This window comes from Zalophus californianus, chromosome 4, assembly GCF_009762305.2.
Source record: "Zalophus californianus isolate mZalCal1 chromosome 4, mZalCal1.pri.v2, whole genome shotgun sequence".
NCBI lineage: Eukaryota > Metazoa > Chordata > Mammalia > Carnivora > Otariidae > Zalophus > Zalophus californianus.
The window spans coordinates 24,902,851-24,969,073 of NC_045598.1; the positions used below are offsets into that span (position 1 = coordinate 24,902,851).

The 66,223-nt window shown below is 49.2% G+C and overlaps 1 protein-coding gene and 1 long non-coding RNA gene across 4 annotated transcripts; one reads left to right on the plus strand and one right to left on the minus strand.

The window, feature by feature from the left end:
* Window positions 1-9,661: 9,661 nt before the first annotated feature.
* LOC113930933 lies at window positions 9,662-20,927 on the plus strand. 2 transcript variants are annotated; one of them, XR_003522630.2, is made up of 3 exons: window positions 9,662-9,798; window positions 16,321-16,454; window positions 17,475-20,927. It is a non-coding gene; the product is annotated as an uncharacterized LOC113930933 (long non-coding RNA). The 2 variants fall into 2 exon arrangements; XR_003522631.2 differs by having other exon boundaries at window positions 9,669-10,046.
* Window positions 20,928-25,524: 4,597 nt separating this feature from the next.
* AK2 (adenylate kinase 2) lies at window positions 25,525-44,726 on the minus strand. Of its 2 annotated transcripts, XM_027608561.2 has the most exons (7): window positions 44,559-44,725; window positions 37,212-37,337; window positions 34,765-34,875; window positions 34,541-34,635; window positions 29,734-29,806; window positions 28,382-28,577; window positions 25,525-26,433 (listed from the first exon to the last, which is right to left on the minus strand). In XM_027608561.2, exons 1-7 carry the CDS (start codon window positions 44,655-44,657, stop codon window positions 26,429-26,431), a joined length of 705 nt encoding a protein of 234 aa, XP_027464362.1. In that variant the 5' UTR covers window positions 44,658-44,725; the 3' UTR covers window positions 25,525-26,428. The 2 variants fall into 2 exon arrangements, with proteins under 2 accessions (XP_027464362.1, XP_027464356.1); XM_027608555.2 differs by lacking the exon at window positions 25,525-26,433 and having other exon boundaries at window positions 28,224-28,577; window positions 44,559-44,726.
* Between the last annotated feature and the right edge of the window lie 21,497 nt (window positions 44,727-66,223).

Here is a 66,223-nt window from a genome sequence, read left to right on the forward strand (position 1 = left end):
GATTCTACAAGCGGAAGCAGACGAACTGAAAACACAGTAGGTTTTGTTAGAAGGTATAAAGACTAAGCAGGGTAAGGATAAGGAGTGCTGAGGTGTGGAGGGGTGGAGAGGGGGTCCGTGGTTAGACAGTGGTGGCAGGGAAAGCCTCACCGAGAAGGCGATATTTATGTAAAGCCTTAAGGAGTTGAGGGAGTTAGCCACGTGGATAACTGGGGGAAGTCTTCTCCAAGCAGGAACAACAGCCAGGGCAAAAGCTCTCAGTGTGCCTGGTAGGCCCGAGGGCCAGTATGGCTGGAACAGAAGGAGCCCGGGAGAGAGTCCTCATAACCCCAACAACGCTCCAGTCGTTCTTTCTCATACCACACTTTGTGCGTCCTTCACCTCTCTTCTCATATTTGTGATTGTTTTATTTATTTGGGTGTTTGCCTATTTCCTGTTTGTTTCCTCACAGCGCTAGCCTCCTCATAAGCAGAGGTCATGTTAGTCTTGTTCAGTGCTCGTCACCGAGAACCTAGGAAGCGCTTAATACTAGTCGAATTAATGAATTAAATCCATTCCTCCATCCATCTAGTCATATTTATGATGGAAGCTCCCCATCACGTATAACACTATTTCTCAGGGCACCTCATTCGGAGTTCTAGTTCACAATATTAGGAACAGAGGTAGTAGTTAAGAACGTAGGCTCTGGGGCCAGACTGCATGGCCGGTCCAGGTTTCACTACTTACTAGCTGTGTGATCTCAGGTAAGTTAGGAGAAAGAACCTCTCTGTGCCTCAGTTTCCAAACGTGGAAACTGGCATCATCATAGTATCTCTGTCCAAGACTTGTAAGCATTTGAAGTCATGCCAGGTGGATAGTGTTTTTACATGTGTTGGCTACTGGTGTTTTCCCTATGCAGGCCAGCCCTGGGAGCCAGGCCTATAACTCCTTTCCTCCCGTGCCAGATCCCCAAAGGAACGAACCCGCGAAAGGCAAGCGGTGCCTGCAGAGCATCGGGGTGCCTCTGTGCTAGCCCCTGGGGTGCTCTAGCGTCTCTACTGGAGTTGCATTCTGGGGAGATTTTTCCTTGCTGTACAGCCTCCCAGAGTGATTCTCTGGCCCTTTCCTGCTGGACACTCTAGAGCGGACTCTTGTTTACAGTTGAGCACGTTAACTGATGAAGACATCAATACTGAGTACCTACTTCTATGCCCGGTACTTTACGTTTTTTTTTAAATTTTTTATTGTTATGTTAATCACCATACATTACATCATTAGTTCTTGATGTAGTGTTCCATGATTCATTGTTTGTGCATAACACCCAGTGCTCCATGCAGAACGTGCCCTCCTTAATACCCATCACCAGGCTAACCCGTCCCCCCACCCCCCGGTACTTTACGTTTATTATTCCATTCACTCCTTATACAGACCTGAGAGGCAGTTATTAATAATCCTCTTTTGCAGATGAGAGAACCAACTCAGAGAGGTGAAGTGACTTGACTAAGGACGCATAGCCAATGAGTGGCAGAGCCAGGAATTGAGCTCACGTGCAGCTCCGCATTGCTCTCTCTCCGCATTGCTCTGGCAGGATTTTCTCCTCCAGCACTTGAGGCTGTCTGGGAAGACAGCCCACATCTCAGCTCTGCCTAGATGGAAGAGATTATGGGAGTGTGCCCCTCAGCCAGAAAGATAGACAGGTCTGGGCTGCCTGGGAGGAGCTCCAGCACGGGGAGGGGACCTGACTGCTCCTTGCCTGGCTCAGTACTTCAACGGGAGAAGCCCTCCTCCCCATTGCCCTGTAAACCAGAGACATTTTCACTCTGAAGTCTGAGCCCAACTGTCACCGGGTGGCCTGATTCCCGTGGGAATGTGGAGATGGGAAACATCTGGGGCTGCTGCAGTTGCCAGGCAACACCCAGCTCCTCACTCGCTAGAAAGAGTCAAGGAGGCTGCCGATGCTGTCAGAGATTGGAACTGATGCCCGGAGACCTTGATTCTGGTTCTGACTTGCAATGTGATCTTGGGCAAGTCCCTGCCCCTTTCTGGGACTCAGTCCTACCCGCCCCCCCACCCTTGTTTAAAGAGTGGTCGGACCAGTAAGCAACAAGATGAGTAGACACTAGAGAGTTGGAATCAGATGGTAGGGCACGGCCAGAGCCTCAGGGGCTGGTCATGGGTGAAAGCAGACTTGGTTCTCCTGTCTGTCCTGTGCTAGCCTGCCCTGGCCCTAGTTACCAGCTGAGGGTAAGGGACATTGCCTTTCTTACCCCAAGCTGATTCAGTCCACCCAGGCTCCATCCCAGGCCCACTTTGGCAGCTCAGTCTGGGAACCATCTTTGGACCCACAAGTTCGGCAGACTTAGTGCAGCTACCTCCTACCCGGCATGGGGGGCTTTCCTGAGTTCCCCCCAAAAGGAAACTTTCCTGAACACCCATCAGAGGCCCTTCTGATGCTGTTTGCAGAGTCCTCACTGATGGTAAACCCTGAGGGTGGTGTGTTGTGCAGCCATCAGCCGAGCTAACACGTTGCATTTCACAGCCACTACAAAAAATGACAGGGGTTGCCATTTGCTGGGCTCAGCCCTGCGACACGTGCTTTGTGTCTGTGATCTCCTTTAATCCTCATACAATCCAGAGGGATGGGAACGCAGGCCCGTGTTTTACAGATGAGGAAATGGAGCTTCAGAGAGGTGAAATGACTTGCCCAAGGTCCCAGTAAATGACGGAGTCAGGACTCACACTCAGAGCTGGTGCCACCGTCTGGGGGTTCAAACCATGATAGGGTGCTATTCCTCCACAGTCCTGGAAGGACTGTGTCAGAGCTGGAAGGGCTCAACCTGCCCTCAGTCCCCACTTTAAAGATGGACAAATCAAGACCCGGAGAGAAGTGACTGGCCCAAGGTCACCATAGCAAGCCAGCCTCAGAGCCGATTCTAGGACCACTCCCTGCAAAGCCTCACCACACCCGTCCAGAAAACGGAGAGGGCCCCAGGCATAAACAAGAAATCCTGTTTTAAGAATGTCTCCAGCATTTCCTAGGAAGTGGAACAGTGCCTAGGGTTCACAGATGATGATGTCCTAGAGGTCTCAGAGTTAGGGCTGGAGTCCTAACCCTCCTCTAGGCAGCAAGGGGGCTGTGGGTGTTACTCTCTGGGGCCTACAGAGGAGGCATCATCTCTAACCATTTGCTGAGGTGGCTTGTGTGCCCAGAATATTCTCCTTCTCAGCTGCTTTGGCTGGTTAATGCCCACCTGTCCTTCAGGTGTCAGTTCAATGTAACTTCCTCTGGGAGGGCCTCTGCGAGCCCCCACAGTCCCCCAGCCATAGTCTCATGAGTCCAGCTCTTTTCCATAATAGCCCTGACCACAGCGTGCCCTGTGGACTCACCGCAGAGGCACATGTAATGAATACCAACTTCAGAACTCACCTTCCAACCATGACCTGCAGCTGCACCCCTGGAATTTGGTATTACCCTTACAAAAGCAAGCTAATCTTTTAACACTCACTAAGATGATGATTGCTTAATATAAAAACAGATTGGAATCACCCCTGCAGCGTCCAGGAGCACCCCTGAATGCTCTGCTGGATCTCAATTCATCCGTAAAGATGGGGTCTATTTCTTAGGGTCAGAGCAGCGTTAATGTCCCAGTATCTCAAGACAGCTTTTCCTTTGGTTACCTCCTTCAGCCCAGGTCTCAGACCCAAGCATGCAATAGATTTATTGTGCATTACAGGTAATTTAAGGACTTTTGAGTGTAATTTTGAATGATATGCCCTTTCCACCGGAGGGCTGACTTTAGAGGTGAACCTCCTCCAGAGACAATCCTCCCCATGTGAGAGAGTATTGAATTTCTATCCCCCCTCCCACCCCTAGACCAGAAGCCCCAGGAAGATCTGTTTGGCTCATCTCTCTGTACCCATATCCAGCACCATGCTGGGCACAGAGCATGCACCCAGTAAGTGTTTATGGAGGGAATGAATCACGTTTGTTTACTTGTGGAAATAAGACCAGCGTGATCTGTGTGGGTCTAGGTGGCCATAGGTGCCCTCACTGCTCAAGGCTGAAAGCCACTTAAACATCTATTTGCACTTGCTCTCATGCATACACAAGGCCAGAAGCAGTGTGAGTGTGAATGTGTGTCTATTTATTTGCTCACACAGATATGTGAAAACCAGACACAGTTTTCTATTTGGGGCAGCTACATTTGTATCAATTTCATATTGCTTCTGTAACAGATTGCCATAAATCTAGTGGCTTAATACAATGACAATTTTATGGTCAGAAGTCCAAAATCAAGGTGTTGGCAGGGCTTGCATTTCTTCTGGAGACTCTAGGGAAGAATCTGTTTCCTTGCTTTTTTAGCTTCTAGAGCTGCTGCATTCCTTGGCTTGTGGCCCTTCCTCCATCGGCAAAGCCAGAGGCACAGCATCTTGAGATCTCTCTCTCTGTGTTTCTGCCTTCACACGTTGCCTCCTCTCTTATAAGCACCCAGTGATTACATCAGCCCCACCCTGATAATCCAGGATGGTCTTCCCCCTTTTTAAGCTCCTTAATTTAATCACATCCGCAAAATCACTTTGCTGTATAAGGTTATGTTCACAGGTTCAGGGGATTAGGACCTGATACCTTTGGGTGGCCATTGTTCAGCCCACCTTGCTCCATTGAGCAAGACACTCAATTCGTGTTTGATGAATTGCATCATAAGAAAGGGAAGAACTGCTGTCCCAGCAGAGAGCCCACAGCATGAGAACCTGGGGCTGGACGAACTGAGAAATTCTGGGCATGGTATAACCCAAAGTCCCTCCAACGTGATATCATCCTCACCTCCCCCCAGGTATTGCCATTGCTGTGCCCCTGGAATTCTGGTGACACCTGCCCCAGCCTCTTCCGGGCATCAAATTTTTTGTTCTTATTTTAGATCTTGAAGAAACAATTTACAAGTTTGTTACCAAACAAGAGAATCTTATTTGTTTATCAATTAATCGAACAGAAGAACTGATTGTTTTGATTAAGCATGAACTTTGGAGTCTAGAAGACCTGGATTCAAACCCGGGTTCTGCCCCTTACTAGCCATAAACAATAATTTTACCTCTGGGAGGGGCCTCAGATGATATGTGTTGTTTTGTTTGTTTTTGATCGGTAAAATGGGGATAATAACAGAACCTCCATCGTAAGGTAGTTGTGACAAATAAGATAATGTAGATTGTGGTTTTCAAAGTGTGGTTCCAGACCTGCTCCATTAATATCACCTGTCAGTTAGACCCATCCCTGATACATTGAATCAGAGACTCTTAGGATGGGGCCCAGCAATCAATGTGGCAACAATCCTTCCAGAAGATTCTAGTGTAGGTCAAGCTTGAAAGGTATAAATATATATATATATATATATATGTATATATATATATACACCTTACTTCTATGTATGCCTATATATAATTATATTATATATTGTATAACATACCATATGTTACCTATACACTTAACATAATTAATATAATACATATACTTAATGTATATTATATAATATGTAATTAATATATATTATACTATATATAATGTGCTAGGCATAAGGAGCCTGACACACAATAAGCACTCAACAAATGGTTCTCATTATTCTTATCACCAATGTCTCTTATTGATAGTTCTAGCACATTCTCTGAGATGTTGAATTGGGTATGTATCTCTCCCCCTTCATATCCTACCAACACTGTACATGTTAGGGAGGTCTCCTACTGCAATCTGTCACCCATACAGCTGCTCTTTAATGAAGTGTTCTTCCTGCTTCTCCTTGCTCACTATTTCTCTTCTTAAGCCCCCTGGCCAAGCCCTGCCCATACCTGCATGCCAATTTTCCATGCATTGTAAAGACCTCCCCTATGTGTCTCTTCTCCAAGGTACCTCAGCTGTGCTTAGGGCTCTCCAGCATGTCTGAGCCTCAGATGAGGGCTGACCAGTCCTGAGGCGCAGGGTAAGTTTCCTTCACTAATCTGGGACCTATGTTTCTCCTTGTCTGTTTGGCTTTGGCAGCTACTTCTGCTGCTGACTCACTCTGCTCGGAGTTTGACCAAAACCCCCAGGCCTTTTTCTCAGGAACTGCCTGAGCTCTGGTGGCTTCGGTCACCCCAGTCATTGACATGTGCAATTCATTTCTTAAAAATAACATCTGTTTTCGAATTACAAGAGTAGTACATCCTTGGTGCAGTCATTTAGGAAACAGAAAGGGGGAAAAAAATCACTGATAATGGTCACTTCTAAATGGACCGATTTTCTTTCTTTCTTTCTTTTTTTAATTTTTTTATTGTTATGTTAATCACCATATATTACATAATTTGTTTTGGTGTAGTGTTCCATGATTCACCGTTTGTTCACAACACCCAGTGCTCCATGCAGAATGTGCCCTCCTCAATACCCATCACCAGGCTAACCCATCCCCCCACCCTCCTCCCCTCCAGAAACCTCAGTTTGTTTTTCAGAGTCCATCATCTCTCCTGGTTCGTCTCCCCCTCTGACTTACTCCCCTTCATTCTTCCTCTCCTGCTATCTTCTTTTTTTTTTTTTTTTTAAATATGTTGCGTTATTTGTTTCAGAAGTACAGATCTGTGATTCAACAGTCTTACACAATTCACAGCGCTCACCGTAGCACATATCTTCCCCAATGTCCATCACCCAGCCACCCCATCCCTCCCACCCCCGACCACTCCAGCAACCCTCAGTTTGTTCCTGAGATTAAGAATTCCTCATATCAGTGAGGTCATATGATACATGTCTTTCTCTGATTGACTTATTTCACTCAGCATAACACCCTCCAGTTCCATCCACGTCGTTGCAAATGGCAAGATCTCATTCCTTTTGATGGCTGCATAATATTCCATTGTGTATAGATACCACATCTTCTTTATCCATTCATCTGTCGATGGACATCTTGGCTCTTTCCACAGTTTGGCTATTGTGGACATTGCTGCTATAAACATTGGGGTGCACGTACCCCTTCGGGTTCCTACATTTGTATCTTTGGGGTAAATACCCAGTAGTGCAATTGCTGGATCGAATGGTAGCTCTAATTTCAACTGTTTGAGGAACCTCCATACTGTTTTCCAGAGGGGTTGCACCAGCTTGCATTCCCACCAACAGTGTAGGAGCGTTCCCCTTTCTAAATGGACCGATTTTCAAAAGTGATCCTATATTTTTGTAATCAAGAAAACCCCACACACACTTAAGCAACTTTCATTTCTGGAGGAAGAAAAGGAATTGGAGAAAACAAAACTAATGTACATGGGGTGGGTGGCCCCTGGTGGCTCAGCCAGTCAAGGGTCCAACTCTTGATTTCTGCTCTGCTGGTGATCTCAGGGTGGTGAGATTGAGCCCTGCATGGTGCTCCTCGCTCAGTGGAGTCTCCTTGAAATTCTCTCTCTCCCTCTGCCCCGCCCCCCACTCACACATGCACCCTCTCTAAAATAAACAAGCAAATAAATAAATAAATAATAAATAAATAAAATCTTAAAAAAACTAATGTACATGGGGATAATTGTGAATTCTAGCATATATAGATATCTCTGGTCTCATATACAATTCAAACATGTGTCAGTGTATAACACTGTAAACTCATCTCCCAGAGACTGCCATTGCTAATATTTGGGGTATAGCCTCCAGGACTTTACAGCTAACATCCTGTATGTTTAAACTTAAATTTAGGTCTAGGGGATGCAAACTGGTGCAGCCACTCTGGAAAACAGTATGGAGGTTCCTCAAAAAGTTAAAAATAGAACTACCCTACGACCCAGCAATTGCACTACTAGGTATTTATCCAAAGGATACAAACATAGTGATTTCAAGGGGCACATGTACCCCAATGTTTAGAGCAGCAATGTCCACAATAGCCAAACTATGGAAAGAGCCCAGATGTCCATTGACCGATGAATGGATAAAGAAGATGTGGTATATATACAAAATGGAATATTACTCAGCCATCAAAAAGAACGAAATCTTGTCATTTGCAAGCACATGGACAGAACTAGAGGGTATTATGCTAAGTGAAATGTGTCAGAGAAAGACTAATACCATATCATTTCACCCATATGTGGAGTTTCTAAGAAACAAAACAGATGAATATAGGGAAAGGGAAAGAAAAATAAAATAAGATGAAAACAGAGAGGGAGGCAAACCATAAGAGAATCTTAATCACAGGAAACAAACTGAGGGTTGCTGAAGGGGAGGTCGGTGGGGGGCTGGGGTAACTGGGTGATGGGCATTAAGGAGGGCACCTGATGGAATGAGCACTGGGTGTTATATGCAACTGATGAATCACTAAATTCTACCCCTGAAACTAATAATAGAGTATATGTTAACTAAATTGAATTTTAAAAAAATTTAAAAAAGAAAAAAAATTTAAATTCAGGTCTAAACTTAGCACTGGATTTGGAGATAGACCTGGTTCAAATTCTGGCTCCCATATTTATTGGTTGTATTACTTTGGACAATTTATTAAATCTCTTGGAGGCTCAGTTTCCTCATCTGTAAAATGAAGGTGATAATATCTATTCCCCAGGATTGCGGCCAACTTGAAAATTAATGGAAATAAAACACACAGTAAGAGTCTGCGAAGAGCTTATATTGGGGTTATTACTATTATTAACCGTTCACCTGGTCACCTGCTGTTCCCCTCCAGATCCAGGTCAGATGCCGCTCTTCTTTCTAGTCTTCCCTGGCGGCTCCCACGCCTCCGGCTCCTTTTATCTTGCTGCTGTCCCGTGTCCATCTTTCTGTTACAGCATCAGACACACACTGCTGTGCCCCCTTACAATCTGAAGCTCCTCTGGGGGGGAGAGACTATGTCTTCCTTGTTCATTTCTGTGTCCCCGGGGCAGGGTCCAGCAGAAGGCGTGACCCAGAGTGGCTGTCAGAATGCATCAAATGAGAGAATTAGAAGGGGTTGGATAAGAATTTGTTAGGGAATGGATGAATAAACATCGGGAAGACTGAATGCGTGAATGGACGAATGTATGAATGACTCGGGAGCGGCAGGCGTCGCCCCCTAGGGTAGCCCTCTTTTCTCGGGGAGGGGGGGGAGCGAACCCTCTTCTCCCTGGTAGGTCTCGTCAGGTCGGGGGCGGGGCTCCTGCCCGGCCCAGGCCGGGGCGGAAGTCCCGCCCCTCAGTAGCCGGGGTCTTGCTGGGGGCGGGGCCTTTCGAGGTCGGGGGCGGGGGGTGGGTGTCAGAGGCGGGGCCGGACGGGGCCGGACGGGGCCGGGGCGGGGCCGGACGGGGCCGGGGCGGGGTCGGGCGGGGCCGGGCGGGGCCGGGCGGGGCTGCAAGGGTCAGGGAGTCCAGCCCCGGCTGGGGGAGGCGGGGCCGGAATCTGTGCACCCACACAGCCAACCCCCCCACAGTCTGCGGCCCCACCCGAGGCGTGCTCTCTGGAGGGGCCCCTGCCTAGATGGCCAAGAAACTGCTACCTCGGGGGTGGGAGGCAGCAGCCGGGCCAAGTCCGACCCCAGCCAGCTAGTTCACTTGCTGTGTGACCTTCGTTGACACGGGTCTCCGTCCCCGCTCCAATTTCCCCCATCCGCTTTGGCATGATAAAGTCAACTCTTTCCCAGGCAACCTCCAAAAAAAAAAAAAAAAAAAAAAACCCGAAAGCAAAACCAAAACCTGATACCTGACACCACTGAATAGATCTTTAGGAGGAGCAGAGAGCTGAGTCAGACGGAAAAGTCGCCTTACCCAGCTCCTTCCCAGCCTTCGGTTTCCTTATCTATATAACGGGTCGACAGTAACTGCTCCCACGCCCACAGGAGGGCCGCGCGACTCGAAGGGGCTGTGGTACGTAAACTGCTTTGCAAGCGTTGGGAGCGAGTTACTCTCACTCTCGGAGGCCCGGCCCTTCCTGAGGCCAGCCCCGCACACCGCCGCTCATCGAGTGGTAGGGGCAGGGTCAGAGGGCCGCCGCCTGGTATATTCCTGAGCCCGTTCCACTGCAGCTCGAGAAGCTACGCTAGGTCCTCAGTGTTGAGGGCCTCCTGGCCTCAGGCCTGCGGGGAAGGAAGTTTTTCGAGAAGGAAATGGTTGTGGTAAGACAGAATGATGGAGCAACTTCGCGGGGATGCGGGTGAAAAGCTCCCTGCTCCAGGCGTGTTCTGGTCGTGAACATGGGGCAGCCACCGAGTGGCTGAACACCAGAAAGTACCTGGTGTTCACCCAGTACTTCATAGGGCAGCAGCAAGCCTTAGCTTGAGGAGCCTCAGGCCAGCCACTCGGGCCTCAGAACCTTCCTCTGCTCAGAGCCGTTTCCCAGGGTTACACAGAGGCTAGTCCACCACCCAAGCCTCTCTTCTCCTCCTCCAAAGGACGGCCCTGGGAAATAGCCTTGGGAGTTAGCTCCCAACTTGCCAGGTGACGTGGGAGGGCTTTCCCCTCTCTGGGTCTCAGTACTGGGTGAGAGTGAGTTGTATCTCATCATCCAGTGGCGTGATCTTGAACCCAAGATCTGGTGGCCAAGACAAGTAATTTTGTAAACTCTGGGGTTGGGGACAGTAGAAAGGCCCAGTCCCGTGGACAGATGAAAGGACACCCAGGATAGTTGGAGGGCTTGATCACTATTCACTGCACAGCTTGGAGAAGACCCAACCTTCCTGTGTTTCTCCTTCCTCATTGGCAAAATGGGGACATTCCCTTTCAGGCCTCTCGTTCCTTTTTTGTAAAACAGGAGGGGGATGGGCTCCAAGGGTCTCGGGTCCTGTGATTCTGCTTCCTAGCTGTGACCCTGGGCAAGCCACTTCACCCCTCCATCTTAGAAATGTTTTAGTCTCTCCATCTGCCCAATGGGCATTTTACCCCTCCCCACTTCTCAGGGTTACTGAGTTCAAATGGGGTGAACAGGAAGAAAGTGGACACTGATATAGGCACAGTCCAGCTTCATCTCCCCCCACTTCCTGAGGAATCTGGGGTGTGCTGTTTCTTTGGTGCTGGCTGGAAGTGACCTTTGGAATCCATCCCCCTGAAGTTCTTCTGAAAGAGCTTTGGTGGCTCTCTATTGCCCAAACGGGATCAAGGACCAACCTCAGCGTCCATTCAAAACCCTCTCCCACTCATACCTGATTCTCCTCACCCTCCAGGACACACCAATAACATCCTCAAACAAATCTTCTTCCCCCAGCCCTTAATTCGTGATTTCAGGGTCCCAGCTGTACTTGTCATCAAGATCTGCTCTTCCTCCAACTGTTCTCGAAATTAGAGAAGGCTATCCTCACATACCCAGGAGCTGAAGCCTGGAACCTGGAGGGTGTTATCCTCAACGCCTTTTCCTCCTCACCCACATTTATCCTAGCCCACATCATGAAGATTCTGTTCTCTGGGAGTCCATCCCCTGTGTCTCTCATAGGTACCCCCAGGACTTTGTGGCACATTACTGAATAGCCACACACCTTCGCTATGCTGGGCCCTGTGCTGACGCTGGGGGCACAGAGGTGGGTCAGTCTTTATCCTTAGGGGCCCCAGGCCAGTGGGGAGAGGGTCACGTAACCACTCTCCTGGACTTGCCTATTCAATTGCTTTACATTTTAAGCCCCTACACAGGAGAACATGGTAAGACCTACAAACATGGGTGGGAGAGAACTGGCCTTCTCCCTCTCTGGGTCTCTGTTTTGCCATCTGCATAATGGTATGGAATGGATTCGAAGAAAAGATGGGTGGGGGCTTTTCCAGTTCCAACAATCTTGGAAGCAGCGATTCTCCAAGCCAGGGAGCAGGAGGGGGAGGGAGGGAGATGGGAGACCTAGACACAGCTGCTCAGCTGCCCCCTGACTAAGGAGGAGGGGGTCCCACTCCTGCCAGGCCGTTCCTTGGAAGTCCCACCCCCTTGCCCTCACCTCTCCTGCCAAGGCAGTGTAAAGCCTTTGTAAAGCCTTGCCTGAAACAGAGAAGCTGCTGGTTAGCTCCTTCCCAAACCCTGCTGGGCTATCTGGCCCACTGCCTAACCTGGCTGGTGACCGGCTGCTCTCTCCGGCCGGCATGGGGCTGGAGTCCAGGCTGGGAAAGGAGAGCCGCGGATCTCTGCCCCAGGGCTTCTGCAGTGAAGAGTCTGTGAATCGGACAGACCTGGGTTTGAACCCAGCCCGGCCACTTTTTAGCTGTAGGGCTGTAATATTTCATTTTATGTGTCAGCCTGACCGGCTCACAGGGAACTCAGACTTGTACCAGCACTAAGTGAAAACAGAGGCTTTGGGCAGTTTGCTGACTCACTCGGAGCCTCTATTTTGAAATTTGTGAGAAATGGAAATCATAATTCCTTGCACAAGTACCACTCCCTCCTTTAGAATTCCCATTATTTATGGAAAAGAGCTCTGAGTCTTCTTTGCAAGCATTTCACTGCTCTTCTCCACCCTGCCCCGGGCCGCCTTGCGAAGGCTCATTTCCCCATCGCTGACTGGATGGGCTAGCTAGACACCGTTCCCTTTCCAGCCCCCCCCCAGCCTTTGCACCAGCTGTTCCCTTCCCGTAAAACGCATGCCTAGTCTTGCCTTTTGTCTAGCTGGTAAACTCTCACGCACCCCTCAGGGGCCATCTCGGAGGTGTCCTCTTAGAGCCTTCCCTGACTCCCTTAGGAGCTGTCTTTGCAGTGCCTGGCACAGCCCTTGGCTGTCACATTATTTATGCCATGCTGGGGGTGTGGGGCTGTGTGTCCTCCTCCCCGGACTCTGAGCTCCTCATCTATGTACACAAGAGGGTGATGGTTTCCCTTTCTTTGCGTCGCTTCAGTGTTTTTCAGTTTACGAAGTACTTTTTCAGATCCATGATTTCACTTAAAGTCACAGCAACAGCGGAAAGGAGGCAGAGCCAGGATTACAAACCCCCAGTTCATCCCCAAACAGGGCTTTTTTAGAAAGAAAAACTTGGGGGGGGGGGTCGGGAGCAGGGTTTGGCTCCCGAGGCCTACAGCTCAGCAGGGGCTGGAAAGGCAAGGCCAGGTTGGGTTGGGAAGGGTGGGCCCCAGGCTGGCAGAGGGTGTGAGGGCAGATGGAGGCCACAGGAGAGGGGCAGGTCTGATTCCAGATGTGTCCCTCTCTGTGGGGTCCTGGGCAGCTCTCCTCTTTTCTCCATCTTTAATCTTTAGCTCCATAAAATGTTGCTTGGAAGGCCAATGTGGAAGGCACAAGATAATCATGGGGTGAGGGGCCTGGGAATGAAAGGCCCTGAGGAACTTCACAGACGCAGCAAATACGTGCACCCAGATGGACTCAGACACTCTAGCTGTTCCTGTCTTTCTCACGACTCATCTGTTATTGTGAGAACCCCCATCCCCGGGGCCAGAGTATCCAAAGACCCTTCATCAGAACTCGAAAATCCTCTCCTGGAGGGCCCAGAGACCCTCCCACTGGGCCCAAAGAGACCCATCCCAGTTCAGGGCTTGAGGGCCCAGTGCTAAAAGGCTTAGAGCTTCCTACAGTCGATAGGCCTTTCTGATGGTGGCGCCCACATCCCCTGGGGAGGACTATGTGAACTTTGTGTGGGGCTCATGCTCTATTTCATTCAAAAGCAGTGCTGTTTGCATGCTCAAGGGCAGAAAGAACCACAATCCGGTGCCTGCTGTGAGCTCTGACTGAGCAAGGCTGGGGAATCTGCTTGGGGTTGCTAGACTCCCTCAGGCTCAGCATGGGGCTGTCCCCAAGTCAAAAATATCTCTTGGGTCGTTCTCACGTCCCTCCAAGAAGTTCTTTTCCAGGAAAGTCCCTTGGGTGTCTGTCATCCCAGGGATGGCCTGACCCAAGGCAAAGCCAGGAAAGACAGCAGTGATTTTCCTCCACGATTTTACCGTGTAGCTCAGAGCCCAGGGATGTGGGTTCTTGTCCCGGTTCTGACTTGCTGTGTGGATGGAGGTGAGTCATTTGGACCTCCTAGGTTTCAGTTTGCCTCTGAGTGGGGATTGTGGGCCCCACCCCACAGAGGATCCAGTAAGCTCAAAGATATGGACGTTCCTTGCTGTTGACATTTGAATGATGGGGGAAGATTATTGATGGGAGGTGGTGGGCTGGCAGTCAGATCCCCCTTCTGGCCAGATGATCGTGGACAGGCTTCACCCGCACTGCTTCATGGAGGAAGCCGGCTGCTCCGCGTCTCAAGTTAGAACAGCAACAACACTTGCTTAGGAATAATGCTTTTCCTGTCTGCCCAGAGAGGCCGGCTTCCTGTTATAAAGCTCTCCAGCTAAATATATTTTTCTAAACCACCCAAATAATCGTAAATAATTCATCATTGGCACCCCAACATGTTTAGCGCCTGTCCTCTCAGCCAGACTATGGGCTCCAGGCAGGAACCCTGTCTGACCTGTCCTCCAGAGGTCAATATGGGGTCTGACCCATAGGTGCTCAGGAACTGTTTCTGCAGGTTCTTGGAGTTCAGCTGCTCACTGGGCTGTGGGAGGAGCCCAGAAGATAGAGGATGAGGCCCACAAGCCTGAGGGGTCTGCGTGAATGGGTTGCTCTAGGAAGGTCTTTCCCTGAGACCAGAGGGGAGGGAGCGGCCCAGGAGGCGGGATGGCTTTGGCATCAGGGGAAGGGAGGAGGTGGTGAGGGCAAGCTGAGATTCCAGAGGCTTTACCTACGCCTCCACCTTACCCCACCCCCCCCCCGGCCCCCCAGATGCCTGTGAGGCCTGTGGGTGGGCCCTGCTCTTTCTAGCCTGGGGTAGCCTGGGAACCTTCAGACGTGGCTCTGCACCTGGTGCTTACTTCAGCCCCCTGCTGCCTCTGGCCTGCCCCTTCAGGTCATCTCCTCGTACTGACACCCGCTCCCCTCCTGGCATCTGCCACGCGGAGCATGCTTCTTCCTCCACAGATCTGGTCCTTTCTCCCATGAGACCTTTGTACACACTGTCCCCTCAACAGCAGTGCACACCCCTTCTCTGCCTGGAAGGTGCAAGACACACTCAGCTCCACGCTCTGCTGTTGGGAAGTCTTGCCGGCCACTGCAGGGAGAGTGAGTGGCTCCTGCCTTGGGGCCCCCTAGCCTCTTGGGTCTCCTTCTCTCTACACAGTTCAGGACCTACCACATGGGGCTGTGAATGGTTTCCTATCTGTCCCCAACCCCACAACCACCTGGGAACCACTTGAAGGCAGGGATCAGCTCAGCTCCCCATGGCGGCCCCGTGCACACAGCACAGGTTCTGGCGCTGGGGAGAGATCCTAAGTCACTGAGGGCCTGGGTTTCTTGGCAGGAGAGACTACTCTGCAGTAGCCACAGTATCTGAGGCAGTATGTGGCCAGAAGATCAAGGACAAGGGCAAGCTTATTTATTCACCGTCTAGGAAACAGAGGTTCATGAAGGGGTAGGGATTTGCCCAACATCCCATAGCACATCAACAACCAAGTGAGGCCCCAAGCCCAGGGGTCCCGATGCTTGGTCCCCAGCTCTGGGCTGTAGCAGCCATGCACAGTGTCCCTGCAGCAAGCCAGGGTGCCTGGAGGCCCCAGGGGCCCTGGCCCGGCAGCTGCTCATTCCACACTAGCTCAGCCCTTCTGGCCGGGCTCTCAGCCAACTGCAGCACGAGGCTCTGTCTGGCTGCCCCGGCCAAAGGTCGCTGTCAGCAATTTGGGGAGGTGACCAAGCCACTTCCCTCTGGGTGCCTCAGACACGCACAGCGAGGCCTGAAACAGTGTCTCCACTGGGCTATGGGCTCTTCCAGGCGGACAGTGTCCTCCTTGCCAACCTGATTAAAACTAAGCTAACAGTCTGAAGAGCACACAGCAGAGTCTTGTAATATGCACTCAACAAACATTCACTAGCATAGCATCATTATCACTACTGTGATAACGAGGAGCATCCAGGTGGCCCTGCAGGGTGTGCATCCAGGCTCCCCCGCCTACAAAGTTAAGCAAGGTACTTAGCTTCATTATGCCTCATTGTTTTAATCTTTAAAATAGGACTGTGGGAGAATTAAATCAGTTACTATGTGAAGGGTAATTAGAACAGGGCCTGTAAGGAGTGATCACTGGAAAAGTGTTAACTGTTGTTATTAAGTGGCTCAAATCCCTGGACTAATAGAGCAGCTTCCTCCCTGGACTCTATCCCCTCTCCTCAGCATTAAAACACAGACTGACCACGTCATCCCCCTTCTCTGTTTGCGAAGCTCCAATAACGGGCTCGAAGACCTGTGTCCAAACTCCTCCGCACGAGGGTCGAGTCTGCTCCTCCTTTGCCCCCGGCTGCTTCCCTGGCCTCATCTCCCAGCCCCCTCCCATGCCTCCCAGGCTCCAGTCAAAACAGACCCTTGCTGTCTCCGGAGCATGCTGTGCTTTTTCATGCCTCAGTGCCTTGTACAAGCTAGAGTCTTTCCTTCTTCTGCCCCCAGAAAGCCCCCGCTTGACTCTCAAGGCCCAGTTGGGATGGTGACTCTGCAGGCCTTCCCCATGGCGCCCAGGTGAAGTCGTCGCTCTGTCCTGTGTTCCCACCATATCACTCGACACTGCAATTACCTGCTGACATGTGAGTTTCTCCCTGGACTGCCCTGTGCTTCTTGTATTCTTTTTGTCTGGCTCAGCACCAGCAGGCCGGAGCGGAAGTGGACGACTTCCAGCCACCCATCCAGATGCAGCTCTGGGTCTGTTAATGTGCTGGGCACTGGGGGAGTAGAGGCTGAGGCTTGCTCTTTGTCCCTGAAGGAGCCCCAGTCATTTGGGGAGGTAGGACAAGTCTGTGTATTTATTTTAATTTAATGTAATTTTATTTTATTCTATTCTATTTTTTTTTTTTAAGTCTCTGTATTTATAAATAGAAAAGTGCCAGGTTGCTTGAGTTGGGTGCGGGCCCAATGACATTTCCAGGGGATGAACTGGAGGTTGCCAGGTGGGTGTGGAGAGGCAGGAGACCCAGGGAGAAGACATGGTGGAGTTGATTTCGGGGACCTCTTAGTGGTTCTGTTTTGCTGGAGCATAAAATAGAAAGGGGAGATGGAGCTCGACAGGCCTCTGTGTGGCCAGCTACTGAGTTTAGACTTTGTCCTGCTGGTGACATCCCTCCCCTGCCCCCTATTCTAGGAACTCTTGGCCTGGGGAGGGATTTCTAGGGCATTTCTTTGTTTCCCACAGGAGCCTTGAATGCTCAGATAGGAGCCTAGAAGGGATAAAGCAGTCCAATTTGTAAAACCTGTTTATCTGACACAAACACTTTCTCCCCAGTGACTGCCTGGCAAACTCCCACTCATCCGTCACGCTGTGCCTCAGAGGTCCCCTTCTTGGAGGCCTTCCACAACCCGCCCCGGGCTAGGTTTCTCATTCCCTTCTTACTACCTTTTCTTCGTCTCTGATTTTAGACCTGTCTCCCCTGTTAGATTGGGAGGTCCCTGAGGGCAGGCACCGTCTCGTTCATTTTTGTTTCTGGGTCCAAAGGGCTCAGCACAAACAAGAGTCAACTTTTTAGTAAGTTTAAGGTGCACAGCAAGATGGCTTGATTCAATTCATTTTTTGAATCGATAAATGTGGTGGTATTGCTGTGTCTGCTTTGCAGATGAGAAAACTGAGGCTCATCGTGGAAGTGACACATAGAAGACTGCATAGTAAGGGGCAGAAGCAGGACTGAGCCAGGTTTGGGGAGTCCATCCGGTGGGGAAAGAAGGCATGGCTTCGGATGGCTAAGGCTGGAGCTTGGCACACTTTCAAAGGAATCATGCCTCGGTTCTGATCCCTGTTGCCCTGCCAATGGCAGGCCTGAGAGAGCAGGGGAGAGACATACATTGGGCACATACTGTGTGAAGACCTAGCTTGGGACACTTTCACATATAGAATTCTATTTTATTCTGATAGAGGCATCACCACCTCAATGTACAAGAGAGGAAACTGAAGGGCACAGGAGGGAAGTGGCTTGTCCACCATCTCCCAGTGAGGGAGAAGCAGAGCCGAGATCTGAATTCCAGGCTCAGTGTCTCCGCACCTGGGGGTCAGGGGCTCATATGAACAGGAGCCCAGTGAGGACTCTGGAGAGGGGAAGACCGTGTAGTTTTGGGTGGGACTGGGGTCCCACTCCTAGGTGGTGTCCTCTGGCTCTGGAGGCACCTCCACCTTGCAGTCTGGGCCTCTGCCCGGGGCTGTCACTCCCGCTGCTCTCCTGGTCTCCCCGGAGCCTTGCGGGACTGCATGGTTGCCACTGCAGCCTGCGGCTTCCCCACACCTGAGCCAGCCTGAGCCAGAAGCAGGTGGCCCGGGACCAGAGGAGCGGGGGGTCAGGTGGGGGTGCGATGGGGTGCGGGGAGCCTGACCTACAAGCCCTAGCCAGCACCCTGAGGGATGGGGGCTCTGGCCCACTCCCATCACAAGGTCACAGTGACTTCCTTTTTGTCTCTCAGCTGCTCTGAAGAGAAGGTGTGTGGACTGGGGTGTAGAAGAGGATAGGACCCCAAAGGCCCCGCTGGGTGGGGCTGGCATTTCCATGTCTCACAGGCTACAATTCTGACAACAAAACCCCTCAATTCCTGCAGGGCCAGCAAGTGCCAGGTTCTGTGCGGAGAGCTCTATCGGGACTCATTTATTTCCCACAACAGCCCTGGGAGGTGGGCACGCTACAACCCCCACCACACAGATGAGGGAAATGAAGCTCCGAGAGGTTGAGGGACTTGCCCAGGGCACACAGCTAGGGCGCAGAGAGGCTGGGATTGGAGCTCAATCTAGCTCCGGAGCGAATAATGTACTTTTTTAAAAAGATTTTATTCATTTATTTGAAAGAGAGATAGCGAGAGAGAGCACAAGTGGGCAGAAGGAGCAGCGACTCCCCGCTGAGCGGGAAGCCTCATGTGGGGCTCGATCCCAGGACCCTGAGATCCTGACCGGAGCCGAAGGCAGCTGCTTAACCGACTGAGCCACCCAGGTGCCCCGCAAATAATGTTCTAGCCATGTCATTTTTGCAGTCCAGACTCCGGGGTTCTAGGCTCAATTGCATTCTTGGGCAAGTCTCAACTTCTCTGGGCCTCAGTTTCTCCTCCTATGAAGTGAGAGGAGTGGGGCGCCTGGGTCTCATCTCAGCAAGGAGTCACTGAGATGATGCATACAGAGGGTTTAGTGTGACGTGACACATGGGAAATGCTCAACACATCACCTTGGGATGCCCTTCCCTCCTCCCGCCCACCCCCTACTCCCTACCCCCTCCACGAAGCTGCCCTGCTGACTGCTGCAAGCCCTCACTCGCTGCCTCCTCCTCCACAAACTCCTGCGACCTTTGTGCTGCACAAATAGGCATGTTTGGTTGAGTTGGATTCCTGTTGCTCACCTCCCCAGGATCTAGACTGCTCTCACTTCTCTAGAGTCTCAATTCCCATTGGGAATTCACATGGTTTCAGGGAAGCTGATTCTACTTCCTCCTACCCCCCCACCCCTCATTCTAAGGGTGAGGCACATGCTCTGAGCTAAGCCACTGAACAACCTCTGCCCCTAAGGGTTAATCCCCAGGTGGGCAGGTGACCTTACTCAGTCCACAGTGAATCTCAGGAATTCTGGGACACAGATTCTATTTTCTCTGTGGCTCCAGGTGGTGTGGAGTACAAATGTGAGGTATGGAACTGCTGCAGCCATTTTGCTATCATAGGAGAAACCAGCCTGAGGATGACGCTGAGGGTGCAGAGCTAGGAGACTAGCAGAGAAATGGAGTTCTGATCAAACCATGCCTGACTGCTGGGCTCCGATAGGCTTTTCAGTTTCATGAGCCAACAAATTTCCTTTATTGTTAAGTCGATTTTCTATTATTTGCAACTAAAATCAACCTGATTCAAACACTATCTAGTCAAACAATGTTGTTACCAAGAGATATTTATTCACTTATATATTGATCAGGCCTCTGCTCTACACCAAACACTATCCTGGGTGAGGAGTACTGATGTGGTCCCATCCTCCTCAAAGGCTTACAGTCCGATGGAAAGAATCAGGGATTAAAATGCCTGCCTTGGGGGCTCTGATGTATGTAACCTGCTCAGCATCCACCCCCCCCCCCTTTAAATAGCAGAACCCTGACTTTTCTTTGGATACCATCTAAAGACCTGGTCAACTGACCAGGTGACTGGTCTCATTCAGTGATGAGTCACTGACAGTGACTCATTCAGTGATGGGCATGAGAGTCAGCCCCGACACTGTAAGCTTTGAAACACAGGTCCTGTACTTCTGGGGCTTACTAAACTGGGGAAACATAAGGCTGGGGTTTCCTCAAGCTGAAAGAGTGCTAGGACTAGTTAATCTCTGAGTGCTGGTAGCAACTGACTTCTCTGACTTCACTCCTTCATTCAACCAGCTGTCAGTGCCTCCTCCCACGCCTGAGCCTGTGCTGTAAGATGGGGAAGGAGGGATGAAGAGAATGTGGCCGCTCCTTTTGAGGTCAGTCTAAAGAGAAGGACAAATGAATAGGTAATGCACAACACAGCGTAGCTAAACTAGGACTCACCAGCTTAGCTTCAAGGCATTCATTGTTGTTGTTAATTCTGTGACATGTTACACATAGGAAAAATTAGAAGACTCAAGAAAGGTTTAAAAATAAAAATCTCCTGGGGCACCTGGCTGGCTCTATCAGCGGAGCCTGCGCGGTTCTTGATCTCGGGGTCGTGAGTTCAAGCCCCACATTGGGCATAGAGATGACTTAAATAAACAAATTAAAAAAAAAAAAAGAAAGAAAGAAAAAGAAAAATCTCCCTTAGTTCCACCACTCAGCTATGATCATGGTTAATATTTTTGTCTACAATCTTCCAGATGCTTTTCTATGTGCATACACTTAAAAAAAACCCCAACTGAATGCAATGTGGCATATTGAGTTAAATCCTGGAACAGAAGAAAGGGCACTAGTGGAAGAACTGGTAAAAACCAAATAAAGTCAGAGTCTAATAATGTCCCAATGCTCATCTCGGTTTTGGTAAATACCATGATTATGTTAACAGCACGGGAAGCTGGGTGACGTGTATGCAGAAATCTCTGTGTGCTATCTTTGGAACTTTCCTGTAAACTTAAAATTATTCCAAAATAAAAAGTTTACTTAGAAAAAATGAACTCGTTCTCTATTGTTTTGTAATCTATGTTTATTCACTCAATAGTTTATCTTGAAATTCTTGTCTTAAAATGATTTATTTCATGATCGCGTACTATTCCATAAGTGAATCATCATAGCCTATCTCCCCTTTGTTGGAAATTTAGGTTGTTTCCAATTCTTATTGTTATAAAAAATGCTGCATATACTTATACTTAGTCATTTCCCTAGGATATACTAACAAAGTGGAATCGCTGAGCCAAAGCCGGCAGCTAGGAAACACACACTGAGCACCCAGACCATCAGTGTTCTCAGGCCCCCGATATACATGAATTTGAGGCCTGACAGGCACACCGACAGAGAGGCACTGCTCTCATTCCTTTATTCTAGGGCAATTTCCAGAGGTTTTCATGGGATGAGCCAACAAATTCTCACCAGAGACTCTCTCAGCCCACTGTAGCACCTTCCTGGTGTCACGTCCAACTCAAGGGCGCACGGATCTAGCCCATCCCATGGTGCTGCTCGCGGCTCCCTCCTGTTCTGGCCTCCAGGAGGGCCGTTCCTGCAGGCAGCCACTGGAGCGGGCTGTGGAATAAGAGCAGGTAGCCCAGTCCCATGTGTGATTTCGACCACAGCCCTTGTTTCCGTCTTCAACGACAGAATGTCCTCCTCTCCGTGACCTTTGGTCATTGTGGGGGCCATGTCCATCACGACCCGGTAGGCTGCCACATCAGCAACCCTGAGGAGACTCAGATTCCCGGCCCCACCCAGGGGCACATCTGGCCACTCAGGAAACACCCCAGTGACGAGCAACCTGTTCTGGTCTGGTGCAGTACTCCAAAGGGGATGGAGGGCACTGGCACTGGGGAACAGGGATAAAGATATATGGTCTGAAACACCTGGTAGCCATGACAGGGTCCTTTTTTCCTTGGCAAAGAGCCATAGGAAAAAAGGTAAATAGGATCATTTATTGGGCTATTTTTCAATTTTATGGACTGTGCCTCCCATAGATGGGTGCTATGATCCTCCTTTTACGGATGAGTTCACTGAGGCTTGGAGGTTAAGCGGCTCCCAAGGCAAGCGGCGAGCTATGTCAGTGCCTAGATCTAACCACAGGTCATCTCTGTCACTGCAGAACCCATGACCACATCCCTAGGCATGTGACTGAACACAGAGCTGACAATAAAACCAAGAGACTCCCTTCTTTTCGGTCCCACCACAGCAAAGGGTCACCCAACTCACGGTCAAAGCACTGATGCCGTGTGTTTGGGAGAGGTGGCAAATATGGCGTGAGGGCCAAACTTAGAGCGGCCATCAACTCTGTGTACATATCCTTGTCTCTGGCTCTTCCAGGTTATTGAGCGGAAAAAATTCCCTTCTGTTGTCCCTATGCTTCATTTGAAAAACACGGTTTCCAAGCACCCTAGGGGTTCACTAGGTAAAAGCAGCCCTTAGTACCTGTGGCCTCTGCCGGGAATGCCCTGCCCTCTGGGTGGAGCCACTCCAGTCCCACCTCCTCTACCTCGAAGCTACCAGATCCTCTCTGCAGTCTCACCTCCCGTACCCACGTAGTAGCCCTTTCTTTACCCCCCACTTCTTTCCCGGAATAGACTCAAGGCAGTTGGAAAGACTCAAGACATGTCCAGACACATTAACACTAAACAAAATGACTGAGGTTGGGTGAGGTGGGGGAGAATTTTATTAAGAAAGCCTGACAGAAGAAAGCATAGCATCGAACACAAGGGGTCTCCTCACAGCCAGGGCAAAAAGCAAAAGTAGAAAATGAAGCATTTCTTACCTAGTAGAATGCAGACCAACTAAACAGGAAGCAAAATGATCTCCTAGCTCTAAGCTTGGAGAAATCTGTCCCCAGAGTCTTTATCTGGGGGACCCCCTACAACGTAATGATTTGCCCCATGGCAATTTTACCCCCAAAGTGCAGAGCCGTTCAGTCGGGGGGTTACTGCACAGGACCTGGTCCTGCCCCTGCCGTCTGCCACCTTGCCTCCCCACTCATGCCTGCTCTCTGCTGGGGGCTCCTCCTCTTGCCTGGGTGCCCCGAAGGGGTCTTCTGTGAGAGAAGCTCATCATCACACACACACACATCCTGCCCTGCAGGACTCTAAACACAGAGCTGCCATGTCCCCGAGGTGTTGGCAGGACAGCGGTCCCTCGGGATCACGAATTCCTCGATGCCATTAGCTGTGCGGGGCTTCGGTCCAAAAGGAATGGCTGTGACGTGGAGCCAGTGTAGACATCTTCCTGCTGCCGCCCTTTCCAGAATGTACTGGCGGGGAAAACGGACTCCTCTCTCCCCCCGTAACTTGCTCCTCTGGCCTCCTGGAACAGGAGTGGTTCCCGGAGTTCTGCGAATCCAGCACATTGGAGCTTCAGCTCCCACAGCAGGGAAACAAAAGAAGGATGAAACCGAAAACAGTCTTACCTGAGGCAGCGCTCCCCACTCGGGTCCGCCACTGTGCCAGGCAAGCCTCCTCGAGTTTCTTCTCCTTTCATCCCGATCCGTGGCTCGTTGACGCCGCTGTATCACGAGTGCCTTCAGAGGGTTTCCCCGCTCCCAGCCGAGCGTCAAGGCCACGGAGCAGCGGTGGAAGGCCAGGGTGTGGAGCCACGGCCGGGCGCATTCCCGGCTCCTGCCGCTCCCGGGTGTACGAGCCTCAAAGTGCGCCCGCGGCCCGCGGAAATAAGGCCAGCGCTCACTCCCACAGGCTTACCAGAAGTGGCAGCGTGGACGCAGGGCCTATCATCCAGTAAGCGTAAGGTCACGCGAAACGATCAGTAATTAGGAAAATACAAAAATACGGAATTCTGCATATAACTTTCGAGGGCTGTCGCCAAGGCTTGCGTTTCCTCTCTGCAGGCCATCAGCAACATCGCGGGCGTCTGCGGTGTGCCGGGATTCTGGCCACCGGTGTTGCCAGCACACCTGCGGGGCAAGCGGCCATTTCTGTTCTACTGTCGGGGAGGTACCTTGCCCGGGGTCTCACGGTGGAGGAGGTGTGGCAGGAGTCTGTCTTCTGACTCACTGAGTAGTCTTCCCAGGAAACACTGCTGAGGCTAACTGCTGAGGCCTCCTGAGCGCCAAGGTTGCCCTTCGTTCTGTCTGCAATGTTCTGTGCCCACAAGACAGCCTGGGACACTTTCCCCGGGTCCTCAGACTGGCAGTGAGCGGCCACGAACAAGAAGGCACCCGGGAGGGGCCCGTCTTACTGGAGAGCTGCCCAAGTCGCTGAATCACTTCAGTGACAAGGTCAAGGGGACAGGCTCGGGTGGCAGAGACTGCTTTCGGCGTGCCGCCTTGGCCTCTTCTGTGTGACCTTGCCGCTCCAGGCCTTGATCGCCTCACCTGTAAGACGGGAGGACAGCTCCGGCCGCCCGGGTGTCCCAGGAGGGCCCCGGAAGGTCTTGGCTACGAGGCCCGTGTGCAGTACCTGGCCTGGTGTCAGTGCTGCAGGCACGGGAGCAGTTCCAGTCAGTTTCCGGATGAGGACACCAAGCCGAAAGACGCGAACGAGAGGTCTCCCGGTCTCCTGTCAGGCCATTCTTCTCCACCACACCACTCAGCGGCCTCCTGGGCTGGGTCCACGGGTCTGTCCCCCCAGTTTGTTGCATGATGATCAAGGAAGGGACGAATGCTTTCATGGGGCATTTAAACAGCTTAGGGAACGGAAAGATCAGAGTGAGTCAGTCGTGTTGGCACCGGAAATGACTGTGGAGCTGGGGAGGTGGGGAAGCAGAGGGAGGCGCTGGCTCAAGAAGTGGCATTTAACATGCCCATGACCACTCTGGATCTCTCCAGAACAAGAAAGCCTGAAGGACAGCGGTGCTCCCAGGCCGGCTTCTTCTGGTTTCGGGAACAGCAGTCATTTCTCAGAAACCAACCTGCAGAGGCAGTCCTTCCAAAGAGCCTGAGAGCTTCAGCTTGGCTCTTTGGCTGAGCAAAAAATGGATTTATAAAGAAGCAACCAGGAGTGTTAAAGAGACAGCCAAAAATCTGGCTAGGGATGAGAAGCACTGGCTTTCTCGGCTGTGGACAGCTGTCCACTCAATAATTCTCCAGCCCAGCACGAAGCAGATATTTTTGTATATATTCGGATCTAACTAACATTTATCAAGTGTCTGTTGTGTGCCAGGCGCCAAGCACAAAGCTGCTTTTTATAAACTTCATTTAATGCCAACAAGTCTGAGAAGGTGGCATCACACCCCTCTTTTTTCAGACAAGGAAACAGGAGCAGAGTAAATGATTGGCGGGATTCCTCACACCTCCTCTGTGCTTCAAGCACAGTGCAATGATTGGCCGGGATTCCTCACACCTCCTCTGAGCTCCAAGCACGGCGTGGTCTCCACGAAGCCAAGCTGCCTTGTCCTGCCTGCATCTGAACTGAGGCTCAAGAGGGTGTGGCTCATCTTATGAGCACACACTTTGGACCTCCCTGCCTTGTGACTTCTAGTGACAAGAAGGGGCTTCCAAGCCAGATTCAGAATTCAATGCCGTTTTTTTTTTTTCCTAGCCCAGATCCCCTCAAGAAAATGTCACAACAGGGGATACAAATTTTTAACATACTTTATTGATTTAGGGGCCAAACAAGGCAGCATTTGGTCAGTTAAGAAAGGCACCTCATTGAAAATAATACATCACAGTGCTGACGAGTGATCCCAGTCACAGGATTTGAGGATGGAAAGGACAATCTTTGGATTATGTTGCTTAGGACACTTGCTCGTTTATTAACAAGGGTCCCTTCCCACATCGTGGATGCAAGATGGTAAGAGTGCAGGGATGCTGGGTGGCTGCTGGGAGCTGACCCATGAGAAAGGGTGGACCGGCAAACAGCAGTGTGTCGTTAGGAGGGAGACCAGCCTCGCCTTCCCCACAACTCCAGTAAACGTGATTGGCTGAGCCACCGCCCCCATGAACACGCCCCCCCCCACCCCACCCCATCTCTTTACGACGTGGAGATGATCTTTTGTCTCATGGTGCAGAGAACCAGGGCCAGGAGTCAAACCCCCGCCCTGTTCCAAGCTTTCAGAAAGACAGAACAACAGTTTGACTTCCTGCATTCTTAGGCTGGCAACCCATGAGGCTCTGAGATAAAAACTGAGGTCTCAGGGCATTTGGCTTTAAAATATATTGTCACCAATCCACAGTAAATGAAACCTGGATTCCTCAGAAACAATACTGCACCTCCCTATTTCTATTTACAGCCTTTAATGTGTTTTGTTTTTTTTTTTTATTTCACCCCTCCTCTGTACTTTCTCAGACTCCTCTAGGACGTGTGAAAGAGATGGCCTCACTACCACATTGCTGCTCTTCGTTACTCCTTTTGGGCCCTCCTCATTCCTCCCTCTCCATCCTCACCCTGACCACCCCTCCCCTCTGCCCAGCACCTAAAGAGCAGGGATCACGCCGTGGGGTGATGAAGAGTGGTGCAGTCTCGCCTGGCCTTCTGTTACTAGGCTGAAATAGAGAGGAAACAAGAGAGAACAAAACGGGTTTTTAAAAACCAAGTAAATAACAGGAGGGCTGGCATGCATGCCCCAGCAACCAAATGCAACAGACAATGGACATTTCTGTCAGGAGAAAGCTCTCAATCCTGCTGAGGTTAAGGCTGTGTAATCAAACGAAACAAAAATCTAAATCCTGACCACCCCCAAAAGGACATATGCATCCTGCACGTTCTAGGTTCACCAGCAGCCCAAATATGCGCACGTGAATGTAGATGGACGGGCAAAGATCACACACGTTCAATTAGCGAACGGTCAACGTCCGCCACCTCGAGGCCAAGTGCCTGCAACTGTCCCCTGTGAAAGGGGAGTGGACTCCAGGATCTGTGAGGCCTCCCTCCCCCAGAGAGGGGCTCCAGACCCCTGCAGACACGGCTCATAGTTTTGGTTTCAGTCCTCTTCCTTGAAGTCATGTGCTTCCCAGAAATGCCCCACACCAGACTAGGTTTCTGTTCAGAATGGGCGGAGTTAGTTTACAGGCAGGGAAGCAAGGCAGAGCAGAACTAGCAGACGCTCACTTGAACCAGATCAAAGGGAAGGAAGATGGCCACGTACCCATGCCCAGCTTCCAGGCGGACGGGGGACAAGCCCTCTGACAGTTCCACAGACAGCAGGAGACTCAGGTCAGACGGGGACTGGGACTCTAGAGCCCTCTGCACCAAGTCAGCAGATTATGCTAGGGCAGGCGGCATTTATTTACTGGGCCTGCCACTGGTTTTCCAATGTTTTTTTCCAGAGGCCACCGTTTTGTGGCCTCTCCCAACAGTCTATTTATTAATTCCTCTGTTTGCCACAAGTCAAACAGCACAGCATGGACCTCACGAAATGCTTAATAGTTGGGGGAACTAAAGTTAGGAATAAAAGCTGGTTACTGTCATAGATGATCTTATTTTGGGTGATCTTTTCTTGGGGAGTCTGTGGACAGAGTCTGAGTTTAAAAGAGACACATCTGATTGGGGTTTCATATCCTGGAGAGACTGGGTTTGAGTAAACTCGAATGAAAACGAGGCCAAGAATGGATCACCTCCAAATCACTGTTTTGTTCATACTTGGCAAAGGGAGGCAAACGTTAAAAATGAAAACAAACCTACCCTGGTCTCTTTGGGAAGTGGACTGGCTGCTCTCAGATGCCCAGCCTGGGATGTTCAGAACACAGTCTGAATTCAAAAGGACCGTCTACTTGGGTTCAATTCTTTGGCAACAATTCAGTTTTCACACAGGTCCCAAATGATCCCTACTTTATAGCACTGTGGTGCATATCACAGAAATATTCCAACTCAGCCTGGATCTTCCTACCTGGATACCCTCTCCCAGTTATTTCTGAGATCTGTAGCATAAATGCCTTTTCTTTCCACTTAGGGAAACAATGAACCGAACTCATGTGGCTTTTCACAGTGGGGTACAAAACAAGTGGGATTCCCTGCCCACATCTGCCGCCGGGGGCTCTGGCCCTGCTTGACTGCACGCGGTCCTGGACTTCCACTCAGCTGCTGGGGGCGGGCCGGACACCATGAGGTTCCAGCACTGCGGTGCCTGGCAGATACCTGAGTTAGGTTATCTTGGCAAAAATAAGTAAAAATCAAGAGTATGGCTAAAGAAATAAACAGCTGGTAAAGCAACCTTGCCTGTACCTTAGAAAGAAGGAAGAGTGTACATGTACCTAGACCAATGAGACACACACACACACACACACACACACACACATACACATAGATGAGATGAGAGTTGCCCACACGCTAAAGATACATCAAGCAAGTGCTTTTTTAATTGGTACAACAAATGGTATTTGAGGAAGCTTCCCTCTACCTGCTCTGCAATTCCCACCCACTCCCTCAACAGGGATAGGAAGAGAGAAATTCCTTTTTGGACCCAACATTAGATAAACATAACCAAGTCTTTACATGTGGCTTTGGAGAAGGCCGCTAGGATGCTGGCAAACACGATGTCAGGGGTCTGGGTGGCGTCGATGACAGAATGGATCCCTCGTTTCCTGTAGTACTCCACCAGCGGGGTGGTCTGAGTGTGGTAGGCCTCCAGGCGGATTTTCAAGGCCTTCTCATTATCATCTGATCGGCGGACCAAGGGTTCCCCAGTGATCTGATAACAGGAAGGGGGCAGTGAAAGTCTGGGACTGTTAGCAAGGTTTCCAGATCTGCGATGCTATCTGCTCCCAAAGGCCATCAGAGGGAAAGGCAGACAATCTAGATCCCCTCCACTAAAGGTCTCTAAAGAGCTTTGCTACTCCCGGGAAGTTGGTCCCAGGAGCAGACCAACCAGTCCAGAGGAGCCGGGGAGCCTGAGGCAGCAAAGCGTGAGGAAGGGGGTTTGTGGGAGGAAGACGGGCAAGGCCCCTCTCTCACAGCTTCTGCTCAGGTTGCTTGGCTTCCAAGGTGAACACTTCTAGGGTCAGAAGCAAGAAAGACAGAGGCCCCCGAGACCAGGAGAATACATCAGAATCAGAGATGCATTCGCCATTGTAACCTTAGTCACCGAAGTCTTTGGTGTTTTCACTAGGGTGGTGGCCTTCAGCATTCTGAAAGTGGCAAGCGGAGTGAGAAAGAACTCTGAATGGCAGAATTCCCAACCGTGGGAAATGTGATTAAGATGACACGAAGGCTTGGAAACCTGTAGGACCTGATGAACTTTTCTCAAGTGACAAAGGCAAACCCACGAGACTCTTACTATCGCCTGCATGTTCTAAAACAGACGAAATGGACTAGTTACGGCAAATGTTACAGTGAACATCTACGAGACCCTCCCTGTTACATCTGCAAGACTGTCATGAGCACTTGGCAATGTTAATCTAGCCCAAATAGTCTGAATCTGTAGGACACAGCAAAATCACCAGAGAGAAGGGACATTCTTCCGAAGTAGGACCAGTCAACACATTTCTCTTCAGTCCTGTTCTCCTAGCTTGGCTCTGCTTCTGGGCTTCCAAGAAGCCTTCTCCTGAGATTAGTCAACCATTTGGGTCACGGTGATACCAGAACGGGGCTGCTCTGGACCAAAGACAGGTATAAACCGGGCACTATGAAGGAGCCGGTGCTGGTAGCCACCTCAAAGTCAAACAGTAAACCACTGGGGGAGTCGCTCTGTAGCCAGAAGAGCCACAGCCCACGTGATTTATTGGTCGGTGTTATTTCTCATGGTTAATAATATTGGTAGGAATAAAGGGAAGATGGAAAGAACAAAGAACAGGAAGGAATAAAGGGGAAGGAAGGAAAAGGAGATTTCCTGTCCTGGGTTTACATACGTCATCTTTCATGTGTTCCTTTGGGGGGTTGAACTCCTCGTGGTAGGAACGGCCACTCAGAGGGTGAATCAGCCTGAAAGACAGCAAACGAACACGAGTCAGGTTGCCTGAAAGTAACCCTGAACCCTAGGGTTCAAGTTGACAAGCAATGACAGAGGAGCTGGATGTGAGGACTTCACCAGGCACAGCACCCAGCCATAGGCGTTCCTTGCTTGGGAAGATAACTGGGCTTCCAGGAGAGCTTATGCCAGAGGGAGTATGATTTCTATTTTGCACCAATGTGATGAGTATCTGGCTACCAAGGCTGGTGTAAGTACCTAATTCAGGAACCAGGTGCTGGTCTCACACAGCCATTCAATCTATTCACCCACTCGCCCAATAAATGTTCACTAAGTGCTTAGTCCGATTCAGGCCTTATGCTGAATCCAGGGGCCACACTGCAACGAGTCAAGATCCCTGATCACAAGTAGTGCTTACTCTAGTAGGAGGGACAAATGTGGAAAAAACCTAAAATAACTGTGACTCATCCTTTAATAGAGATTTGTGCAACGTGCTACGGGGGCCAGAAGACAAAGAAGCTAACCCTATTTTCTATCCCAGTTTGGTTACAAAAACCAGAAAGGTGTGATGGAAAAATATGTATTGCAGATGCAAACACCACCAGACAGGGCAACACCCCTCTGCAGTCACATAGATAAAAGGCGGCCCAAGCATCGGAAGGCCAAGCAATATGAACACTGGCTCCAGGAGAAATCACCTACTCAACAAGTCATGAAGTGCCCAAGAATAAAGCATTTAGCTGGCACTGAAAATGTAGCTGGGCCCCCCATCTGTGCTGTGCCCCCTTGGGCTGCAAACCTGAGTTCCTGACTGGGAGCGGCCACACCATGGGAGCCCAGAACCTAAGAAGGGAAGAAGGCAGGCCAAACCCTGCTAGCAGCCAGGGCCTGTCTAGTTTCCTGTTTGTGCCAACCCAGGCTTTTTTACTGAACAGATGTCTGCTTTCCTCATGAAGGTCTGTTACACCAGAGCTTCCCAACATTTTTCACCTCTTGGCATACGCAGATATTTATGCAGTACTTGTGTGCTTCCCCTCTGGAATAACCCAGGCCTACCCAGCTGCTCTGATGGCTGATCGATATCTCAGCACATCAGTTGGGAAAGTCCGGGTCAGACTATCAAAGCCTGGGCAGGGGCGCCTGGGTGGCTCTGGCTCAGTCGGTTCAGCATCAGGCTCAGGTCATGATCTCAGGGTTGTAAGACTGAGCCCCGCATCAGTCTCCACACTCAGTGCAGAGTTTGCTTGAGATTCTCTCTCCCTCTTCCCCTCCCCTGCTCTCTGGACAGCACACTTTTGGGGGGCCAAGTGGTCCATTTATAGCACTGGTGGGGGAGAGGTGATGGCTGAGTAAAATAAGCTACCCTGGGTGGTCTGTGCCTGTTAGGTGACAGGAGGTCACAGAGGCGAGGTTCCTCTGGTGCCTCCAATGGGAGACCCAGGGAGAGACTGCTGGGCTCAGCTATAGCTTTCCCTCTGTGAAGGGCTGCAAGCATGAGACGTGGACCATAAGTCTTCACCTTCTGGAGAGCACAAGGCACACAGCAACCAGGCTGCGGCAGACACGACTCTTTCCTTGCCACATCCCTACATCTCTCGCTTACTCCGTCCGATTCCCTCAGCCCTCCAGTTACATACAGCACACTGCTCCTTCCCCACTCAGACTTCATTTAAAGTCTCATTCCCTAGGAGGGAAATGAAAGTAAGTCCAAGATCCAAGTTTTCAAAGTGGGATTGGCCTCAGCACCAACTGCAATAGCTCTAAGGGCCACCGAGCCGGACCTAGCGATGGAGGGCGTGATGTGAGGGATCAAGGCTGGGGTTCTAGAGCCACTGCTGTCTTAAGTATCACACTTCAGATGCCTGTTTTCTCAGCTGCAAAGTGGGGATGACTTGAGACATCAGGACAGCCAACTGGTAGGATAATTAGTAGACAACACTGAAAAAGTTAAAACCAACAACCGCTAACCATAGGTATTCAAAACATAAAGTATGACTCATAATATTGTCAGAAGTGAGGTCAGAGCTAATCAAAGATATTTACAGTGGGGTTTAATCATGTCAGATTTAAGTAAGATCCAACTAGTTCCTGCCTCTTTGTCTTCCGACCAACATTGTAGTAGAAGGCAGAAAGCGGGCTTTCAGTGCTAGTTCTGCCACCGACCCATACAGGGAACTTGAAAACAACTTTACCAGCCTGGCATGTCGTGTTTCTTCCTCTGTGAGGGAGAGGGTCACACCACACCACTCACTCCCAAACCTAGACACTGAGTCTTCTTCATCCTCTACAACAATCCTGTAGTTTGCTCTTCAGAACCTCTCTGTTCCCCACCAGCCAACCCCAGTTAAAAGCCTCCACAACTCCACAAGGGGATCAGAATCAGCCTCCTAGGTGGGCTCTTGTCTGTTTCTCCTTTCCCCCAGTTTAGCCTGTATGCCAGGGCCAAACTAATGTTCTTAGCATGCTGTTCTTGCCATAACACTTCATGGCTTAAGAACATCCCATGACTGATATGCCTATGCTCTTCACCTTGGCGAACCTTCCCCAGTCAAGCGCCCATCTGACCTCCCAACAGCACTTGTTCTGCCACCCAGCCCCCCAGATCCTGCCTCCAACTCTGAACAGACATTCTGCCACCAGCTCCAGCTAGAGGCCCTCTCCTAACCCATACTCATTCTCGCCTCTACTCTCTTCCCGGAGAGCCTCACCGAAATCCTCTCCATCCAGGAAGGCCATGTTTGACATTGCTCCTCTCCTAGGCAGCCTTCCCTTCCTGCTCCCAGGCTCACTCCTTAGGACTACCCACTGCACTAACAAGCCCAGGTTTCTTGTATGGCTTGTAGACTCTCTTGAGGTCAGAGATGGGCATATTGTTCTTCTCTACCCTCTCCTGGTCCCCAACCTGAGTCTAGTACGATGCTGCACACAGAATGGGCACGCAGGAACATGGGCCCATCGATGCAAAGGCCCCCAGGGTCAACTAGTACTGCTATAACATCTGCTTTGTACATCAGGGACCCCAGCCCTGGTGATGTGCCTCCCTGTCAACCTTACCACTTCTTGGCCTGCCTCCACTTTGTCTGCTCTGCCAGTGGCAATGCAAAAATACAGAAGTTCCTTTATTGAAGGTGCCTATGGAATAGCTAGAAACATGAAACCTGGACATTTGAACAAAAAATTAATGTAAGGTGGACCCACTGTATCTAATGTAGCCTCTCAGGAAAACACCTGTAACACTCACCCCGCTGCCTGTTTATATGTCTACCTCCCCCCATGAAGATACAGACTGCAGACACATGGAAAAATTGTGCAACCTCATGAGGAAATCAACTTAATAAAATTTACAACAAGAAAACATTTTCTCTCTAACTAAATCCAAAAGTTTACATGTACTATGATGGTCACAGCATCAAATTAACAGCAGACAACTATAAAAAAACACAACTGTACCACAATAAGGGGACAAATAAATAAATGATGGCTCGTCTACTGTGAAATACCAAGCAGCAATTAAAAATAATGGTCATGGATGTCTGGTTCAAGACGGTAGGCTGACCACCTTCCTGGGATTCCATTAAAATGACTAAGGGATATAAAAGCCAAAGCCCCCGATAAAGAAGAGAATGGGAGGAGGGTCTATTAGTGGCTGAGAACTTCCCACATATTTCTGGAAGGCACAAAGCAGATGGCAGAGTGGACAGTGATACAGGGTAGAGGAAATTATAGCCTAAAACAGTGGACCTTTCAGAGCAAACTTGTTCAGAAACAGAAGCATGCCTGTTCAATGGTGACTACTACAGAAAAACAAGTACTTTAAAGATTTTATTTATTTACTGTTTTAAGTAAACTCTACACCCAACATGGGGCTCCAACCTACAGCCCTGAGATCAAGAACTGAATGCTTCACTGACTTAGTCAGACTGGTGCTCCAAGGAACAAGCACTTTATTTATTTATTTATTTTTAAAGATTTATTTATTTATTTTAGAGAGCGAGCGAGAGAGAGCAAGAGAAAGAAAGAGTGAGGGGGTGGGCAGAGGAAGAGGGAGAGAGAATCCAAAGCAGATTCCATGCTGAGCGTGGAGCCGGATCTCACAACTCTTGAGATCACGACCTGAGCCAAAACCAAGAGACGGATGCTTAATGGACGGAGCCACCCAGGCGCCGCAAAATAAGTATTTGAAAATGAAACATGCAGGAAAGCAATAGTGGGTTTGGCTGAGGTGGCTGTATCATGAGCAAAATTTTCCTCCATTTTCTAAACTTTGTGTCAGTGGTCATATTATTTTCACACTACAAAACCTACAGCAAGGTATGGCAACTCCCAACCTAAACCAGATTTCAGGGCAGTGGAGATAACCATGTAAGGAATGGAATCTTTCTGAAGCACCTACTGTAAGAAAGGCTCAGAACAATGCATGTCATGGTATCTAAAATGCGCAACGGTTCCTCGAAGCAGGTCTTATTAACCCCACTCTACAGAGGAGGAAGCAGCCTTGGAGAGGTTAAGAAACTTGCCTAGGGTCGGGGTTAAAAGGTGACAAGCCTGAGATGCTGACTTCAAATCCCTTGCTCTTCTTTCCACATATCTCTATCCCGTGTCACCATTTCAGTGGATGTCACCAAACAAGACCAACCCACGTTCAAATGGCACTACGCTGCCTGGCTGGGATTGGGCAAGAGCAGCTCTGCTGGTCTGATAAAGCTCAGAGGAGGCAGGCCCAGGAGGGATCTTCAGAGGACAAATACCTTCCTGTGATTCTTCGGATCAGCAGAGAGTCCGGGATGCTGAATTCAATCACAGAGTCAAGCTTCTCTTTCCTCTTCTCCATGAGGTCATCGAGCTGCAAGAGAGTAAATGGCCCACCTGAACTACCAGAGCTTGATCAGAGCCATCTCCCTCAAAGTGATTAAGAGATAATGGGCCAAAAGTTCATTTTCATGCATCAGTGACACAAATTCAAGGCACCCACCATTTCTGCTTGCCTCACGGTCCTAGGGAAGCCATCTAGAAGAAAACCATTCTTGCATCGAGGGGTCTCCAAATTCTTCTCAATGAGCTCCACTACCATTTCATCGCTCACCTGGAAGTTAAGAACAAGACAGCCTTGGGCTTAAGTCTGTTAATTAGGTGACATGAGCCCAACTCCAGGGCCACAAGTTTGTGTCTGTATAACCTGATTACTCAACAGCATGTTTTCTTGACCCCAAAGAAGCAAAAATTAGAGCAAATGTGGAGTGGCTCCACATTTCAAAGAAAATTCAGTTTCATGATTTTTGTGGTTGCCACATGTGTTCTCTTCACTTGAGATTCTTTTGTGTCCCAACAATCTGGGTGAGGGAAGAGGACCCCACTGCCTGTCACCTGGATAGGAGGCTTCCATGTCTTAGGTCCTGAGGCCCTCTCTAGCCATTAGTCAGGATCCTTTCCAACAGATAATAGCTCATCAGCAAGCAGCTGTCTTCAAGGCACAAGAAAGGCAAGGGTTTCTGGCTGAGAGATCATTGAGGAGGGCTCCATGGGAGAATGGGGCTCAACAAAATGCAGAAAGGTACCAACTTTCCCTGTTTCACAATTCTGATTAGGCTAACAGTAAAGTGATTAGGCTAACAGTAAAGTGGTCCAGGCCATCCTGGACATGAGGTAACAGAGAAAGTCACTGAATTGGCAAGACTGGGTCAGAACCAAGGAAGTGAGGTGCCAGGCCAACACACCTCTTAGTCTCTCTAAAAGTCCCAATGAGGACCCTTCTCAGCTTCCGAAAACCGGTTTTCCTCCTGAGCTTTCAGAGAAAGAGAAGTTCCCTACCAGCATGACAGTGAAGGCTGCTAACACTCTTATCCTGGGACTGGCTGTGAACTTGGGGACAAAGTACAAGCTCTGTGACCAAGTGAAGGCTGGAGATAAGCAATCTCATGGCCATATCCCAATTTTTTCTCAGTACAAGATCTTCTGCCAAGACCCAAAGTTCAAAATATCTAGCTTTCTGGCTTAGCTCAAGGTCTCACAAACACGAAGGGAAAGCTAGAGTAAAGGGGCAGGTGGGCGGGAAGGGGTACCCTGGATACAGCTACGCAATCTCAAAGCCTACCAGGAGGTAATTCGGGGATAAAGGCAAAGCCCAAGGCCTTCCCCAACCAACATTCTAAGATATGAGAAGATCAGAGGGCCAAGCACAAAATGACTTCTGAAGGTGATTCCCAGATGATAAATATACCTTTTTCTCCTCCCATTCCCCCAAAATGGTAAATCTGATCATCTTCATGTTTGAACTTAAAAGAGGGAAATGTTGGGTGCCTGGGTGGCTCAGTCAGTTAAGTGTCTGCCTTTGGCTCCAGGTCACGATCCCAGGGTCCTGGGATCGAGTCCCACATAAGGCTCCCTGCCCAGCAGAAAGTCTGTTTCCCCCTCTCTTGCTCTCTCTCTCTGTCAAATAAAAAAATCAAATCTTAAAAGAAACCAGGGAAAATGTTAAGGAAGCAAATGATTTGTAACTTTGTAAGTACTTACAACACGGTGTACCTTCTTGCTCACGAATATTCTATACTATAACCACTGTTTCTGTAGTTTACATGTTTTCTTGGTGTTCTAGTTTATTAAAATGCCTGAAGGTGATTCCCAGAGGCCAAGTCCCAGAATAACTCAGTTACAACTAAGCTCTGGCACTAATCAAAGAAGATTTAGTAGATAATAGATTATAATAATCGTCCCATTGGATCAACTGGACTAAAAACGTAAGAAAATGCTATTATATCCCCCAAATGGGAGGAATTACTTTCGTCAATCGCCAAGCAATCCACTGTTAAAGACAAAAACACAAAGCCACAAAAATAGAGTTAAAACACTCTGTGGTTTCCATCCTCTCTCAGATACATTCTTGAGTTCTGGCCTAGGGATGGCAGTTTCATTTTTGGCTCTAAAACCAGGGCATATTACAAAAGGCCATCAGCACAAAGGGACCTCAAGAATACTGTAAATAGGGGCACCTGGCTGGCTTAGTCAGTGGAGCATGCAACTCTTAATCTCAGGGTTGTGAGTTCAAGCCCCACATTGGGTGTAGAGCCTACTTAAAAATAAAATTAAAAATATACATATAAAAAAGAATACTGTGAACAAAATAAATGCCACACATTCAGAATGTACCATGTAACCTGCTACTCTAGAAGTTCATGTAGTTTGTGTTTGTTAGAACACCCCGTAGCATAAGGCTGTCCAAAAGAACTTTCTACAATGGAAATGTTCTAAGTCTGTGCTGGCTAACAAACCCTTGAAATGCGGCAAGTGAGACTGAGCAGCTGAATTTTCAATTCAATTAAATCTAAATTAATTTTCATGGTTCCACGTGGCTGGTGGCCACCAAATGAGGCAATACAGATGAGACTCAGGAATATCCACATTCACTGGTACCACCAAACCTACCAGCTTTCCAGCATCCATAGTGGCCTTCAGCTTTTTTCCCAGTTCTGAGCCAGACGCCACCATGGCCCTCAGCATGTCCCCAGTAGCCAAATGGCAAACACAGAAGTTTTCGGCCAATTTGGGTGCCTGTGGCAGGGGGAAGATGAAAACCAAGATAGAGTTAACACTGAAGGCCCTGGCATCAGGCTGCCTGGGTGTGAACCTGGCCCTCTCACTCACTGGCTCTATGAACTTTGGCAAATGCCGATTTCCTTACCTATAATAGAGATAAAAGATAAAAAGATAACCTGATGTTACATTCTACTATAGAACGATTACAGGATTACAGTAAGATTTCTACGACAAAATACCTGTAAAACACTGAAAACTGTGCCTAGCACACAGGAACTAGTCATAAATATTAGGATACATAAAAAGAGCATTGGCTAACAGTATATACTTACATAGTAGTTTCAGGAGGCAGAATAGCCTTTGGTTAAGAGCATGGGCTTCAGAGTCAAAATTCTTGGGGTTCAGACACCAATCACTAGATATGTGACTTGAGAAAAATTATATCACCTTACTACCTTTCAAATTTCCTCTAAGTCAAATGGAAACAGTAGCAGGACCTCCATTACTGGGTTGCTGGGATCAAATGGAGTTCAACATATGTACATAGGGACCGGCACAGAGTAAATACTCAATTAATATTAGGTGGTACCATTACCCCTGCCCTAATTCCATGTTCATTCATACAGAAAGAAAACACAGATGCCTCTTCCAAGAACCCTGCTGGGAGCCAGGAAAACAAAAGACATGGACCCTGGCCTCTACAGGCTCCTAGTCTGGTGGACAACACAGCAGAATAAAGACTAGAACAGGAAGAAACTCTGGACAGTCTAACGGGGGTAGCACCCCCCTCTGCAGAATTCACAAGGAATAGAATCAGTTCAAGAAGCTTAATACTTAGCATTCTGGTTCAATTGTTTTATAAAATAAGTAGGGTTGGATTTTTTTTTTTTTTAAGATTTTATTTATTTGACACAAAGAGAGAGAGAGCCCAAGTAGGCAGAGCAGTAGACAGAGGGAGAAGGAGTAGCAGGCTCCCCGCTGAGCAGAAAGCCCTATGTGGGGCTAGATCGCAGGACCCCGGGATCATGACCTGAGCCGAAGGCAGATGCTTAACCGACTGAGCCACCCAGGTGCCCCATTAGGGTTGGATTCTTATTCAAACCAGTGCACTGGGAGTTTTCTTAGTTGCACACAGAAAAGGGAAATAGATGGGGCTCGGTGTAGCAAATTCTAGTTTGTGATTCATGGACTGGTTCAGCAAAGACATGACTTCATAGCAAAATGGAATCCAGATGAAGAAGGTGTTAAAAACTGCACTTTGGAAAACCAATGAAGATCAGGACCCCCTGGCAGTGGTGGTCCTCCAGGCTGGCGTGGTGGCCACATACCCAGAGAACTGAGCTCTTCTGCCAATCTTTCTCCTTGGTTTTGAAGTTAACTTGAGTGAACATTTTGGAGATCAGGCTTGTTCAAGGCAGAAGGCTGACCCGAACACCACAGAACCTAACTGTTCTATTTTCATCACCCCCAAACTGCAGGATTCTTAGGTGCTGTTCTGGATGATGGGATTCTACAGTTGTGTGGAAGAACGTTCCACTAGGGGAGACATGGCAAGGCATAAGAATAATTCCTTCATGCTCTGCCGGCTGCACGGGAGTCAATGTGGTGACTTTGGAGTCAGATTTACACAGGAATCCTCGCTAAGGCACTCAACAGCTGTGTGACCTTGGGCCAGTTACTTAACTTCTCAGCATGTTTCCTCACCAGTCAAATGGGGATGTCTACTTCATTGGGCTGTTGTGAGGATAAAAGGAAGTAAGTACCCAAAACATTAAGATACACAGTAGGCATTTAATAAAAGACCTCCTTCCACGGCACCCTGGGATTCTGATACAAGTTCGTGAAGCCCTGGGGCAGTGGCACAAGACGGGGTTCTTGGTGGTACAGATCTGGGTTGGAAACTGGGCCCCACAATTTACTCACTGTGCCCCCCGTGAACAAGTTATGCAGCCTTCTTAAGGCCTCAGTGTCTTCATCCCTGGAGTACAGATAATAATGCCTACTTTCAGAGTTGTTATGGGGATTTAATAAAATTATGTATGCCAAAGCATTCAGCATAGTACCTGGCATTTAGGGAAATAAAGGGAAACTATTAGTCGTTGAGGTCTGATTTAATCTCAAACTCACGTGTTTTCTCACCTTGAAATTATTTCTCTGCCTCCAGTCTTTCCCACTCCCACGTCCCATACTCCTGAATATGTAGCTGGAATCATCTCCTAATACTGTTGGGCGTGGGCTCTGCCCCCCCAACACACACACACACACACACACACACACACACACACACTCAGAAGCCTTCCATGTCTCCTTAGTGCAATAGGGGAGAAGTCCCAATATCTTAGTCTAGCGTTCAATATCCTCCATAATAACTTCCTACACCTCCAAGCTCTTCAAATTTACCCCCACAGATCCCCCCCATCTATATGCCTTGCACCACTGCAAACAGCAGCTCTATGTATGATTCCCAAATATATAACATAAGTCTCTCTGAGGACCTTGGCTTCTCTCCCTTCTACCCTTCCCTGTAGGCAAATTCTGAGCATCTCTCTCCCTAAATATTCCCAACTCCTTCTTCCTCTGATAAGGACTCATCAACATCAGCTAACTTTTGAGTGTTTGCAACATGCCAAGCAATTTCCCATGCACTGTTTTACTGTATTTAGTATGCATGATATACAACAAACCCATGAGGTAGGAACTATTTTTAATCTGTATTTTATAAATGAAATTCAGAGGCTAAATTGCCCAAGATCACACAGTTAGTAACAGCAGAGCTGGCAAGCCCTATCTCTTATCCATATTACAGGACCTTAATAAAAACACAACAATATTGACCACAGAGCCTGAGTGGCTGTCCCTGGAGGAAGGGTGTGTGTATGTGTATGTGTGTGTGTGGGGGGGGGGGGTGTGCACGCGCCTGGAAGGGAGCACAAGGAGAACTTCACCATGCTGGCAACATTCTGTTTCTTGATATGGATGTAAGCTACGCAAGTGTAATTGTGAAAACTGACATTATGAAAATTCAACAAGCTGCTCACTTATGATATTTGTACCTTTCTCCATATATCTTATACCTCAATAAAAAGCTTTTTAAAAAGCACTGAACCATGAGAGATGATGGACTCTGAAAAACAAACTGAGGGTTCTAGAGGGGAGGTGGGAGGGAGGATGGGTTAGCCTGGTGATGGGTATTCAAGAGGGCACATTCTGCATGGAGCACTGGGTGTTACACACAAACAATGAATCATGGAACACTACATCAAAAACTAATGATGTAATGTATGGTGATTAACATAACAATAAAAAAATTTTTTAAAAAAGCACAGAAACCTGTGTTTGAGTATCAGCTTTGCCTCTTAACTTACCATGTAACCTTAGGCCAGTGATTCTTTGAGACTATTTTTTTATCTATAAATTGGGGATAATATTAACGACATTACTGGCTGAGTAGGAGGAAGAATGGAACACTCTTGACAAATTATAGTTCTTGTTCTAACCCTGAACTACCCTAGCATTTGTCAGAGTCACTCATCTGACACTTTGCACATGGTACTTTGCACTGGTAGGCACTGTGTGCATGCATATTCATTTCTGCCTCTACATCCAGACTAATATCAACAGTGTAAGATGGCGACGCTGCTCAGGAATCAGTCATGAGTTCAAATGGAAGACCTTTGCTGCTTCTTTATGTATATCCTAGGGCAAGATCAGCTTTTGGGCCTCAGTTTATCAGTAAAAAAGGCATGGATAACAATAGGACCTACCTTCTAGGGTTGTAGGGTTAAATCAGATGACACATGTGAAATCTCTGACTGGGCGCCTGTCACATAACCGAGCAAAGGGTGACTATTTTGTTCTATTTTGTTGTATTATATCCTCTTGAGGGCAAGGGCTGCTCTCTGCATCCCTAACACCAAAACTATAGGGTAGGAGAAAAATCTAACCCAGGGTAGGAGATAGCAAAGAAAGAGCAGGGGCTTTGGAGCCATTCAGATGGAGGATCTGCCAATTACTTGCTATGTAAACTAGAGAACAGGCCCTTTGAACTTTAGTTTCTCTAACTGTAAAAAGGGTAATAAATGTATGGGTCTCACAGAGGTGTATCACTGCACTGACAGAGCTGATGGAGGTGACCTACAAGATGAAGAACTGGTATAAGTTGGACGCATGGAAAAAACTGTGAACAGGGCTGGCAGAGAAAACAGGAAATACACCTTGGTCATGCTATCTGGGAGGTGCTTTAAAATAATCTGTGAAGGGAGAGTGGGTGGGGAAGCAGTGGCCACCGGCTGATGGTTGTTGGGGCTGGGTAATGGGTACATGGGAACCAGTCCTCTTTTGTATTCAAACTCAGGGCACCTGGGTGGTTCAGTCAGTTAAGTATCTGACTCTTGATTTCGGCTCAGGTCATGATCTCAGGGTGGTGAGATCAAGCCTCGTGTTGGGCTCTGCACTGGGCATGGAGCCTGCTTGGGATTCTTTTTCTCTCTCTCCCTCCCTACCCTCTCTAAAAATAAAAAATAAAAAATAAATTTAAAAAAAGACTGGGGGGGGGCGCCTGGGTGGCTCAGTCGTTAAGCATCTGCCTTCGGCTCAGGTCATGATCCCAGGCTCCTGGGATCGAGCCCCGCATCAGGCTCCCTGCTCCGCAGGAAGCCTGCTTCTCCCTCTCCCACTCCCTCTGCTTGTGTTCTCTCTCTTGCTGTGTCTCTCTCTGTCAAATAAATAAATAAAATCTTAAAAAAAAAAAAGATTCTCTCTCTCCCTCTCCCCTACCCTCCACGCCCCCCCATCTCTCATGCGCTCGCTCTCTCTCAAAAAAAAAAATTAAAAAAATTAACCCTCCTCACAAATTCTTCATAAAAAAAAAGTTAGGGGGTGCCTGGGTGGCTCAGTCGGTTAAGCATCTGCCTTTGGCTCATGATCCCAGGGTCATGGTATCGAGCCCTGTGTTCTCCCTCTGCCCTTGGCACTCACCCATCTTGTACTCTCACTCGCTTCCTCTCTCTCAAAATAAATAAATAAAATCATATATTATACATATATATATACATATATAAAGTTAGGCAGTGGCACCTGGCTGGCTCAGTTAGTGGAGCATGAGACTCTAATCTTGAGGTTGTTGAGTTCAAGCCCCACATTGTGGGGGGCGGGGGGGAAGGGTAGATCCTACTTAAAGAAAAAATAAAAAAAAAAGGATGTGTCTGTAGACGAAATGCTTCTGGAGGCTGCCACTTTGCAACCTCTGATTTATGAACACTGCTGTTTTTTTTTAAAACTCCATAAAACTACAATCATTAGTATTCCTATTATCCCACTTATGAAAAGAAAGGTGTATGGAGGTTAAAAGACTTGTGTTTCCTCAAGTCCCAATTACATCCCCTCCACTTCCAGAAAGCCTTCTCTGACCAATGCCTGCTGTATGCACACCCTTATAAATCAGCTCATAAGTATAATTTCCTTCAAAACTTCCTGAATACATCACCCTTTACATTGAAATACATCCACGTTGGGGGGAGAGGAATGTGTAAGATGAGGGAGTCAATAATTATTGAACGCCTATGATGTGCCAGGTTGTCATTTAGGTCCTTAGGGGTGCTTTACACATATATATAACACACTCTTCCAATATCCTGGTCAGCTTTTGGTCTACATGAGTAAGGACCTTATCAGTCTTGTTCACTGCTCTAGCTCCAATGTTTGGTACTCATGAAATGCTGAGTAAGTAAGGTAGGTATTATCACTATTTTTCAGGTGAAGACACTTAAGGCTTAGAAGTTACAAACTTGCTAGACTATAAAACCCTTGTCTCAGCACTGGGATGGGTTGTTCATTATGCAACTAATGAAATTATTAACTTCTGTATGAACTAAGAAAAAATAATTGAAGCATTTGAGCTACCCTGTTTATACTCACTCACAGCAAATGTTTGTAGAGTCTGGGATTAAACATTCCTAGGCTGCAGTTTCCCTAATAACGGAGAGTGGTAGCAACAGGAAAAAGACTTCAAAGTTACTGAGGTCAAGGGGATTAGGTAACAGTGAGTTCCGAGGATGAATCTGCTCCAGCTATAGAAAAGGGAAAGTGGTCGTTCTTGACCTAGTGCCCAAAGCCAAAAAGCAATTATCACAGGAATAAGCTGAATCTCCCAGACTTCCCTTGTCATCACCCACATTAATCTGTGTCCTTCATCTATTTCCAACCCCATCAAGTGCCAAGTGATGTGCTGGGTACCAGAGGGGGCCCAAGAACAAGTAAGACAAGATCTTTTCAAATGCTAGGAAAAGTGGGCACACAGCTGTCCCCAGAACACCATTCATTTAGGCGCTCAGACTTTCAGGAATTCCCTCTTAAGAACCTAACCACCAACAAGAACCTGTGGACTGGGGAGCAATGCCAGGCCTTATACAGGAAGGGGACATTGATAATCCAACCTAGGGGCTTCCAAATCTTAAAATGAGATCATAAATCCCAACTCTGATCTATGGGTCCATTACAGCCCAGACACCAAGTGAGGCCCCACAGTCCGCTAAGGTAGAAGGTAACTTTAGACTCCAAACTCCTGGAGTCCTATGGTTCCTGAGGTTCCAGACTACAGGAAGTCAATTTTCCTATCTTGGGAAAGCAACCTGATCTCTCTAGGCCTGTTTTCTTCTCTGTATGTTGAGGTACCCTCTCCCATTTCACCAACTTAACTAACTGGCTCACGCAGGTCATACCTCATTTCTCTTAGAACTCCTAATCAGCACATACCAGCTGCCCCCCTGCCCCACGTGCCGGAGATGCTCCTCCACCTTCAGTCATTAATCCTAACGAGCAAGGTCCCCCTACCCCGAATGCCCGGAACATAACCCTGGACAATCCACTCCCACATCGCACGGAATCTGGGGTCCCTGACTCCGCTCAGGCTGTAATCTCGATGCCTCAACCGAAGGCTCACCCTACCACTCAAACCCTCTCTGCTTTTAATCCCTTAAGGGACCAGTCCTTTGATTTTCCCAACATGACACCTCAAGTCTAGATCCCTCCAGAACGCTAATCCTAACCCAGACTTCCCCCGATCTCCAATTGGACCCTCTCCCAAACGCCTTAGCAGAACCCCAGACGCCGGCCAGGAGCCCCCACACCCTCCCCAGGCCTGAGCCCACGGTCGCGCTCCAGGGCGATCCGGACCTCCGGCCGTTCTGACCTTGGAGTTCCACAAGCTCCGCCGCCAAGCCCGTCCCTGTAGCTCACCTGGGTACCCTTGCCGGCCCCGGGCGGCCCCAGCAGCACGGCCCGGATGCCTTTAGGACACTCTGTGGCCGCTTCGGACGCGGGGACGTTGGGAGCCATGGCCGCCAAGACTCCGCTCAACCCGCCAGCACACACCTCGCAGGTTCAGCGCTTCCAGTTTAGCTCGCCGCGCACGCCACGCACGGCCCGCTCGCCGCTAACACTGGTCGGCCGCCACGTCCGTCAGGTCGCTCCGCCCGCCCCTGAGGGTGACGGACACTTCAACTTACTAACCAGGAGGCGATACTGGAGAAGGCTGCTTTTGATTGGGCAGGATCGGAACGGGAGTAAGGAAGGGGCGGGCCATCATATTCGCCGGGGGGTGTGGGGGGGGCGGGGGGGTTGGGGCTCAAGGCGGGTGTGCGGAGTGGGCGGGAAAAAGTGAAGCAAGAGCAAAGGCCCGGCTGGGAGTTCCAGGTTGGCTTTGACAGTTAATGACACTGGCTCAACTCCGGTGAAGTCCTATGAAATTACCTCTGGGAGTGCAAATGGGTGAAATCAGTCTTAGAAGACAAATTGATAATATGTATCCAATATCCTTTGGCCCAACAACTGCACTTCCAGGAATTCAAGATATAATCAAAGAAAGATATGCGTGAAGATTTGTGTAACAAAGGTATTACTTGTAGCACTTGCAACAGCCAAAAAGGCTCGAATAAGCAAACCAAAGAACAACACAAAAACAAAGGCAATCCCAAACGTTCAACAAGAGATTGGTTAAATAGATTGCAACAAATTTGTATACTGAATTCCCCCCATTGTATAAAATATTTAAACACATGGGAAAATGTTCACCAAACAGGATACGAAATTACAGTTACAACAAAATCCCACCTTTGAGTTACAAGCAATGATCTCTGTACACTGTGATTATAGGGGCCTCTCCCCTTCTTTGTGCATGTTTATATTTTCGTTCCATAATAAGTTCCATAATAAACAGATACTACTTTTATAATAAAACAACCTTTTTAAGTCAGGAAAGGGTAGTTTTTCTCAAAAGAGATAAGCTTCTCTTGGATAGGAAAAACATTTCTACAGCTTTTTGGTTGCGGGAGTTTCGTCCACACCCCCTATGAAGCAATCCCTGAGAACCTGGCAAGACCTGCCCCAAGGGCCCCTTTGGGCCTGTAGTCAGGAGCGTGATTGTGAAACAATTATGTTTCCCCACAGGCCCTTAGCAACTCATTTCCTACATCCTGGTGGTGAATTTGCTCTCCCTTCAGTGTGGTCGCTTCTATTTTACCTCACAAAAGAAATGAACATTTATTCCCCCTCTCCACACTGGACTTCTACAAGGTGCCTGACCTTGAAAGAGGCAGAAATTGTTAAATCCATTTTTCAGGGAAATATGCAGTGGTTAGCCCAGAGCCACACAGTGGCAGGGTCACAGTTAAGACTGTGGATGATGAGCTGGTGCCCCAGAGAGCACAGGGTTTGTGGGGTGAGGGGGAGGGTAAGGAACAAGCACATTTTTTTTTTTTTCTGGTGGAAGCTTCTATGTAGCCAACATTCACTTCACTCCAAGAAAGCCAGAGTTTATCGAGGTTTGCTGTGCCCAGGGCACCAGGCAAGGGGCATAGGAGCAGTCTTCCCTTTCTACCACCAATCCCTACAGTGATTTCTACCAGGCACGGATCCCTCAGGAAGGAAAGCAACTGAGACTATACAGAAATAACACAGTATAAAGTTCACTCATTCAAATTTTAATAATGGCCTAGTCTTTGAGGGCATACTAAAGACCATAAGGGCGATATTGATAGCCCTGGGGAAGGAAGGAGTACTTCATTCATTTATTCACTCAACTTAATTTGTAATAATAACTGCTACATCTACTTATTATTGGGTACTGCATGCCAGCCCTGTGCTGACACTTTACATGTATTACCTCATTTAATTTGCACAATAAACTATGTATGTAATTACTTTATTTTCTGCACTTTTTTAATAGAGGAAATTAAGACGCAGAGAGGTGAGCCTGTGGCTGAGCAGATCTGAGCTCAGGTCTGTCTGACTGGCCGGTGCCCAGCAATGCCAGATAACAAGTCAGACAGTTTCTGCTGACGTGGGACCCACAGTGTAGCTGGGATCCTGGCTGTTTCTGTGAAAATGATGGACCTTGAAAGATACAGAGGATTTGGCTTTGGGGTAGAGGACATTTCAGGCTGAGAGAACATTCAAATCAAACCATCAGGGGTGTGTGAGAGAGAGAGAGGGAGAGTAGAGTGTGCTGTAGATTTTATCCAGTGGGCTTTGGGGAATTGGAAAGTTTCTTAGGTAGAACCATCATGATCAGATTCACATTTTATAAGGATCAGTTGCAGGACAGACTGGAGAGGAGAGAAAGAGATGAATGCAAGACAAGCTAAGAAATATTTCTGTTCGTGTTTTTTGGTAGGCAGAACAATCCCCTCTCCACCCACCCCCAAAGACGTTCAAGTCCTAATCCCTGAAACTTGTGACCATGTTGCCTTACATGGCAAAAGGGACTTTGCAGATGTGATTAAGTTAAGGATTTTGAGATGGAGAGAGATTATCCTGGATTATCTGGATGGACCCAATATAATCACAAAGGTCCTCATAAGGATCAGAGGGAGGCAGGAGAGCCAGAGAAGGAGGCGTGATGAGACGGACTTTCCCCTAGGGTCTCCAGAGGAAACACACCTCCTGCTGACACCTTCATGTTAGCCCCATAGGACCCATTTTGGACTTCTGACCTCCCGAACTGTAGGATAATAAATTTGTGTTGTTCGAAGCCACCAAATTTGTAGTAATTTGTTACAGCAACAATAGGAAACTAATAAATGTTCTTTGGGTACAAGGAACAGAAACAGACTCTGGCTACATCAGTCAAGGAAGGAATCCGCTGGGATGATACAGTTGTACAACAGGTGGCCTCGGGAATGGTAGGAGCCGGAGCTGCTTTGGGTAATCTAAATATCGGGAATAAGTGGACGGGGCGGAGGGAAATGTTTGTTCCCTCCTCTGGCTTTTTCCATGTGGAGGGATCTTTTTTAGAGTAATATATATATATATATATATATATATATATATAAAGCTTTTATTTACTTATTTGAGAGAGAGAGAATGAGAGAGAGAGAGCACATGAGAGGGGGGAGGGTCCGAGGGAGAAGCAGACTCCCTGCCGAGCAGGGAGCCCGATACGGGACTCGATCCAGGGACTCGATCCAGGGACTCGATCCAGGGACTCGATCCAGGGACTCCAGGGTCATGACCTGAGCCGAAGGCAGTTGCTGAACCAGCTGAGCCACCCAGGCCCCCTAGAGTAATATCCTTGCTTCTTGCCCCTCCAGAGGAAGAGGAGGAGTGACTTACCTGATTGTTGAGTTTAGGGAGAATAAATGAAGCTCAGTTCAGCTCTTCCTCCCTTTCTCTTTCAGATCTACCTGCCCACAAGAAACACGTTTATTTTTTGTTTTCTTCTTCCATGCTCTAAATTTCCCAGAATCTGACCCTCACAGGGAAGACTATGATTTCCCAGCGCTGCCTGAGACTGGGTGGAAAAGATTGTTTTCTGGGGTTCAGTATTAATAATCCCACTTGCCTGTCAGACCTAAAGGTGCATCTCCAACAACTCTGTCAGTAATAAAGGTGATATTTTGATCTCCTTCTGTCCTACTTCTGTAGCTACCTATCACTGGGTTCTAAACTTGGGTCAGGTTACCCTTAAACCCAAAAAATGAGTTCTCCTTTTTTAAAAAATTTTTAAAAGATTTTATTTATGTATTTGACAGAGAGAGACACAGCGAGAGAGAGGGAACACAAGCAGGGGGAGTGGGAGAGGGAGAAGCAGGCTTCCCGCGGAGCCGGGAGCCCGATGCGGGGCTCGATCCCAGGACCCTGGGATCGTGACCTGAGCTGAAGGCAGACGCTCAACCAACTGAGCCACCCAGGTGCCCCCAAATGAGTTCTGATGCTGTGATTGGAATGACTCAGCCTGACTATTCCCTGTCTGTGTCATTGTACTCAAGATTCAAAGCTCTGGCTTGGCTCGGATCTCATGTTCAGCCCTTGGCAAAGGTGGAGAGTACCTTGGTTAATAGTTCCCTCAAGATGGCGGGAGTGGGAGCAGTAGTCCCCCAAAGCCCATGATGACAGTTTCTGAAATAAGAGGGAAGAGCCATTGGGCATGCAGAAATGACAGATGTCCACAGCAGGGAGTGTTGCAAAAGTCCAGGAGAAAGGGGTTGGGCGACTGGCCTATGGAGGTAGAATTAATGAGAACTGACCCCAGACCAGATAGGGATGATAATGTCTGAGTCTTGGGGCCAGGTGACTGGGGGGAGGGTGATGTCATTAATATTCATCTCATTCATTCTTTAATTGAATGAATATTCAACCTATGTTTAGTGAGCATATATTATGTGCCCAGCATTGTGCTTGGTGCCAGGGATCTGGTGCTGACCAAGGAAGGCAGGGTACCCACTCTCACAGATCTGGCAGTCAAGGGGGGACCAAAACTCAAGTAAGATGGCGACTTCAGTGCAGGGATGAGGGCAAGGCTGGGAAGGTACAGGCTACGGTGGGAACACAACGGAGGGGCACCAGTCTCAGATTTGAGGCGGAGTGACATCTAAGAGACACAAAACCTTGAGGATGAGGAGAGTTTGCCTGGAGAAGAGGAAGGGGCACAGGCAGCAGCATGTGCCAAGGTCCGGAGGCCAAGGGGCCGGTTGCAAGTTGAGGAGAACCGTGGTACTCAGCAGAGAAATGCCTCTCCTATGTTGAAATCCTAAACTGTAAAGGGCCTGGGGGGCAGGGGACAGCCACGTCTCCTCGTCTCCTCATCTAGAAGCTGAAAGGGCAGAATCTTGCCTGGCTTTCTGACAACGGAGCAGTGAGAGCATGACCCGGCTTGCCCAGTGGGAGGTCTCTCCCCAGGACTTTGACCTTTGAAGGAGAGAGGCAACGTGGCAGGACTGTTCTTGGAGGGGACCTGGGAGTCTTGCAGCAGTGGGTGGTCAGTGGCCAGTAGTGGCTGTCTCCTGAGCCATGTCTTTGCCTGTGTTTCTTAGCCTAAATGCTTTGGGTTCCATGTTTGGAACTCATGAGCAGCACACGTTCAACACCACCCTTCACTCTTTAGGTTAGCCACCAAACAGATGGTATAGAGCAGAGAGGGGGTCAGCCTGGCCGGAGTTACAACTCAAGAGGGTGAGGGGAGAAGCAAGAGGGTGGGAGGCAGGGCTTTCCCTTCCAGTAAGAAGAGAGATACCTCAGAGGAACGGCTCCCTTCCTGCCTGCCTTTAGATGTTGAGGGGGAATGCAATGCTTAATCAAACAGCCATCCTGGGGTTGTGAGGGAAGAGCTATGAGATTCGGAGAGAAGCTGACCCAGAGGTGAACATCACTGTGCTGCTAAATGAAACAACCTGGTATCACCTGCCTCTAGACTTCTTGCGGCGGGGGCCATGTTCATTTGGGTATTCTGATTCCTTTTGCTGAAAGTGCCTCATGTGACACCACGAGTCATCTAAGCCCTCTTGGCCTCAGTTTCTCTTTGTGAAGTGCAGATGGGGGCGCGCCTGGGTGGCTCAGTCGGTTAAGCATCTGCCTTCGGCTCAGGTCACGATCTCCAGGTCCTGGGATTGAGCTGGGGCTCTTTGCTCAGCAGGGAGTCTCCTTCTTTCTCTCCCTCTGCCTCTCCCCCTGCTTGTGCTCTCTCTGCTCCCCCGCACCAAATGAATAAATAAAATCTTAAAAAAAAATAAAGTGTGGACGATGATACCCGCCTCATAGGATCAGAGAAAATATCAAATGAGATAATGGATGTAGAGTATTTAGCACAGTCCTTGCTTGTGGTAAGCACTCAGTAAATGTTAACTATGACCACCTGCATCAAAACCATGGGGCAGATGGGTTTTTTCTAGAATAGAGTAGAGAGAAGAGAAAGAGAATAAAGACTAAATCTGGGTAACCAACATCTGAGGGGAGAGAGTTGACCAGCAAAGGGGTCAGAGGATAATTAGAGAGCCCAGAAGAAAACCTGAAGTTTCATTCTACCCAACACACTCTTTTTCATCTGGAAAACTCCTACTCATCCTTCAAAGTCCAGCCTAATTATCCCCTTCTCTATGAAGCCTTCCTGTGCACTCGACCCACAGTCTTCCACTCTGAGGTAGTTGTCCTGATGCTCTGGCTCCCACAGCATACCCTTCTTTTCTTGCACTTATCATGATTTATTGTGATTTTCTGCTTTTATATCTGTCTCCTGCTCCAGACTGTGAATGAATTCCCTAAAACCCGAGGTGTCCTGACTGCATCTTCCAACCCAACCTAGCATGGGGCTTGACAACTGGTGGCAATAACAAAAGCTAATGTTTGATGACTGATTATTCTGTACCAGGTGCTATGCTAAGTGCTTTACATATGGTAAATCATTTAATCCTCATGACAACTTTATGAGGTAGGTGCTACTATTAGTCTTAATTTATAGATGAAGAACTGTAAGAAGTGAGAAGTTATTTAAACTCAGGTGGTCTGGCTCTCTAGCCTGAGACAAGTTGTCTCATATGTAGTGGCCACTGGTAAATGTTTATTGACTGAAATGATAGAAGGAGTGTTACCGAAGCCAAGGAAAGAGTTTCAGGAGGACGCCTGGGTGGCTCAGTTGTTAAGCATCTGCTTTTGGCTCAGGTCATGGTCCCAGGGTCCTGGGATCAAGCCCTGCATCTGGCTCCCTGCTCAGCGGGAAGCCTGCTTCTCCCTCTCCCACTCCCCCTGCTTGTGTTCCTGCTCTCACTGTGTCTCTCTCTGTGTCAAGTAGATAAATAAAATCTTAAAAAAAAAAAAAAGAGTTTCAGGAGTACATTAGTTAGCTTCAGATAAGTTATGCTGCAGTGACAGATAATCCCCAAAATATCAGCTTACAGAAAAGTTTACATGTCAGCTGCAGTCAGCTATGGTTCTGCCCCATATCAGGGGTGCTGGCTGAAGGAAAAGGCCCTATCTAGAAACTTGCTGCCCTCGGGGGAAAGACAAGAGATAGACAGGATGCTGGAATGGGCTTGTACTATGGAGAGCTGGTAATACACATCTCTTTCCAGCTCCATGCTCAGTGGTACCACACTGGCAGCTGGAAATCAGTCATAATGGGAGTATTTACACTATGGAAATCAGCAAATTCTTCCCTCCCCCTCCCCCAAGAACCTGTTGTTAAGCATTTACCAGCACAGCACTCGAAAAGGACAATGATGTTAGCCCTTAAAGCTTCTGCCCAGCTATGGCTCAGGTCATGGAAGTACCACAGTTCACATACACTCACATTTTACTTGTAAAAGCAAGCCTCATGGCCAAGCTGCAATCAGTGGTACCAGAAATATACCTCTCCCACTGGGAGAGGCCCACTAGGAGGGGCAGTAAATTATTCATGAACGATGAATAACACAGTCTGCCTCTATGAAGGAGTCCAAGATGAAGACTGAAAAAAGCCCCTTGGAATTGGCCTTGAGGAGTTCGTCCATGACCTTTAACAAGGGAGTAGTTTCAGTAGAAGCTGGGGTGGGGAACTGGATTGTGGGGGGCAAGGTATGAGTTAAGATCCCTCATTCCTGAGGCCGTAAGGGGGAAGGAGCGAGGCAGATGAGCTGGTAACCAGATGGGGTGGCCAAGTGGAAGGCAAGGGGTCTTCTAGAAAGAGACAGCCTATTTATCAGTGGGTCCGAGTGTCATTTTTAGTATTAACCAGTCTCTTTCTGCAATCGTTCTTCCACCTTTAATGCCAGGGATGACGCTAGGGAAGGCAAAGAACGAAGGGGAAAGAGTCTCATTTTGAGGGTTCTAAAAGCACAAGAGGGGGAGGGGCAGATGGACAGGGAGGGGGAAAGAATCTCAAGCACTCTGTGCTGAGTGTGGAGCACCTTGTCGATCTCATGACCCTGAGATCATGACTTGAGCAGAAACCAAGAACTGGACGCTTAACCAACTGAGCCACCCAGGCCCCCAGCATCTATCACTTTTCTGGTGGTAGGGAAGCTCCAAGGAAGCACAGGATCTCAGAGCCCCAGCCCCACCCCCACCCCACAATGCAGGGCAAGGCCAAGGACTTGAGACACCCCCAAGGGTTCCCTCATGACTCCATGTGCTGCAGGGGGCAGCAGAATGTGTTGCATCCATTGTGGTTTGGGGGGTGGTGGGCACTGGTGGCAGGTGGCCTAGAAGAGACCTTGAGGAGGGGACAGGGAGCTCACAGCAGGGACCTCTGTGACGTGCCCGCATGCCTTCTTGTGGGGAGCCAAGGGCAGTGGTCAGCTGCTGCCACAGCTGTTACTACCAGAACAAGCCCACAGCCCTTATCTAACACCAGAGCTGATTCAGAATTTGGAATTCTTTTGGACTTTAGAAGTAGGTGATCCAGGGCACGTGCAGTGTGTTATGTAACACTGCTTAGTATGGTCCAGGGGCAGCCCCGTGTAATGACATAAAAGTGTATGGGGTACATAAAGATTCTAGAGCCTCATATCGTTTAAATCAGCATGTCTTTCAGGTCAGATTTTGCTGTCAAGTTACTTTTGGTGCCAAATTTTAAAAGTCTTTCCAATTCCGTCCTGGGCGTCACCCTGGCTCCTTCCTTTCCCTCCTTGCTCTCCCCCAGATCCAAGGGGTCAGCTAATGCCACCCATCCTACCTCCTTAACACTTCTCACGTCTGTCTCCTTCCTTCCATCCCTCCTGCTGCGTCCTGGTGGGGGTCACCTTCCACTCTCCCTGGGATCGGCACACCCACCTCCTGCCTGACCTGCAGCCTCCAGTTTCTGCTCCATACTGCCCCCAGAGGAGTTGCTCTAGAATGCAAACTTTTGGCCTGGCCTGGGTGTCCGATCAGGATAGTGATGTGTTTACCTGAGAAATACCAGCAGAATTGGAGAATGCTAAACTTTCTTTTCTTTTCTTTTTTTAAAAAGATTTTATTTATTTATTTGAGAGAGAGAGAGAGCACAAGCAGAGGAAGAGGGAGAAGCAGGCTCCCAGCTGAGCAGAGAGCTCGATGCTGGACTCCATCCCAGGACCCTGGGATCATGACCTGAGCCGAAGGCAGACGCTTAACCGACTGAGCCACCCAGATGCTCGAATGCAAACTTTCTTTAATGGTCGTGGGTGTGGAAAGTTATCTTTTGGAGTCCACTAAGCAAGAAACAGTTGCAGGCCCCCGGATGGAGGTACAGGTGGCTTGTAATGTTCCACACTGAGGGATAAGCTGCTGCTGCTTCCCCAAGAAAGGAGGGTTCTTCTGGGCGCAAGAAGCTCCACCCCCTCCCATTCTCAGGAGTCTGGTTCCATTCTGGACCCTCCTGACTGCTCAGGCTGGGTATGTGCCTGCCTGCTTGTCAGGTCCAAGTAATTTGTGCAAAACATACATCCCAGTGCCAGTTTCTCAGGCATAAGAGGACCAGGCTTCAGTTTGCTGAGAGTCCTCACTGCAACTCCAAAATCCAGTGCTGACCCCCAGAGAGTCTGGTTGGTCACATTCATGGCCCCGTTCCATAGGCTACCTTGGCCACGCTGCCTAGAACGAATGCAGACCAAGAGGCCAGCTCTCCTTCTTGTGCTCACAAAGGCCAAACAAAATCGCAGGCCTTCTCAGGCCTGGGAAGCAGCCCCTGATCCCAGTGGTTGCATATATAAGAGAAAAAGGAGGGAAATGGCAGCTCCAGGTTCTTGCTGTTCGAGCTGCAATGAAAGAAGTGATCTCACAGGACACCTGGGTGGCTCAATCGGTTAATCGCCTGCCGTCAGCTCAGGTCATGATCCCAGGGTGCTGGGATTGAGTCCTGTGTCAGGTTCCCTGATCGGGGAGTCTGCTTCTCCCTCTGCCTGCCGCTCCCCCTGCTCGTGCGCTTTCTCTCTCTCTCTCTCTCTCAAATAAATAAATAAAATAAAACAGAAAGAAGTGACCACAAGCCTTTCATTTTACTCTTGCGTTTCAGTGATCAAGGTTTTCCATAATTTAATGTTTAAAAAGTTACCATTTATGGAGCAAGCCTTTATACCAAGCCTGTGTTCAGCTCTCCCTATACACTCTCAATGAGTCAGTACAATCCTCCTGCTCTGTCAGAACTGTCACGATCTCTACCTTCTGGTTAGGAAACCTGAGTCCCAACCTGGCTAGTTGGCTTGCTTGAAATCATACAGTTAGTGGAAGCTCCCATCACATGGCATTTTCTTTTGTGATGAATTACTGTTTTCCACAAATACTTGATGTCCCTCCCTATTGATATCCTTGCTCTCTTAAACTTAGGCCAGAGCATATGACTTGCTTTGGCCAGTGAAATATGAGCAGAAGTAACACGCATGCCGCATCCGGGTAGAAGCTTTTGAGAGCCGGTGCAGGACTCACACACTGCCTCGGCAGTTTTAGAAGCCTGTGGTGAGATGGAGCATTTATCAGCCCAGGTCTCTGACAGCCGACCTTGAGCAGAGACCGCTAGTTGATTCAGACGAGCATCAACTATGAGCAAGGAACTTATTTTGTTGTTTTAAGCTCCTGGGATGTTCCCGGTTGTTTCTTACTGGAGCAAAACCTAGCCCATCTTAACCAATCTCTCCCTCATGTGGGGTCAGAATAGAGAGGCTGGACAGGAGACTCTAGCCATGGGGGCCAAGACCCACTTACCTTAAGCTCTGAGTCCCACTTACTTACACGGACCAAACCCCTCCCACCTGCCACAATGCACCCCTTCTTCTGCACCCTTCCTGGCTTCACAACCCCACCTGACCTGGCACCCACTTCCCAATTTGTGTAACACGCTTCCTGCTCTTTTGCCACTCAGACCACAATGCTGAGATGTGGTTTTCTAAAGAATTGGCTAAGCCCGAGCCATCCGAAGAGATTTTCAGCTACTGTTTTGAGGTCACTGTGGCCAAATGCTGATTTCCATATAAGCTGCCAGTATTCCAAGAAGATGTTAGCGGTGACAAATACACACTTTGTTGGGAAATGCTGCTCCCTGGACACTGCCTGTGAGGAAATCCTTGCGGAATGAACCAGAAGTTATGTTGGAAAACGATGATGCAGAACAGAGGGCACTGGGTTGGAAGTGCTCCTAGAACAACATTTATTGAGCACCTACTATGCTTGGCAATCAGAACTCTGCTGTCCCTGTGTCAGGGGACTCAGATGAGACAGACAAGTATGAGCAGAGGGTGATGGTGATACAGCATGATAAATGAGGCTAGCTGCCTCATCTAGTCATTTATTCGTCTAATGCGTATTTATTGAGTTCTCCTGGTATGGTAGGGACTGGGCATTAAGTGCAAACCAGACAGGGACCATCTTTGCCCTCCCAAAGTTTATAGCCTAACAGCCCGAGAGAAATAGACACAGAATGCTAAGGGAGCATCTAGCAGAGGCAAATAACCTCCTCTGGGGTGGGGGTGTGGTTCTAGGATAACTTTATTAAGAATGTGACTCCAGAAGAAAATCCTGGTGCTTGCTTCGGCAGCACATATACTAAAACAGAAGAGAGTCCTGAAGGATGAGCAGGAAGGAGGCGGCAAAGAAGGGGGAAGGGCATTCCAGGCAGAGGGAACCCTTGAAGCAAAGGCCTGGAAGCATGAATCAGCTTAGCACATTTGCTAAGTGCAAACAGTTTAATATGACTAAAGCAGAGAGTTTAAACTAAAGAGGAACAACAGAGAAGGCAAGAGACCAGGCTGACAGGGGCGACATCTCAAAGGATCTTGGATGTTGGCTTTAGGTGCTTGGACTTAACCTGAAGACAGTAGGAGCCCTTGCAAGAGTTTTGAGCTAGAGTGTTTATTAGTTAGGAAACAAGCTGAGGTATAGGAACAAAGACACTAAAATAACAGTGGCTTAAACAAGATAGACGTTTACTTCTTGCTTATGTAAAAACCCAGATAGGCAAGCCAGAGTGGGCATGGTGGCTCCACAATCGTGAGGGACCCTGGTTCCTTCTGGTTTGTTGCTTTGACATCTTCAACACATGGCTTCCTGCTTGTGGTCCAAGAGGGCAGCTCCGGCTCCCACCATCACTTCTGCATTTCAGGCAGCAGGCAAAAGCACGAAGGATGTGGCAGATTTACCCCTTCCCTGGAAAGGCATAACCCAGGACTTGCCCACATCACTTTCATTCACATTGTACTACCCAGAATTTAGTCACATGGCCACAGCTGGCGGCCAGGCTGCTGGGAAATGTAGTTTCTATTCTAGGCAGACATGTGTTTGGCTGAAAGGCAGAGGCTCTATTACTAAAGGAAGGATGGAGGCTGGGAAACAACCAGCTGTCTTCAACAGGGAGCGACGATCCTCTTTGCCTTTTGGAAAGATCTCTCTGGGAAAGCGAAAAGGAGGAAGGTCTGGATGGCAAGGGACCAGGGCCAAGGAAATAATCCAAATGAGAGCTACCGAGGCGGAGACATCTGCAGTGGAGGAAGTGGACGGGGGCTTAGGAGAGAGTTGGAGGTTGAACGGACCAGGACACGGGGACCAACTGTACTTAGACACACATCTAATTCACTGTACTTAGCACAGGGCTGTGACCAGCATATAGTAAGTGCTTAAGAGAGCATGAATGTACGAGGTGAGAGCAGGAGCCAAGGACAACAAGAGTAATAATAATGGCTCCTGGAACTAACTTGACTGAGGAATATCAACACTTAAAGGTAAATATCAAATAATTTTTTTTTTTTTTTTTTTTTTAGAAAAATAACTGCTACCCACTGGTCCTCCAGCTGGTTCCAAAACTTTCAGTCATTTTTAGTTATTAATGCCGTCTCTTGTTTGGGGCATTAACTTGGTCTTTCTAATGCCTCCCTCCTCCTTCCTTGCTTCCTTCCCTCCCTCCTTCCTCTTCCTCCCCTTCCTGCTCCTCTTTCTTCTGTCTCGCTCCTTCCTCCTTTCTGTATCGTTTTTTGCCTATTTTTAAATATTAATGTCGCACCGGACACCAAGTCCCAGCAGACAGGACTTGTGGTGGGAGGGGAGGTGGTGATGGTCTGCCTTCTCCTCCCTGCCCTCTGGTGGGGAGGATTAGAAGAACAGGACCGGCTTCCTTAGGTGTCCCCTGCTGACCCTTGGTGGGCCCCTTCTTCACAGCTTGTAAGGGGGCTGATTTCCTGTCATCACAGCTGCTCGGCTCACTGTCTACAGACACGGAGTGTGGGGCTGGGGGCCGCACAGGCCATACTGAGAGAGGACTCGGTGCCAAAGAGCTCTCTTCCGCTGGTGGCCTCAGGCTCACCGCTTTGCCCCCAGCAGGCCTGCTGCCCCCATCACATCTACCCTCCGTGGCCCCAGTCCCGGGGCCTATGGACATGGGCAGACTCTGTCTTTCTTCTTCTCACCCATTGGCCACCCGGTCACACCCTCGGCCTTCTCTCTCGAGTGCCCTTTGCCCTACTTCAGTTAGCACCGAGGCAGGTCAGAAGTACAGTGGTTCAGTTGACACCCACGGGAATGCGAGGCCAGTCCCCTCCATTGGCACCCCAAACTCGATGAATACGTCTCTGGACTCTGCTCCACTTGTCCCGTGCTGTGTACTAGACCACCCCAAACTTCGTGGCATAAACAACCACGAATTTTACCGCCCTCGCAGATTCTGTGGGCCAGGAATTTGACAGGATGCAGGGGGCATGGCTGGACTCTGCTGGAGGTAGGCAGCCTCTGAGGTGCCTCCCAGGACTCATGCCCTTGTGTGTTCATCTGCTCTCACTCTGTATCAAGGTGGGTCTGTGTGGCCAGTCGTACATGGCAGAAGGGATCATACGTCACTTTCGAGGGTAGGTTATAAAAGATACTGTGGTTTCTGCCTTTCTGTCTTTTGGATCACTCGGGGGGAAGCCAGCTGCCATATCGTTAGGATACTCATCCATGGAGAGGCCTGTCTGGAGAGGAACAGAGGCCTCCCACCAGTGGCCATGTGATGTGGCCATGGCTCCTCTGGCCCTAGGGAAAGTGTAAGACGACTGCAGCCCTTGGCCGACAGCTAGACTGTGACTCTCTGAGACAGCGTGAGCCAGAACCACCCAGGTATGCCGCTCTCGGATTCCCGGCTGTCAGAAACTGTGGAAGAGGATTACTGTTTGTTGTTTGAAGCTGTTACACTCTGGGGCCATTTGTTATGCGGCGTTAGGTAGCTGATACACGGCTCCAGGATGTCTGTGCCCTGAGCTGAGAAGACTCAAATGGTGGGGGGCTGGGATCCCCTGGAGGCTGCTTCATTTGCGTGGCTGGAGCTTTACCTGGGATGGCTCAAAGTCTCTGTCGGCCTTGTCACCTGGAGGGTTGGCATGTGGCCTGTCCACGTGGTGTGGCTTCTCGTGACATAGTAGCTGGGCCATGAGAAGGAGTGTCTGTAGAGTAAGCTTTCTGAGAGAACTTTGGGCTTTGCCTCCAAGTCAAGCAGGATAATTTCCACTGTATTCTGTTGTCACAGGTGAGTCACCAAGGCTAGTCCAGATTCCAGGGGAAGGGATTTAACTGGTTCTCTTGATGGAGGAGTGATAAGGTCACATTGCAGAAGAACAAGTGGGATGGGAGATATGATGGCCATCCTTGCAAAATACAGTTGGGGCCCTGCCTCAGGGGAGGAACCAGTCCATTGGTCTGCCCCTCAGGGGAGAGGGATACGTGGCTTTTTACTGGCAACACGCCTTCAGCCCTTGGAAGAGCACTGGTTCTGCTGAAGTGGCACTTCCTATCAAGGCCTGGGAGGAGCCAGTCATCGTCTGAGCTTGGAAGGTAGAGCAGTGCATGCCTTTTCTTCTCAGCTCTGGATTCTGGGGCTCATTTCCCTTTCTGGATAAACAAGGAAGGTCTCAGTGGGCACCTTCTCCCACCAAGGCCCACCACCCTCTCCCTACCAGCCACAGTGCTAACCAGTTTCCCTCAGTCAGTCCTGTACTCACCTACTAGCCGGGAATTAGGACTTCCTGCTTTTGCAGAGCAGGAAGTAATCTGACCAAGGTCACATAGCCGGAAGTGGTAGAGCAGGGACTCGGCCCCCTGACCCCGAAATCCAGGCTCTAGGGCCCTGGGATTCCAGAAAGCCTACCAGGCTTCGGGCATCGGAGCCTTAGCCTTGGTCTCCTTGGGACCCTGCTGAGGGCAAGGCCAGTGTGAGCAGTGTGACGGGGAGGGGCTGGACTCTACCAGAGAGTTTGGGCTAGTTGTCAGTGTGCTGTTGGGTGAAAGGGCAGGAGAAACAAGGAAAGGAATAATCCATTTTTACCTTCTTTTCAGGCCTGTCCCCAGTTAGTGAGTTTTCCAGGGGCCAGAGGGCGACCTCCAGGGTGACAGCCTTGGACTCAATACCCCTCTGCATTTGTAGGACTGAAACCCCCTCTCTGTCCTAGAACCTCTGGTCGGAGAGCCCTCTGAGCTCCTAGGACCCGTGGATGCTGGGTGTCGGAGTGATTTCCGGCCCCAGTGAACATGTCTCTGGCCAGTGTCCAGCCTGCCCGGCCCCTCCTTTCCCTGTGACTCCTACTTCCCATCCTACTGCACCTCCAGATCCCAGAATGGGACAGTTCCCAGCGCCTATTGCCTGCCAGGCACTGAGCTCGTGTTGGGGACCCAGAAATAAGTGAGATACAGCCTCTGCCCTCGAGCAGGTCACAGTCTAGAGGGAGGAGAAACATGAAGTGTTAACTGCCCGGTGTCAGGTCAAGGGCACGTTGAATAAGGGTAGGCATCACAAAGTGAGAGGGGCAAACTCAATGATAAAAAGCAACAACATGGATGAATCTCAGAATCATCATGCAGAACAAAAGAGTCCAGACTGTATGATCCCATCTTCATAAAGCTCCAGGCCAGGTAAAACTACAGATTATAAAGAGATAGAAGCAAGATCAGTAGTCGCTTGGGGGTGGGGGTGGGGTGGCTGGGAAGAGGCAAGAGGTGATGGATATTCTGCAGTGTTCTGAGGATGAGGAATAGTCTGAGGTGGTGAAAATGTTCTAAACCTTGATAGGAGTGTGGGTCACATGAGGATATTTGCGTGCTAAAGCTAAGTGGTTCACCTAAGATCTGTGAGTTTCATCATGTGTAGATTATACCTGTGGTGGGCAGCATTCAAAACGGCCCCCGGGGACCCCTGCCTCCTGGTGTGCATGCCCTAGTGCAAACCCCGTCCCCTAGATGGTATCAGGTTGGTCTTGTGGCCCGTGGAATATGGCAGAAGGGATGGTGAGTCACTGCTGAGATTAGGGTATAAAAGACTTTGCTGTTCCATCTTAGTCTCTCTCTCTCTCTTTCTCGTGGCTTGTTCTGGAAGAGGCCGTGTGCTGACCGTCTCTATGGAGAAGGGCGTGTGGCAGAGGAATTGAAGCCTCCTGCCAAGATTGATGTGCGTGAGCTTACAGTAAGGGGGTCCTTCTGTCCCAGTTAAAGCCTTCAGGTGTCTGCAGCCTTGGCTCGCTGCTTGACCACAAACTCATGAGAGACCCTGAACTAAGCTGCCTCCCGATTCTGCCTCTCAGAAGTTGTGTGGGATAATAAATGCTTATTGCTTTAAACCATGACGTTTTGGGAGTTATTTGTTCTGCTGCTATAAATGATGAATACGATATTTCAATAAACTAAACATGTGAGGAAAACAGCTTCTAAGTGCTCTTGGCCCAGCTGGCTTTCCCAGGGACTTTCAAGCACTTTCTGTGACTCAGACTTCTGGGCTCAGTCTCCGGAACAGGGAGATGAGCGGCCTGGAGCTCTGTCTCGACATCAGGAGTTGGTGTCTCCAACATAGATACACCTTCTACCCACCCACCGCACCAGCCCCGAAACACCTGCACCCAGCGCCCCGCCCCTCCGCCATGGGGAGAAGACCCCAGAAATGCTCCTCCATCCCCCTCCCACACCCCGGCCTCATGCCCAGGTGTACCTGCAGGAATCCACACAGGGCTCTGAAGCTAATCACAGCTACTATTTTTGGAACACTTTTTGTGTGTCAGGTGATATGCAAAGTGCCTGGCGTGCATCTTTTAATTTACTCTTCCCACCATATTAGGTATTTCTAAACTTATTTTACAGCAGAGAAAACTGAAACTTGGCACCCTGAAGCCAGCTGCCCGGGTCCTAGAGCTACTAGGGCGTGGCTGCTTTAGACTTCAATCCAGATTTGTCTAATTCCCCTCGCTGAGAGGCCGGGAAGCAACAAACCCCAGACCTGAATATATTTTTCTTATCTACTCCCTGTGAGAAAAAACCCACGCGCATTCTTCCGTCAGAGAAAAGGCCACAATCTCAACCCAGATTCCCCAGGGCAATGATATAAAGAGACGGGGGCGATGGTGATATCCCAGTGCCAAGAATCTCAGAGATCACGGGAGTCACAGAGGAAGGAGCTGAGATCCAGGGAGGGAAGTGACTTTTCCAAGGACTCCAGCCCTGTGCTCTCTGTACGGCACTGTCCTGTCTCTGCCAGACAGAGGGGAATGGTCACCGTGTGGGAGAAGCATAATAGGGGTAAAAGAGGGCTTTGGGGAAGGGGAATGAGAGAGAAAGGGAAGCCCAAGGTAACAATGGCAAAATTGAGGTCTGCTAACTTTATCTTGGGTCAACCCCGCAATGGCTAGGGGCTCTGTGGACCAGCATCACAGATGGTCCCATTGAGAGCCCCGGAAGCCCCAGAGGACGTCACAGCACAGCTCTGCGAATGTGCCTGGCTTGTGGCAGGACCTGCTGAAAAGCACTGTGTTACTCATTTGCTCGGACATTAGATTGCCCTATTCATTCATTCATTCATTTATTCATTCATTCAATAAGTATTGACCATCCGCTGTCTGCTAAGTACTGTTTTAGGAGCATGGGATATTTTAGTGAACACAAGATCCTTGTCCTTATGAAGTTCACAATACATAGACAATATATAAATTCCAACGTATCTTAGAAAGTGAAAGGTGTTGTAAAAGAAGAAAAAGTAAAGAGGGAGTACGACCTGAGAGTGAAGTCAAAACAGGGCATATGGAGGGGGTGGGTTGACATCTCTACAAGGTGGATTGCGTCGGCCTCCCTGAGGAAGTTTCTTTTGATCAAAGACTTGAAGGAGGTGAGGTGTGCCATATCCAAGTGAGCCCCATGGACATCTGGACAAAGCACATTCCTGGCAAAATACACACTGATATGCTAGGGGTAAGGGGAAATTAGGTCTGCAACTTACTCCCACACAATTCAGAAAAAAATAAATTATATGGACACGTAGATACAGATGCACAATACGCATGTGTATAGACACATATATGAACGTGCATGTGCCCAGAGAAAAAGAATGATACAGATTGTGTTAAAATGTTAATATTTGGGGAGTCTGGGTGAAGGGTGTGTACTATTTTTAGAATTTTTCTGTATGAATTTTCAAAATAAACTATTGTTTAAAAGGATTTATATTCTTTTTGGGGGGGATTTCATTTTATTTATTTGGGTGGCTCTGGACCCAGACCCGGCCAATCAGAGACAGAGCCGAGGAGACAGTCCGGGGGTCCAGGGCTGGTGGGGGGGTAAGAGCCCGCCTGAGGCGGAAACCAGTGCCGAGGAAGGCAGAGCCGAGACCTGATGCGAAGTCTGCATCTGAACTTTTACCCTCCAGTGACTTCGGTAACGTGAGGCAAAAAGAAATTCCCTTTCTGCTTGAGCCAGATTTTTTCTTAGTCGCAACAAAAAACGTGTTGACTGCTCGCAAGTGTCAGGGACAGCCTCTCTGAGGAAAGGACATTTACGCGGGGACCTGGACGATGAGCAGCCGTGGGGCAGGTGAAGAGGTGGGGAAAATGTTCCAGGCAGACAGAACAGTGAACGGGAAGGCCCCAGGAAAGGAAAGGGCAAAGCAGGTTGGAGGAGCTATGGGACAGTGGGCATGGTGGTGGCAGGGAGAGTGAGGAGCTGGGCAGAGAGGAGGCTGGAGTTGGGTCCCTCACGGAGGGCCTCACAGGCGTTGTCAAGGGTCCAGGACTTGATCCCATTAGCAACCAGGATAGTCTGGCAGTGTTTGAAAGAGGGACCGACTTAATTTGCATTTTGACATCATGTGCATTTTAATAACACTCTGGGGGCTGTGTGGGGACTAGATTGACAGGAGGGAAGAGTAGTACAGGGGATTACTTGGAAAATTATTGCAGACCTCCAGGCTAGAGATGATGAGCATGACTCAGAGTCAGGGCAGTGGGCAGGACAGAGACTAGATGGCTTTGGGGGCAGCTCGTCTCCCAAGATGGCCCCAATGAACCAGCCTCATCCCACATTGAATCTGGGTCAGCTCGGTGACCCACTTTAGCCAACAGAATGCAGAGGAAGTGACACTGTGCCTTTCAAGGGCAGGAGGCCTGGTGTCCATGTCATTAAGGACGCTGCTATGTGGCCTCTGTGAAGGAGCCTGCCTAAAGGACCCAGAGTCTCTCCCAGACTCCAGGTGTGACTAGAAGCCTCTGGCTCCCTCTAGAGTGGATTCCATTGACCCTGGCTCTGACTTACCACCTGAGCACAGTCTCTGTGTCTCTGATTGGTGCGCTTGCTGGAGGCCTAAGGTTGTGGGGATGTTTAGTCAGCAGCGGGGGAGGGGAGCAAGAGTGCCCTGAGGTACAGACATGGCTGCCTGGCTCCACTCTTCCCGGGGGTGAGTGAGCAGTTTTCCAGAGGAGAGCATCACGACTATAGTAATTTAGAAAGAGGCCCAGCTTGGGTCAGGCTTGCATGACTCAGTGCTTAGCACATGGGTCTCGGTCCCAATTTCTTGGGGAATGGGATGGAATTCCACCACCCACCCCCTCACACTGGGCTGACTCTTCCTGAGCATCTGACCCCTGCTGGGTATCCCTCAGCCCAGGTCCCCAGACAAACCTCCCTGTGTGGCTGCTTCTCCCACCTTGCCCCAGCAATGTCCTTCTGATATATTTCTGGATTTTCTCCTCCGGCCTCCTGCACCCCTGGCTCAGGGTAATAATACTAATTGCTACCACTTAGGATGCATTTGTGAATGTATGTGCCAGGCACTAGGCAAAAGCTTTTCCACACTCGTGAATTCCTTACACCAGTTCTCCTAGGAAGTAGGCATTCTTGTGCCCATTTCACAGATGAATAAAGGGGGTATTCACATAGGATAATAAGTTTGCCAAGGTCACACAGCCAGGAGATGGACTGAAGCTTCTCCACCCTTGAAATGTGTTCTCTTGTTATCTGGAGACGGTACAGCCGTCCAGCCCGGGTTGGTTTTTGCCCCATCCTACCTCTCGGGATGAGAACCTGATGCCCTTCTTTCAAGAGTACTCAGCTTTGACCTCTTTGCCGGCTCTGCTTCAAGTTCGTTGAAGCAGGGGTTCTCAAAGTGTGGTCCCTGGGCCAGCACCCTCAGCAGGCCCTGAGAACTTGTCAGAAATGCATACTGTCAAGCCCACCCCAGACTTACCGAATCTGAAACTCTTGGGCGAGGCCCAGACATCTGTTCGAGCAAGGCCTCCAGGTGATTGTGATGCGCACCCATCTGAGAGCTACTGGCGGAGGCGGGAGAGGCCACAGCCTTTTCCGCCCCCTCCCAGTGGCTTCTGGGACAGCAGCTGGAGAAAGGGAGAATTTTCAGCCAAGTAGTTTTTATTTGGTTGTTATTGTTTTCCTATCACATTTGTCAGAAATGACTCAGGTCCGGCTTGAGAGAGGGTGTGTCACACGCTATTACTATTTTTTCACATTTGTGTTCAGCCTAAAAGACAGTGAAAATAAACGTAAAGAGATCCAAACTACCAAATTCAGCCTCTCAACACCTTGTCTGTCTAGGGAAGGGGTGTGACGATAATCTCATCTTCAGTCAACACGCTCGAGCGTCTGTGTCAGGGGACACAGACACCTCACTAATAACTAGAATTCTGGGTTCCCAGGGTTGGGGTCCAAGGTCTGCTCCCACATGACCCAGGGCTACACCGTTCCAATCTCCTCACTGTACAGCCTTGAATTGGAGTCAGGCTCTGCCATCTGCCAGCTGTGTGGTCTTGGGAAAATCACGTGGCCTCTCTGGGCCTCAGATTCCTCCATCCATGAAATGAGAGTAATAATTCTCACCTTGCAGGCTTGTGGTGAGGATGGAGGAAATGTATGTAGCCTAGTGGTGCCACACACACACGCTGTGTGACCTTGAGGAGTTTAGCGTCTCCTGCATGTGGCCTCCCCTCTACCACCAAGAGCACACACCGTGTAGGGTGGCTGTGAGGTTAGGGGTTACATCCATCTTACAACAAGGCCTCGTGATGGCAAGTACTCTGGCAATGTCAGCTATTATTGTCATTAAGCGCATAATACCATGCCCGGGGCCTAGAAGATGCTCAATCCATGGTGGCTACTGGTATTATTCATTGCCCTCCTCAACCTGAAGACAGCCCTGACCTTACTTCCAGCTTCTGCTTGCTTCGGAGTCTCCATCACACCAATGCTTCCTGGGAGTTTGCAGTTCATGCCCTTTCTGCCAGTTCATCTTGTGTCTGACTCTCAGTTCCAGCCTCTCTTGGGTCTCCTGTTGTTTGCTCTTGGCCTGGTCTTTGCCTTCTTTGTTCTGGCTTCCTGCCCCGTTCCTGGGGCCAATTTCATAGGCATCAAATTTGCCGGACCAGAGCTGTTAAGTCCCAGCTCTGTTACTCACTAGCCGTGTGACCTTAGATAAAGGATTTAACCCC

Coding starts and splice junctions, on each gene's coding strand:
- AK2 (XM_027608555.2), bottom strand. CDS start 44,657: ATGGCTCCCAACGTCCCCGCGTCCGAAGCGGCCACAGAGTGTCCTAAA. Junction 34,876..37,211: donor CTATGGATGCTGGAAAGCTG/GTAGGTTTGGTG, acceptor CTTAACTTCCAG/GTGAGCGATGAAATGGTAGT. Junction 28,578..29,733: donor AGGAACACATGAAAGATGAC/GTATGTAAACCC, acceptor TCCTGTTATCAG/ATCACTGGGGAACCCTTGGT.